This window comes from Patella vulgata, chromosome 5 (assembly GCF_932274485.2).
Source record: "Patella vulgata chromosome 5, xgPatVulg1.2, whole genome shotgun sequence".
NCBI classification, from domain to species: Eukaryota; Metazoa; Mollusca; class Gastropoda; family Patellidae; genus Patella; species Patella vulgata.
This window is the reverse complement of record NC_065883.2, coordinates 73115260-73187348: the sequence shown is the minus strand read 5'-3', so window position 1 is coordinate 73187348 and position 72089 is coordinate 73115260. Positions and strand designations below refer to the sequence as shown.

At 38.2% G+C, this 72089-nt stretch overlaps 6 protein-coding genes and 1 long non-coding RNA gene across 7 annotated transcripts in view; 1 reads left to right on the top strand and 6 right to left on the bottom strand.

The window, feature by feature from the left end:
* Positions 1 to 4938, bottom strand: part of LOC126821340 (uncharacterized) — a 13652-nt gene extending 8714 nt beyond the window's left edge. Inside the window, exons 1-5 of the mRNA XM_056101064.1 lie at positions 4920 to 4938; positions 4251 to 4387; positions 3103 to 3273; positions 2344 to 2462; positions 2037 to 2099 (exon numbers count right to left, since the gene is read on the bottom strand). Of these exons, the coding sequence (XP_055957039.1) occupies positions 2037 to 2099; positions 2344 to 2462; positions 3103 to 3273; positions 4251 to 4387; positions 4920 to 4938 (509 nt within the window). The remainder of the gene's footprint in view (positions 1 to 2036; positions 2100 to 2343; positions 2463 to 3102; positions 3274 to 4250; positions 4388 to 4919) is intronic.
* Positions 4939 to 4980: 42 nt separating this feature from the next.
* LOC130012991 (uncharacterized) lies at positions 4981 to 8647 on the bottom strand. Its single transcript, XR_008788260.1, has 3 exons — positions 8512 to 8647; positions 6989 to 7191; positions 4981 to 5297 (listed from the first exon to the last, which is right to left on the bottom strand). It is a non-coding gene; the product is annotated as an uncharacterized LOC130012991 (long non-coding RNA).
* Positions 8648 to 12848: 4201 nt separating this feature from the next.
* On the bottom strand, positions 12849 to 18555 carry LOC126821341 (procathepsin L). The gene is made up of 7 exons (XM_050549750.1): positions 18551 to 18555; positions 18248 to 18353; positions 17408 to 17563; positions 16904 to 17027; positions 15163 to 15263; positions 13838 to 14115; positions 12849 to 12951 (listed from the first exon to the last, which is right to left on the bottom strand). The coding sequence occupies exons 1-7, from the start codon at positions 18553 to 18555 to the stop codon at positions 12849 to 12851; spliced, it is 873 nt and encodes a 290-aa protein (XP_050405707.1).
* A 3173-nt stretch (positions 18556 to 21728) lies between these two features.
* Positions 21729 to 33369, bottom strand: LOC126822398 (procathepsin L). Its single transcript, XM_050551296.2, has 7 exons — positions 33362 to 33369; positions 27824 to 27929; positions 26355 to 26510; positions 25579 to 25702; positions 24495 to 24595; positions 23279 to 23556; positions 21729 to 21871 (listed from the first exon to the last, which is right to left on the bottom strand). Exons 1-7 carry the CDS (start codon positions 33367 to 33369, stop codon positions 21769 to 21771), a joined length of 876 nt encoding a protein of 291 aa, XP_050407253.2. The 3' UTR covers positions 21729 to 21768.
* A 2735-nt stretch (positions 33370 to 36104) lies between these two features.
* On the top strand, positions 36105 to 40764 carry LOC126821343 (procathepsin L-like). Its single transcript, XM_050549753.2, has 5 exons — positions 36105 to 36221; positions 36478 to 36601; positions 38148 to 38248; positions 39296 to 39573; positions 40641 to 40764. Exons 1-5 carry the CDS (start codon positions 36105 to 36107, stop codon positions 40738 to 40740), a joined length of 720 nt encoding a protein of 239 aa, XP_050405710.1. The 3' UTR covers positions 40741 to 40764.
* Positions 40765 to 42606: 1842 nt separating this feature from the next.
* On the bottom strand, positions 42607 to 46035 carry LOC126822397 (procathepsin L). The gene is made up of 5 exons (XM_050551295.2): positions 45904 to 46035; positions 45127 to 45250; positions 44509 to 44609; positions 43181 to 43458; positions 42607 to 42728 (listed from the first exon to the last, which is right to left on the bottom strand). The coding sequence occupies exons 1-5, from the start codon at positions 46033 to 46035 to the stop codon at positions 42629 to 42631; spliced, it is 735 nt and encodes a 244-aa protein (XP_050407252.1). The 3' UTR covers positions 42607 to 42628.
* A 3341-nt stretch (positions 46036 to 49376) lies between these two features.
* LOC126822394 (procathepsin L-like) lies at positions 49377 to 56407 on the bottom strand. Its single transcript, XM_056101059.1, has 7 exons — positions 56397 to 56407; positions 56189 to 56294; positions 55081 to 55236; positions 54729 to 54852; positions 51718 to 51818; positions 50672 to 50946; positions 49377 to 49476 (listed from the first exon to the last, which is right to left on the bottom strand). The coding sequence occupies exons 1-7, from the start codon at positions 56405 to 56407 to the stop codon at positions 49377 to 49379; spliced, it is 873 nt and encodes a 290-aa protein (XP_055957034.1).
* Between the last annotated feature and the right edge of the window lie 15682 nt (positions 56408 to 72089).

Sequence of the window (72089 nt, the reverse complement as noted above, 5' to 3'; positions counted from 1 at the left end):
TTTCTACCATTCTCTACTAAAAACTGTGATTTCAATAAAAATATATCTTTTAAAGAAAGTTTACTTACCAGGATGATCCAAACTTTAATTCAGAAATAAGAAATTAATATATGTTGACTATAATATATCCACTTTCTTCTTTTGAGACTAAATGCATGCAGCAAACTGTCGATTCATCTAAATCTTGGATTAGCTCTGATATTTTGAGACTAAATGCATGCAGCAAACTGTCGATTCACCTAAATCTTGGATTAGCTCTGATCTTTTGAGACTAAACGCATGCAGCAAACTGTCAATTCTTGGATTAGCTCTGATCTTTTGAGACTAAATGCATGCAGTCAACCGTCAGTTTCACTTGAGAGAGTCTTGGCTCAAGTTTTACAATGTTATCCAATTCGTTCATTTAAATAAATACATCCAGTGAGTGATTTAATTTACATGTAGCTAACGTAGTGATTAGAAAAAATTATTCTGCATGCAAAGTTCATTCTGGTGTCTTGGCACAGTTCATTCTTTTGTCTTGGCAGCAGTCAGAGTCCATCTTTTTGTCTTCGCAGTGTTCATTTTTTGTCAGAAGACTTGCATACTCCTTACAGAGATTCTTTCTTGTGTTCAAATTACTCTAAACAGATTTCCGTGTCCTAACAGACTGCATTCTTGTGTGTGATTAAATACGTGCAAAATTTGTTCGAAAAACTCTTAGATATAATGAAATTAAATAAAATGAAATAGTCTTTAACGTCCTATTGTTCTGCTCCGGGAAATTTTGTCCGGACAGCAGCTCTACAGCCTACTCTTATATCGAATTCCAACTGCCAATGGATCTTTTACGTACACGCCAATTTGTACATGGGGCCTAGGTTTTTAGTCCCATCCGAAATTCTAGACAGCTGTCCTGCACCACTGACAAGGGGAAACCACATCAGAAAATCCCTATGAACTTTCTCGCCCAACCTTAGATATAATGAACATGGACATAAGAAAGTATAGTAACTATAACATTAACAAATCTTGGAAATGTTTTAAAGAGGTGTAAGGCTCTCTTGGAAGAGGGGGATCTCGAAATATGCACTAATATGTGTGCATGCAAATTCGAGTCAAATTCTTTCACAAGTAGACAGACAGAGAGAGAGAAATGGGGTTTGACGTCCACTCGACACAAACCAGGTCACTTCGGAATTAAACCTTATTTCAATAATTTGCTTGCGCATAGGGGTCTTTTAGCAGTGGAAGGAAACCTGAGGACATGAGAAAACCCATGAGGTTGGACAGGCAACCCTACTTCTTGTCATGTACAAGCGGGGACTTGAAACCACATCACTTGACTCAATGAGTCAATGACAGATCTTATGATGCAACGCTCATGCATTAACCATCCAGCCACCCAATCCCTCCTTTCACAAGTAAGTTGTTGTCATTTTAAAACCCGACAACAACAATAATACTGGGTCTTTGCAGGAGGTTATACCCTAGGACAAAAGGTGTGCATATACGCATCTACTACATTTGCCGCTGTTTCGGTTACTTCATTTAGTGCATATATATCATCAGCCTTAACATGAGGTAAATGGAGTTATAAAATAAGACATTTTACAAGGAGAGAGAGAGAGAAATGGGGTTTAACGTCCACTCGACACAAACTAGGTCATTTCGGGACTAACATATGGTTTAATTTTATTTCAATAATTCGCTTGCACGTAGGGGTCTTTAGCAGTGGAAGGAAACTGGAGGACCTGGAGAAAACCCACGAGGTTGGACAGGTGACCCTACTCCTTGTCACGTACAACCGGGGATTCGAAACCACGCCAGTTGACTCAAAGACAGGTCTTATGATACAGCACGCACGTGCTAACCATTCGGCCATCCAACCCCCCTATTTTACAACGGCAGTATAACTATGGGATGCTTGAAAAATCCCTAAGCTTCTTTTTGGCCAAAGGACAGATAAAGAGCTGGGACATTCGAGTCGTGTATCAAAAACCCTGACAACATGACTGCTACATTCACATTTTGAAATAAAACATAATAAAACTTACTGATTTGCCGAATTCTTCTGTTTACGGATATTTTTACACCAATTCTTAAACGTTTTCTGTAATCTGTGATTATTAAAAAATCATTAAATATTACAATCTGATTAAAACACAGATCCTATTTTGTTTCGTTTTTATAGTTCTAAATTTCGTTTTACTACAACGCTGGTTGATTAATAAATGTCTGACAGCATAGGGTCAAAAGCCACTCACACCCTCTGACGTCACCTCATCTTAAATTACAACCGGTCAGATCTTCATGTAGTGTAGGCCATCGAAAGTATAAAAAAAAAAAAAAAAAATATTTTACCTGAATTTAACGAAGATATTTAAGAGATGTATTTGATAGAAATGTCGTCGTTCCCACATCCACCATAAAGCTGGTGTATTCGATGATTCATCCTGCATATCTCCACTACCTTGTATACACTGAAAATATCAATACAAATTATCTCCCTTGAAAATATCAATAGAAAATATCTCCTGTGTATACACTGAAAATATCAATACAAATGATCTCCCTTGAATACACTGAAAATATCAATACAAATTATCTCACTTGTATACACTAAAAATACAGTGTGCTACAATGGCTAGATCTATGTAATAAGGCCAACGTCAAGTTTAGTCAAAGGTCACGAGATGTAAACAGGGATAGCACTAATCCCAACCCTAGCCCTAACCCCTAGATCTAACGTTTACCCTAAGACTAACCTACAATCTCGCCAACAATCACGTGCCCTAACCTTATTTACATCTTAGCGACCTTGACAAATATTGAGTTGGCCTTAACAAATAGATCTAGCCATGCAACAACTGTCCACTCGACACAAAACAGGTCATTTCGGGACTAACATATGGTTCAATTTTTTTATATCAATAATCCACTTGCACATAGGGGTCTTTAGCTGTGGGAGGAAACCGGAGGACCCAGAGAAAAAACCACGAGGTTGGACAGGCGACCGGGGAATCAAAACGATGCCAGTTGACTCAATGACAGACCGTATGATACAACGCACACCCCCTAACCATTCGGCCATCCAACCCCTCAGAATTTCATAGGACTTACCATAGTAATAAATGAAGCACTTATTGTCCAGTAGATTTTGTGTAATCGGGCTTCGTTAGGCGAGACAACTTGAAGGTCATAGGGGTCGTATTTTGCTCTAGGGTCGTGACGATTTCGCGGTAAACAATAAAGAAAGTCACCACTGTCTTCTTGTATAGCTGTTAGTTTATCCTGGCAAAAGAAAAAAAAATACACACTTAGTTGTACAAAAGGAAGAGTGAGAGAGAGAGAGAAATCGAGTTTAACGTCCACTCCACACAAACTAGGTCATTTCGGAACTAACACATGGTTCAATTTTATTTCACTAATTCGCTTGCGCGTAGGGGTCTTTAGCAGTGGGAGAAACTGGAGGACCCGGAGAAAACCCATGTGGTTGGACAGGCGACCCTACTCCTTGTCACGTACAACAGAGGAATCGAAACCCCGCCAGTTGACTCAATGACAGACCATTTGATACAGTGCGCGTGTGCTAACCATTCGGCCATCCAACCCCCCTGTACAAAAGGAGATATGATTTTATATTTGACTAGCTTGGCATAATGACATTCACGTCGCAGGCCCTTTAGTTGAGCCATGGCACAAAACATTGACCAATTTTTTGTACAAAAAGCTTAGCATAATGACATTCACGAGATTGCTGAGCAATGGCACAAAACATTGACCAATTTTTCATTACATTCCCAGCACACTGTCTCAGCCATTTACTATCATAGTTTTTTGAATACAGAAGTTATATTGAAGCATAGTTGTGTTTCAATTATTTTATACTTATGTGTCTCATTTAGTCAGAGTCAGTCATATAAATTGTTTTGGTTCTTATTTAGATCCACATCAACATCGTGATATAAAACAGTTTTATTTTTTTTTTCTACATCGTCAGGACTAAAAATATGAATTATTTATTTTATTCTGTTGTTTTCTTGGTAAATATTGACATGGTTATGAATCGTTGTATGAATCGTATTGTTGTACCTGAATTGCAAAACGTATCGTATTGCGACTACAGTGGAAATACCCAGCACTATTTGGCATTACTAAATGGACAAAATCAGAAGAATTCAGTTCTTGGTTTAGTTGAAATTGAAAATAGTCAAATTTTTGTATTAAAATGAGTAAAAATTGTATATAATGATAGAACGTTTGCTTACTATTTTTTCGACAGGAATGGCGACTATTTTCTCCATGATATTTTTACAACCTGGAGCATGTCGTGGTATGTCTGTAATCCAACCCAACTCCTCCCTCATTCGCTTGATGTGGTATAAAGCCTCATCATTTTCTGGAACTGGAGGGGAACAGATAAATTGTGAAAAAATAATATTAAATTCTAATAAATTATATTAAAGGAGCACTCCCAGACATCACAGTATCCCATGTATACCAAAAGTCAAATTTGAATTTGTTTCCACAGATACAAAAGCAGAAAAATTATTAAATCCGAGAAATTCCTTATTAACAAAAAGAGAAATGGGGTTTAACATCCACTCAACACAAACTAGTCCATTTCGGGACTAACATATCGTTCCATTTTATTTCAATAGTTAGCTTTCGCGTAGGGGTCTTTAGCAGTGGGAGGAAACTGGAGGACCCAGAGAAAACCGATGAGGTTGGATAGGTGACCTGAATCCTTGTCACGTACAACCGGGGAATCAAAACCATGCCAGTTGATACAATGGTACAACGTGCACACGCTTACAGTTTGGCCATCCAACCCCACAAAAATTGTCCAAAGAACAAGCATGTTATGCTCCATGTCAACAATATTTAAATAGGTAGATCCGTAGGCTTTTTTCAAAGCTTGCTACCAAGAAGACGACCAAGAAGAACCCAGTTCATGGTCCAAAAATAATATTAGTAAATACGGTACTAACCCTTGTCGTCATATTTATTCCTCTTCAAATAATTTGGTATAATTTTCTGATTTGGATCAACTTTTAGTAGATTAGACACTGATATTTCTCGATGTCTCTCTTTTGGAGCACTGACGGATCTCTTTTCCAAGCTCTGCGATTTCACCTCTGATATTTTCCCTTCAGATTTTGATTTTAGTTTTTCGAGGATGGGCATCTCTCCTGGATATTTTACCAAACCATCAGTTAAATCATCCCAGGTTTTCACTGATTCTGTATCGTAATGTTTACTTGGTGTAACACTTGGTTCAACAAAACTCACACGTTCTTGCACTTTTGCTGAACCTGAATAAGAGAAAAATTAAAATTTGGAAGTGCAGAATGAAAGAAAGCGTTAATTTTAAATTAACTTCTAATGTTGATTTTTTTAAATAAACTGGTAGAGGGGAGGCACAGACGACATATTGGGAATAGCAGACTGGGATGCAGCCAGGGGCCCCAGTATTAAATTAGTTCCAAAAAATGTTTTATTTATAATTTTTTATGATTTTTATTTATCATGTTGTACATTTGTCTGCCAAATAAATTGGTAGATGAGATATATGGGGAATAGCAGACTGGGCTGCAGCCAGGGGCCCCAGTATTAAATTAGTTCCAAAAAATGTTTTATTTATAATTTTTTATGATTTTTATTTATCATGTTGTACATTTGTCTGCCAAATAAATTGGTAGATGAGATATATGGGGAATAGCAGACTGGGCTGCAGCCAGGGGCCCCAGTATTAAATTAGTTCGGAAAAATGTTTTATTTATAATTTTATGATTTTATTTATCATGTTGTATATTTGTGTGCCAAAAATATCTATGTACCATACTGACATACAAATTGTATTTCCCCATCAGTGGTCTCATTCCGTTCTACTCCACTACCCTCTGGCTTAATCTATTTGTGTGAGTGAGATGGACAATGACCAGAATATTCCCCCCTTTTCACTGATGAAGCAAGGTCACTAGAGGCATTTTAATTAAGCTATTTTAATATAAAAGAGAGAGAGAGAGAAATGGGGTTTAACGTCCACTCGACACAAACTAGGTCATAGGGACTAACATATGGTTTAATTCCATTTCAATAAATCGCTTGCGCATAGGGGTCTTTAGCAGTGGGAGGAAACCGGAGGACCCGGAGAAAACCAACGAGGTTGGACAGGCGACCCTACTCCTTGTCACGTACAACCGGGGAATTTTAAAGGCTCAATACCACTCTTGTTGTAACTGAATAATATGTCCCAATCTTTATTCTGGTCAACAAATTGTACTATTTTACAATATTCCAATTAATTGATGATACAAATTTCATCTTAACACACCTAATTTTAAAATTTTGAAAAATTCAACATAATGGTTTGAAACGTCTAACGTAAACCTTTTCAAATGAAACTTCAATTTAAAAATATTTTCGAACCCTCTGGACAAGTAAAATAGGATTTAATGGATAATTTACACAACAGGTAGGACACTAACACATCTAGTACTTAGAATAAGGCTATTTTTTATTTTCTGGAGCTGTCAAGCCAGCAAGAGTGTTATTGTCCCTTTAATATAAAAGCTTACGGAGCCACAGTAGTTAAGTGGGTAAAAAGCTGGCGTGCTAGTCTGGAGGTGGCGTGTTCGATCCCTGCATTAGCCGAGAAAGTTCATCAAGTTTTTCAGGTGGGATTTCCCCTTGTCAGTGATGCAGGACGGAGTGCCTGACAAGGACAGCTTTCTAATCGTTTGGATGGGATGAAATCCTAAGGTCCCGTGTATACATTGGCATGCACATAAAAGATCCCTTAGCAGTTGGAATTCCATATACTGGTAGGCCATAGTGCCGCTGGCAGTCAAAATGTCCCTCATAGCACACTGTAGTGCCGCTGTTCGAACAAATTTCCCTCATAGCACACTGTATGGAGTGTGCCCGTCTTCATTAGCCCAGTCGGAGCAGAACTGTAGGACATTAAACCCTATTCATTTCATTTTAAAAAACCTTTACAGACCTGCTGAGCGTAAAACGGATCTAGTTGGTGGCGTTGCTGGTGGTATGGGTGTAAGTTGTTTCAAGACGTTTGTAGTGTCTGGTCGTGGTGTCGTGTTCGCACTCCCAGATCTAGATCCAGACTCGGATCCAAACGTAACAACATCTACTCCAGTTATCTCGGCGTCAGTTTGTCTGATATTTGGTTCTCCGGATTTCTTTTTTCTGAAATACAAAGGATGGAAATTTTGACATTGAAATAAAGCCGCTGATTGAGATTTGAAAGATTTTGAATTCCTAACAAACAACAATATATTGCCTGTCCAACCTCGTGGGTGTTCTCCGGGTCTTCCGGTTTCCTCTCACTGCTAAAGAACCCTACGCATCAGCGAATTAATAAAATTGAACCATATGTTAATCCCAAAATGACGTGGTTTGTGTCGAGTGGATGTTAAACAATGTTCTCCCCCCCCCCCCCTCTCTCTCCCAACATATTGCGCACCTCGGGTCTCTGAATATTAGACCAAAAAAGGTTCAATTCTGTTCCACAATTACAAATTTTGCAACAGAAAAACAAATAATGTAAGACTTAGATAAAGAACTAGTCATTCTTGCTATAATTGTTCCAAAACAGATAATTCAAAATTAACATATTGAAAATTTCATTCTGATTACTTTATTCTGAGTGACGTTATCACTGTTTGAAGTTTCGACTTAAGTAACCTGTCACTCTTAATATTGAAAATTTCATTCATATTACATTTTTCTGAGCGCAGTTATCACTGTTTGAAGTTTTAACTTAAAGGGACTATCCCGATTAGAACAGAGTCTCAAAAATTAAAGTCTGAGTACGTATGAAATTTAAGCACCAAAATATATAGGAATGGTGTATTGACCTTGTCTCAAAATTTCAGCTCAAAATGTTGAGTCGTTTGAACGTGAACGCCAAAACTGCTTATCTGGACACGTAACCCTTTTAAGATTTGGGGTCAATTTTTCGTTGGGTGACCTGATAATCGATTCCCATTTCTTGAGAGGTCTATACAGTGAATGACCCATGTGCTGTACTTGATAACGGACGGTAAATTTCACCTACACATTATTTTTATTAAAAAAAAAGGTCTGGTTTTATCTAGACACCGTATAATACAGTTTGAGACACTGGTCTCCATTTCCAGATGAAGACAGACGGATTTAAGTTATATGCAAACGTATCGCAAATATTGAGTTACTTGCTCGGCTCGTAGGTAGAGGGTTTAAGGCATTTTAACACAAAATTAAGCAGTTTTATTCTCCAAAAAATTATCGGGATTGGCCCTTTAAGTAACCTGTCACTCTTAATTACTGGTATCCATGTCACACATTATCCATAGGTACACAAAAACACTCTGACGATGGTCTGCCAGTTGACGTCATGAGTTAGAACATAAATGTTCAGACTTTTAAAGATGCATTATGTAAGATTTAAGCTGGCAGTTTTTACTATAATAGTTAAACAATAGTCAGATCTTACATGCTGCATCTTTAAACTGTGTTTTTACTTACAATCTGGTGGCTCTAAGATAATTCTCTGGTGTGGTTATTTCCGGGGTTGGTTTTAGTTCCTGTTGTCGACGGTTGTAATCCTTTTTGAACATTGTTGTTTTAAATACAGGTGCAGCTGCTGGATCCTTTTTACCAGATGGGGGACGAGGTCTAATCTGATCTTCCTAGAAATACATACAACAACAAGATTCTTTAACAAGAGAGAGAGAAATGGGGTTTAACATATAAGAGTGGGTTGTAGCGCTTCTGTCCGGGCAAAATTTCACTCATAGCGCACTGTATGGCGCATGCCCATCTTCATTATCCCAGTCGGAACAAAACAGTAGGATGTTAAACCCCATTTCATTTCATTACACCACATTACTCAATGACGGATTTAAAGCACACACATTACAGACCACCAGTCCATGTACGGCACTGAATATCCAGTAAAATCTAGAACTATCTCTTGGCGTGTGGTGTACCGAACTGTGGGTATCCCACTAGAACCATCAATGCTGACTAGTCAATCAGATGTCTGGGGTCACAGGGACAAAATTTGGTCATATGACCACTGACGCGACCATGGAAAGCATAAAAAACAAAACAAAATATAGATCTGTATTTCAATCAGATTGGGATCGATTACAGATCTTATGATCTAAAGCACATCCATCTCAACTAGTAAAATCTGGGACTATATCTTTGAAAGCAGTCGTTCTTGTTTGAATTTTAGAGGAGAGCCAAAAAAGCTCCCCTTAATGAACAAATTGAAAAAAATTGCACCCCAACAAAAATGTGCCAGTTTCGATAAGAAGAGTGATTTAGAAATTAAGGAGAGTGATCTGATATTAATGGTACTGAAGGTCAATAACTGCATGTTAGGGGGTCATTCCTAGTTTCATAAATGATAATAAACCCCCCAATCCCCATGACTTTGAAAGCAGAGTAGAAAGGTAGAAAAAACCTCTTGTTGGTCGACATTCAGGTGAGCAGCAGGCGCTCGAGAGTGATCGCTCGCCTTAAAAGGTAAAAAAGGTTAAATTATTACACCTACCCCAATATTAGGTAACGGTTGTCTGTTTGACTTATATCTTGCATTTCTCAAAACTCGAGATTTCTCGGGACAATCATACAATCTTTGTTTCAGCTCTTCAGCTATATTTCGTGATCCATGAGGAAAGTTGGTCGATTTTGGTCGATCACAGAGGCCATTATCTTTAATTGGTGTCGACACATATCCATACGACACAGACGATAAATGAAACCTAGTCGATTTTCCTTGTGGCGCTGATGAACGGAATTCATTTTCTAAAACATCAATTTCAGCCAAATCTTGATTGATGACAGTTGATTCTGAATATTGACTAAGGTGACTTATTCTTGATTCTCCTCTACCCTCCGACATGATGCTGGATTTTATGTTGTTCTCTCACCATATGGACCTCATAAATCACAATTTATTTGTTAATTTTAAGTCATTTCATCTTGTGTTCTTGAAAAATTTTAACTGTAAAATAAAATTTTATTATAAAATAAACCAAAGACTTATTGTACACTTACCACTTTGGAAAAAAAAACTATTTCCAATTCGCCGCAAATTGACATTGATCAGAAAAATATTCAAATTAAATCATAAAATATCACAATTAGAAATGATTAAGCAAATTAGGTTTAGAACCAACCAAAGGCTGCAAAATCAATACATGTCCGCAACAATATTAGTTTGGCCATATAATATGCAATATTCACAGACATGAAAATTTGGGTTTAAATCTAGGCTACAAGTACAGTTAGTTAGTTAACAAAAATGCTACTTTTATTCAATAACTATAATCTAACCCCTTCTGGGCTTCCCGTTTTGTAGATTTCGGTGGACAGGTAGGATGAGATTTTTTGAATATACACCGATTTACATTTATCTTATTAATCTCTGCATCATCAGTCATCATTCACTAGTAGGCCCTACTAGTACTACTTACTTAGTGCTCAAAAGGTGACTAGCTATATATAGCTAGTCACACTAAATATATATATATATATACTATAGGTCATTTTCTGGACTAATAAAAGGAAGTGGATAAACGACCGGATTCGGTTCCTGACGAAAATTTACTACGAAACCAGATATCGTCTCTGATTGGCCAATTTTATCACGTGGTTATTAGTGGTCTTTTTCAATATGGCTGCCTCTACAGGCATCCTTGTTGGTGCTGAATTTACGACTCTAAATTCACTTTTAGAGGCGTTGAAACAATTTGAATTTAAGAATAAAGTGACATATTGGCAAAGAGATACGCTGACATTAGAAAATGCAAGAAAGCGAGGGTTAGAACCGAACCTATCGCGATAGAATAACCATGTGATGAAATTGGCCAATCAGAGACGATATCTTGTTTCGTGGTAAATTTTCGTAAGGAATCAAATCCGATCGTTTAGCTACTTCCCTAATAAAAAGTACACAGGCCTTTACTATTTTACATTACTTAATTTACAATAATATAATTATATACAAACAATTTGTTAAGCTAAATCAGATGACATTCAGTTGTATTAACACATTTACGACTTCGGTGAAGGACTTGACTGAGTAGACTCCGACTGTGGAATAATTTATATTTTAAATTACAAAACAAAAATAAAAACAATTAAAATCGAGTGTTCATTTAGAGAAATCCAACAGTTTAGTTTATTCTCGAGGTGTTATAAATCTAGACTAATATAATTACAAACAATTTTCAGTATTTTCTAGGCTGTTCATCAGATAACAACAACACTATTACCTTATAAATAATTCATTTGCAGAATTCACAGTATGGAAGCCGCCATTGTAGTTTACCTTAGCAATACCCACAATGCACTTGGTTATGTCCAAAAGACGTACGGGCACCTGCTCTGAAAAGAAATTACGATACGTTTGATTTTTGTCGATAATAGATACAACAATCGTTTAAACATACTAATGGATAGTGACGGAAATTTCCTCTGTATAGATTCTCTAATTTAAAATTTAAAAGAAGATAGGGGAATAAATAATATTAACAACGAAACCTTATTATGTCAAAAAATTATAATGCTCAGCCAGACATACTGAACAGGGTAGGGCGAAACATTTAAATTTAAGTGTAAATTCAGCTTTATGGTTTATTATAATATTCGAATAGAGCCAATCGAAATGAAATGAAATAAAATGAAATTGGGTTTAACGTCCTACTGTTTTGTGCTCCGATTTGGCTAATGAAGACGGGCATACGCCAGTGTGCTATTACTGTAGTGTATTAGGGAAATTTTGCCGAGACGGGACCCTCGATTTTTCGTCCCATCCGAACGACTAGACAGCTGTCCTTGTCAAGCTCTCCGTCCTGCATCACTGACAAGGGGGAACCACGCCGGAAAATCTGGATGAACTTTCTTGGCCAATATGCAGGGATCGAACACCCAATCTAAATTAAGAACATTTCTGAATTAAAACACGCTCAAATTTATGAGGATATAGCTGTTTTCTATTCTATTTATACTGATAGGTGTTCTGTAAATATTGAGTTATTTTTCAGAGGAGGGGGGGGGGCACGTCGGTGGCTCAGTGGGTATTTGCCTACATTGGCTCGCTAACCTGGAGGTCCCGTGTTCGATCCCTGTGTTGACCGAGACACTTCATTGGGATTTTCCGTCGTGGTCCCCCCTTGCCAGTTGTGCAGCGTATAGTTGTTCGGATGGAACGAAAAACAGAGGCCACGTGTACACATTGGCGTGCTCGTAAAAGATCCCTTAACAATTCGAAATAAGAGTAGACCACAGTAGTAACGCACTGTGTGGCATATGCCCGTTTTCGTTATCCCAGTCGGAACACGTTAATGATCCCTTGGCAGTTGGAATTCGATATAAGAGTGGGCTGTAGCGCCGCTGCACGGACAAAATTTCCCCCCTAGCACACTGTATGGCGTATGCCCGTCTTCAGTAGGGACAAAAGTTGGACGTTAATCAGGGATAATCCCAAATTCATTTTCAGAGGTTTTCACGTGGGGATGAAAAGAACACTTTGGTTTCGTTTAGAACTTTATACTGCCATGCATTAATTGTGAGGTCGACTGATAAATCACATTAGCATATATATTTTTGTATATTATGTGGAAGTGGGCTAATAATAGAAAGATGCACTGGTTTAGGATACTTCTAATTTTGTATATGAATAAGAGAGAGAGAGAGAGAGAGAGAGAGAGAGCGGAGGAATAAATAGGGTTTAATGTCCACTCAACAACGAACACAAACAATCGTGACAAATATTATGATTTTATTAACAACAAAACAATTGCGGGAAGATTCTTCATTTGAAGTACAGTCCCAACCTGGAGTACAGTTCAGACTATGGGATAACTGGCGGTAGTGGCAATACCACAGTTGTTATTCCTGTTTCTAGACATCATTATATAACCACCCAATGACCCCCAACGGCTACCATAACTAAAATACGAAAATTTAACAGAATAAAAATTTTAAAAAATACTGAAAGTTCTCTTGTTAATTCTTGTTAATTCTCAACAGTTGAAATAAGAATAAGGGGCAGTGCCGCTGTCTTCCTCCGAAAATTAAATTCTAAAACATTTTTTTTATGTATTAGAAAAATAAATAAAGACGTTTGAAGTATTTGTAGGTAAATACTATTTCCTATTTTAGGGTAAATAGGTATTAAAATGAGTAAAAGGCGCCATTCTGCTCGAATCTGTAACGTCTTATGTAAACAATGCACGCGTCATTGATCCAATGATTGACGCCGCGTGATATGACGTCATTTGTTGAAAGCAGTCTTTTTTTTACAGAGATATTAGAAGATTTTCATTATACTCTGTGAAACAGATTGACCAGTAGTATTTAGAAACTGTTACAGCTGATTCCGATTACTGCTCGCTACACTTATTTATTAAAAATCAATCCTGATTATCTCCCTTATTAAATTTTTGACGTTTTCACTCATGACGACAAACTGCCGACAATCCCGACAGAGGACGACCATCGTCTAGACCGGTCGTATAGCGTGTTTTTTGTAAACCAATATATTTTTTTTCATTTTATGCGAGGCCTGGGACTGTACATCGCAGTGGACACTTACGACTGGTCCCCGGATCCATTCATTTGATTTGATATTAATTTATTTCTTGTAATGTCTATGTAGTTTGTCTTATCCGCAGGTCTGTCTAATTGGTTTAGTTTATCGTGAAGCGCGGTCTTCTGCACTTACTATTGCAGATTACAATCCCATTGGATTTTAGATTGACCGAACTGAGAAGATACTCGTCTCATGTATTAGCATCTAATGGAAAAGATTTAAAAGAAACCCCACTAGTTATACCTTTCTTTAACCATCCAATATTCAGTACCATTGCTAGTAACACCATAACCAGTTACAAGATTGGCATGATCAAGTTGGTTTTGATTACACGTGGGTTCGTAATAGACACCTTTCTGGTAAAATCGGTAGGATGGGCGCGAGGCGTCTATGGCAACGCTGATGGGACCGACCATAGCAACGGCCTTCTGTAAAGCTGCTTCACTGCCTTTAGGTAGATCAACATAGCTCTTTAACGTAGCTCCAACATTTTCCCGTTTAAACAAACATTTTGTACCATCCTGAAATAATAATGTAATCTCCGAGTACATCGGTGTGCCGCCTAGTGACGCTAGTATGAAATGACGAACCAGAAAATACCGACGGTAGGAAAACGGTATTTTGGTGGGGAAGATAAATGGGATTTAAACTTTCTCTCGACACAAACCAGTAACATATCGTACAATTTTTTCTAAATAATTCGTTTGTACGAAGGGGTCTTTAGCAGTGTGGGGAAACAGGGGGCGTACTAGCTTGGGATCAAAAGCACACCACTTGATTCAATAACATATATTATGACCTAAAGCGCAAGCACTAGACCATGCGACACCCCACACCTTTAGCAAATGTCAACGCGGACGTATTACTGACGTCACTACCGGAAACTGGTGATGAAAGGCCTACCAAACGAGGGTACCATAGCCATTGAGAATGTTACTTGATAATCGAGAATATGTGGGTGGAGTTATCGTCTGTCAATCAAACGGTCGGCAAATCTCGTAGACGGTGCGGAAACAGTTGATGCCTATTTCTAGTCCAAACTTCCAATAGTGACAACTCCGTTCAGAATAAAGTAATTTGACTGAAATTTTCAACCTTTTTTTTATTTTTTTATCATCTACTTTTGAATTAATATAGCAAGAATGGACAACTCTTTATCAAACTCTTAACTAGTATCTTTAAACATACATTATGCATGTCTTTCTTTAGGCCTGGAATTATTAATTAGACATTAATTTAACTCATCCAGGCCGTATTCAACTCTCGGTGGCATCGGATTTCTCGGATATTAAATAATTTAGAACACGTTTAGCCATATTTTGATTTGAGCTAAAAATGGAGGAGCGAGACTTAGCTTCGAAAAACCAGTACCGTGGTTGAAATTATTGCACACGTCTTGTCAACCCTTCAATGGCTAATATCTGCGCTCGCAATAGAGTAATTTGAATGAACTTTTCAAATTATTCATTTTATATGATCTATTTTCGAACTATGATATCAAGAATGGTCAGCTCTTTATCTAAATCTTACATAATGTATCTTTAGGTTTGCTAAGTTCAGAACCTTACCCGTGCTTTATAAGGATAAGATGCAGCAGTATCAACTCCATTATTTATCTTGATATATTTAAATGAGTTGTCCATTAAACCACCTTCACAGCCATTGTTACCTTTAGATATAAAACAAAATACATTTCATATAGCCGTGTATTCTACTTCATAACAGTGAATCCCAAGGGAGGTAACTCTGCTCTGAAATGAAATGGGGTTTAGTGTCCTACTGTTCTTCACTAACTGGTCTAAGCCTTAATGAGGACAATTACAGTGAGGGAAATTTGCAAACAAATTGACCGATTTAGGAATTAAAATGTCGGTCAACTAGCTGGTTCAATTATCCGTTATTTCCTTGCATCTGTAGCCATTCCAAGAGCTATTTGGCTGATACTTTCGTCTAAGTAAACATTCGGAAATCGTTGAAAAAGAGCCTTAAAATCGAGCAAAAAAGCCAGTTGAACATGCGACTCGAAAATTGTCAAGGCGAGCGAGTTATTGTTAAAATGGTATATTTCATTCCTTAAATACGGAATATATAAAGTTGGTACGTAAGATTTAATGAATCAAGGCGAAGAAACGCTCATAGGATTTACAAACAACATTCTTCTCGGAAATTTCGAGGCATAACTGTCGATTATTTTTTTGTAATCGAGTTTTATATCCCGATGTACATAAAGAAGTACGAGGGCATTGAATCGCTCCTCGGACATCATTGAACGGTAATCGGACTTCACAAAACGGAGCGCAGAATTCGACCCTTCCACGGTAGCACTGGTGGCGCATGTAGTCAACATGATGCTTAGAACTCGCGTTACGTTTGGGCTGCAACGGGTTGGGAACGGACATAATTGGGTCTGAGAAAAGGCACTTTCAGCAGTACAAAAGGGCACTGTCGAAAATTAGGGGGGCGCGCGCGATCCGCCTTTCTTTCTTCAAGACCTGTGGCTACAAGCATTCGGGCCAATTCAGAACTTCTGATGCTGATGAAGTTGTTAGTGATGGGTAGATTAACCAGATGATGAAATGAAATGAAATGGGGTTTAACGTCCTACTGTTCTGCTCCAACTGGGCTAATAAAGACGGGAATACGTCGAACAGTGTGCTATGGGCGGAATTTTGCCCGGTCTGTGGCGCTACGGCTTACTTTTATATCGAATTCCAACTGCCAAGGGTTGTTTTACTTGCATCCCAATGTGTACACGGGATGTCGGCTTTTCGTCCTTGGCGGGCTTCCGTCCTGCACCACTGGCAAGGGGAAACCAGGAATGGAACAAGAGACCTCTGGGTAAGCGAGCCAACGTCTTACTCGTGAGTTACCGTTCGTGGCTCCCGCCCACATTTACGAATGGGACAGATTTACACAATGCAGCGTCAAGCCAGAGAGCAGATTTAACATCAGAAATGAAATGAAATGGGGTTTAACGTCCTACTGTCTTGCTCCAAATTGGACTAATGAAGACGGTCATACGCCATACAGTGTGCTATGAAGAAAAACTTGACTGAATTCCAACTGTCAAGGGATCTTTTACGTGCACGCCAATGTATACACGGGACCTCGGCCTTTCGTCCCATCCGAATGACTAGACAGCTGTCCCTGCCAGGCCCTCCGTCCTGCATCACTGACAAGGAGGAAACGCGTCGGAAAATCCAGATGAACTTTCTCGGCCAATGCAGGGATCGAACACCCTACATCCAGACTAGCCAGCCAGCGTCTTACCCACTTAATATCATTTAATATCAGAGAATGTTTTCTTACCTTCTTTATATGAACAATCCATGAGATTCTGTACGGAGAGTTGAACCAGGTCACCAGTTTGTTTAAAATGTTGTCCCTCTAGAGAACCCAGAGCAGAGAAAGCCCAACAAGATCCACAATAACCCTTAAATATCAATAAAATGATATAACTATGAAATATTTTGGCGCTATCGTACTTTTATACCTCTACCAGTTCCCGTGGTCGAAATTGTCAGGGGCGGGAGGGGTGGGGGGGGGGGGCTAGCGATAACCTCACATCAAATTTCAATCGCATTTTAGCTTCTGGCGAAATATAGATCCGGGGCCTGTTTCACGAAATTTTAACTAAGATAAAATCCAAATTTTAGTAATTTGATTGGATAATATAAGATTGATTTTAGTGCTTAGCCAATCAAAATTGAAGTATCTACTAAAATTTGGATTTTATCTTACGTTAAGATTTTGAGAAACAGGGCCCTGTATTTTAATCAGATTTTATAAATTTATACATTATAGGTATCATACCTGAGTTGAAACTGGAGTGACGTAGCCTTTTGCTCTCCAATCAACTTCTGTTGGTAGACTCTCAATGTCTATATCTTTAATGTCAGTATTGTCTTCCCCAGATCTCTCTGACGTCATCTTATTTATTTTCATGGTAGCTACAAACTCTTTGTTAGTCTGAAATTAATAATGTATGTTTGAAACTGCTGATCAGTCTATGGATAATATTAGTTCGTCGGTGTTTGTCTTCATATTCGGCCGAGAAATTTTTTCCGACCTGGTTTCCCCATGTCTGTGGTGCAAGTCGGAGGGTCTCGCAAGGGACAACATATAGTCGTATCCAAGCAATAAGGAAAAGTATATACGTGCAAGCAATAGTGTGACCTTCTTAATGAGATGTAGAAACAGTGACTTAATGCTACTCATGCTCACTCACCTTTCATTCCATTGGATAGTTCCCATTGATGTTTCTATATATATATTCATATCTTTTCATTTTTATCTATTTGTGTATATGCTTGATAACGACTTGTGAAACCTTGTTGAAACGTCGCAGTGAAATAAACCATAGTAATTGTTATCCATAAAAATGTGTTTTTGAAGATATAGTCGTAGGGTTGGGACAAAAAAACAAACGACGTACCGTGTACACAATGGCGTGCACGTAAAAGACTCCTAGGCAGTTGGAATTCGATATAAGAGTAGGCAACATACAAAATTCATTTACGTGAGTGTGACGGCCAATGACCAGAATATGTCCCTCTTTTCGCTATTGATGCAAGGGCCCTGGTGACATTTGCAGCTATGGCGGTGGTATCAGGTGTTCCAAAATTAGTAATTAACAGTGTACTTAGTACCTACCATATCGGCGAACTGGTTGACAGCCAACCAGAAAGTATATTGACCTTCATCAGCTCGTTTATTATGTTCGTTTATATAATCTAGATTAGATTCCCAAATACTCCGTCTTGAAACAAAAATACAATACTTTATATCAAAATACTCCGTCTTAAAATAACAATACAATACGATATATCCAAATACTCCGTCTTAAAATAACAATAAAAAACTTTATATCCAAATACTCCGTCTTAAAATAACATTACAATTTGTTATATCCAAATACCCCGTCTTAAAATAATACAATACGTTACATCCCAATACTCCATCTTAAAAACAAGACAATGCGTTATACCGAAATACCCCGTCTTAAAATAACAATAAAAAATATTAATTTCAAATACTCTTTCTTAATATTAAAATACAAAATTCTCCGTCTTAAAATAACAAAACAATGTTGAGATCAATAACAGAAAATAAGTCCTTTGAAAAAGATTGTGTGGGATTTGGGTATTTTGTTCTGGTGCCAATTTGATGTCAGCATGGACATGCTGTAACGTAGTTTAATTAATGACCCCTTTTATTAGGGTTTGTTTTTGTTTTTTTTTGGGGGGGGGGGGCTTTGTGGTATTTTCTTTACGTCGGTTTTGATAAACTAGTAAAATTGTCACACGGCTAAACTATAATCAAATACTCTAGAAAGCATGATTTGCAACTATGATCTACAACTCACATGAAATGAAATGAAATGAAATGGGGTTTAACGTCCTACTGTTCTGCTCCTATACTTGGCTAATGATGACGGGCATACGCCATACAGTGTGCTATGAGGGAAATTTTGCCCGGGTAGCGGCACTATCGCCTACTCTTATATCGAATTCCAACTGCCAAGGGATCTTTTACGTGCATTCCAATATATACACGGGACCTCGGTTTTTCGTCTCATCTGCAGGACTAGACAGCTGTCCTTGTCAGGCCCTCCGTTCTGCAACACTGACAAGGGGAAACCACGACGGAAAATCCGATGAACTTTCTCGGCCATACACCTCACATATTGCTAAAACAATAGACTACAAATACTGTAAACATAAAATTTGATTGCAAACCTTTGATCTTGTTCATCATCCGGGTAGTTTTTATCATACGCCTGTTTAAACTTCTCCCATTCTTCATCTAATTCTGGTATACGCATGTATTTTATCTGAGCTGCTAAGATCGTTGACAGGACAGCCAACAACACGACTACTCCTTGACGATACATCTAAAATTTACATTCGCATGAAACATTATCAAGTGCACTGTAGAATGTGTTATTGATTGATAAATCGGGTTATCAATGTTGATCTGTGGGATATATCTGATATCTTGACCCGAATATAACTTTCGATATCATCACCTACACGCAACCAACAATCAACTGATATTTACAAGTTTCTTAAAAACAGAATATTAAAGACACATTATGGGAGATTCGATAACGAGTTGGCAGTTCTCACTATAATAGTTAAAAACTAGATAATGTAAAGGCAATTTGCTGAAAATTTCAGTCAAATTGATCCGCTATGAACCGAGAAATAAGCGATCGAAAGTTCCGCATAGCCTCGGTCATCATTACTAAAGTCGGTTAATCGAGTTAATCGTAAAATCGAGAAGGAAAGTTATGCAGCAAATCGGATCATAATCCAACAATTATCGCAGGCTAGCGTTGACATCGAGAGTTGCTTATGGTTTGGATAAGTTAATTAATGTCTAATAATTTAGATAACATTTCAGGCCTAAAGAAAGACCTACTATAAGCATATTTAGCTCTTGCATAATGTATGTTTAAGTGAACTGTTTATTATGTCGTTGAAGGAAGAGGAAGGGTCTGCAGGGGAAAGTGCCATTGTGTCTCAGCGCACGTAACGATTTGTATAACTATGCACATTATGGAGAGAGAGAGAAATGGGGTTAAACGTCCACTCGACACAAACTAGGTAATTTCAGGACTAACGTATGGTTCAATTTTATTTCAATAATTCGCTTGCGCGTAGGGGTCATTAGCAGTGGGAGGACACCGGAGAAAACCCACGAGATTGGACAGTTGACTCAATGACAGACGTTAAGATACAACGTGCACACGCTACCCCCCCCCCCCCCCCTCAGCACCAGCCCCCTATGCACTTTATAAAATGTACTAGGAAAATCAATCCTACCTTTCTATCTCGTGTTGTGATATGACACTGACAAGATATGATCTTCTTTCATTTAACACCTTTATATTTAAAGATACATCAGTCTCGTGCTTTGATAACATATTGTAGATGACGCGTTATCAAATAGTACAGTATCTTAACTGAATATCTGCCTGACTCATTTGGCATCTAGAAATAGACACAAAACGGGTCGCAAATCATAAAATAATGTAATATGAATGTATATAAACTGATTTACATTCAATCTTTTCTGTTTTAATTGTAATTTCTAATCAGTTATATTCGGCAAAATACGCGAAGGGCCCAAATTTAATGGAGTCTTTCGCGTCTGGCTATTCCAGTCTACACCGATAGTCGCGTCATTACAAATGGCACTCGAAAGCATTCTGGCACGCGATTCGTGTGCCAATTTTACAATTTTCCATATTGTCTTGGATAACAGAAGCCCAACATCAATGTTAATTTAAATTCACCATTTCATTTCATTTCACGCTTAGAGCTTAGTCACCACTCTATAGGTCAGAACAGTAGGACGTTACACCCATTTCAATTCACGCTTAGAGCTTATAGTCACTATGTCAGAACAGTAGGACGTTTAACCCCTATTTCATTTAATTTCTACTCTATAGGACTTGACTTTAAATCTATTATCCGTAAGCCAATTTAAAGAAATTTCGATTCCAGAAAAATTTATAACACATGGAATGATCGATGCCCGAAAACTGTGGCACATTGCAGAAAGACTTCTGACCAACAAAATGTCAAGGGATTTCGGGCACTTTTTTGCCGATTGAAAGGTAAAACGGTTTGTTTCTTTCCTAAAAAATATTACTGTATATTCATTTTATTTTCACTTTGTCCGTGTATACTCCGGCAGGGCACGTTAGAGATTCATTAAGTTGATAGGGAATAGCCCTGTCCATCCAATTCCCAAACAACTACAGAGAGAGAGAGAGAGAGAGAGAGAGAGAGAGAGAGAGAGAGAGAGAGAGGTTTAACGTCCACTCGACACAAACTAGGTCATTTCGGGACTAAAATATGGTTTCAATTTTATTTCAGTAATTCGCTTGCGCGTAGGGGTCTTTAGCAGTGGGAGGAACCGGGGGACCCGGAGAAAACCCACGAGGTTGGGCAGGCGACCCTACTCCTTGTCACGTACAACCGGGGATTCGAAACCACGCCATTTGACTCAATGGCAGGCCTTATGATACAGCGCGCACGTGTTAACCCCCCCCCCCCCCAAACAACAACAATCATGACAACAAACAAGTATTATCATTTTATTAACAACATAACAATTTCGGGAAGACTCTTCATCTGAAGGACAGTGCCAACCTGGAGTACAGTTCAGACTATGGGATAACTGGCCAGGTTAGCAATACCGCAGTTGTTATTCCTGTTTCTAGACATCATTATATAACCATGTTGAAATCCCCAATCGGTACCATAACTAAAATAACACAATGTTAAACATATATATGTACATTAAACAGGAGCTAAATCTGTCTATTTCATGCCACGAGTTTACAATGCATTCTCAGACTTAAGTTAAGAATTTACGCAAATTGTTTGCCTTATTTTAACTAAAGTATAGCCCTTTATAAAGCTTTTGTTGTTTTAATGCATCAAATACATCAATAAGAAACTATATGCAAAGTTTTGTGTATCTGGATCAAAGATATTTCTCATAAACAGTAATTGAAAGTTGAGTAAATTCTTAACTTAAGTCTGAGAATGCATTGTGAACTCGTGGCCAGGTCTTTCTTTGGGTCTGAAATGTTATCTAAATTATCCAGACCATAATCAACTCTCGATGTCATCGCTATTCTGTGATATTTACTGGATTTGAATCTGATTTGCTGCTCAATGCTCATTGATGATTTAATCCAAAAACTGGATAATCGAGACTATGTTTTTTTTATCGTAGCGACTTAAGTAATGATGATCGAGACTAGACCTAAAATTCAAAATCTAATATCTCGGTTTAGAGTGGGTCAATTTGACTGAAATTTTCAGCATATTCTCTTTACACTATCTAGTTTTTAACTATTATAGTGAGAACTGCCAGCCCTTTATCTAATCTCCACAAATGCCATTTTAACAGAATTTAAATAAATAAAATACAAGATAAATACTGCATGGTTTATGATTTGTTGTTATTGCTTGTCTAAATATATAAGGGGGAGGGGGGATGGCCGAGTCAACTGGCGGGGTTTCGATTCCCCGGTTGTACGTGACAAGGAGTAGGGATGCCTGTCCAACCTCATGGGTTTTCTCTGGGTCCTCCGGTTTCGTCCCACTGCTAAAGACCCCTACGCACATCCGAATTATTGAAATAAAATTGAACCATATGTTAGTCCCGAAATGACCTAGTTTGTGTAGAGTGGACGTTAAACCCCATTCTCTCTCTCTCTCTCTCTCTCTCTCTCTTCCATAAGTATGTGTTATAGTTTATTGCTCTATCCAGTTACTAAATGCCTGAAAGTTCTGTTATTCACCCCATGGTATTCAGACATCTACTATACTTGTAAAAAGGTTTAGGGTTGAACAGCGTAACGCGTGCGCTTTAGATCATAAAGTCTTTCACTGAGTCTAGTGGCCTGTCTTCATCGATTCGGCTGGTGCGATAAGTAAGACGTTGAGTTAAACCCTAGAATAAACACGCCAATTTGTGAGACCTGAGGAAGGAAAGGTCAGCGCAAATTGAATATCGATAGGGTTCACCCTTTCATGGCCATCATGCTTCACATCCAATTTGAGACGAATCCGTCAAAAACTACAGCCGAATTGTTCACAGACCGACGGCCAGGGTGACGACATTATGTGGGCGTATACAAAAAAATTCTACTAGATTTACCTTTCTTTAACCATCCAATATTCTGTACCATTGCTAGTGACACCATAACCAGTTACAAGATTGGCATGATCCAGTTGGTTTGGATTACACGCGGGTTCGTAATAGACACCGTTCTTATAAAATTGGTAGGATGAGTGTGCGGCGTCTATGGCAACGCTGATGGGTCCAACCATAGCAACGGCCTTCTGTAAAGCTGCTTCACTGCCTTTAGGTATATCAACATAGCTCTTTAATGTAGCTCCAACATTTTCCCGTTTAAACAAACATTTTGTACCATCCTGAAATAATAATGTAATCATTAAAATACTTTGATGTGCTGCCAGAAAATACTTCCTGTCGGAAAACATAATTTTGACTCTATTCTTTGCCGCGTACATCTAGGAATCGAAACAGCAACCTGATTCAATGATACATCTTATAATATAAAGCGCAAGCGATAAACCACTCGCTTCAACCTCTCTCTCTTTAGCTGTTAAGGGACTAAGCACGGTTAGTGCTAAATAAAAGGCCTGCTCAATGTTTCGTCATAGGTCACGAGATGTAAACCGGGCTAGCGCTAATCCCAACCCTAACTTGGACCTAGCCCCAATGCTAACCCTAACGCTAACCTACAACATCGTCAACAATCACGTGCCCTAACCTTATTGACACCCCAGCGACCTTGACAGAAATTGAGCTGGCCATAACAAATAGATTTAGCCGACTAAGCACGGACATACCCACATTGACCAGCAGTGAATATTCGCTCGGTCGCTACAAACACTGATAGGGATGACATCGGTGCGGCTTAATGAGTCCCCAATATTATTTTTTTTTCCTTCTGCAAATTAAGTATTAGAAAAATAAAGGTGTTTGAAGTATTTGTAGGTAAACAATATTTCCTTTTTAGTGTAAATGGGTATTAAAATGAGTAAAAGGCACCATTCTGCTCGGACCAGTAAAGATATAAACAATGCACGCCCCATTGAGCCAATGATTGACGCCGCGAGATGTGACGTCATATATGTTGAAAGCAGCCATCTTTTACAGAGTTATTTTAAAAGACTTTCGTTACACTCTGTGAAATATATTGAGTCATACCAAGGTGGAAGTATTACCCAATTTCGTTTCAAATTTTTTTTTTTTTTTTTTTTGCACACTGGTACGTATCCATGGAACCATTTCACACAAACCCATCGGTATTAAGATATTAAGTTGGCTGAATTCAGAAACTTACCCTTGCTGTATAAGGATAAGATGCAGCAGTGTCAACTCCATTATTTATTTTAATATATTTGTACGAGTCGATCATAAAACCGCCATTACAACCATTGTTACCTACATAGGAATAAGGTCAGTTAAACCAATGCAACAAAATTAGGGGATATATCATGAAAAGCATAGACATACGCACACACAGCAGCCATGTCGCGAAGAAAATGTTTCGGGCATGAAATATATCTCGGTAACAGTAAACTCCTAGAATAATCAAAATCAACATGGTTCATCTTCTCCGATTCCAAATTTGAAAAATATTGGGGTTCGCCATCAGCTTGAAAAACAATAGAATTCGTCTTCGGAAAGCCTTACAGATTCACACCAAATTTGAAAGAAATCCATTAAAAACTGTAGGGTGGTTGGATGGCCGAATGGTTAGCGCGTGCGAGTTGTATCATAAGGTCTGTCATTGAATCAACTGGCGTGATTTCGATTCCCCGGTTGTACGAGAGAAGGCGTTAGATCGCCTGTTCATCCTCGTGGGTTTTCTCCGGGTCCTCCGGTTTCTTCCCACTGCTAAAGACTTCTACGCCCAAGCGGAATAATGAAATAAAAATTGAACCCTATATTAGTCCCGAAATGACATAGCAGAGGGTCGCCGAGCGCTGAACATCTCGCAAAGTTGACAAAAGGAATCCGTTAAATACTGTTGCGTTGCGTTCACAAAGTTTTCAGAAAAGAGTTAGTAACGGTCGTGGAACGCTGATAATCGACGGGGTTCATAATCTCGTGACCGCAATGCTACAGCTCCAATTCCACGAGACCTTTTCGTCTCTCCCAAACGACTATAGACAAACTTTTTGAAAAATAGGAAACAGGCCTGAACAAATCCTTTAAATGTCTTGTCAGTAATTTTAGGTTCCTTCATGATTGAAAATCCAACATCTTAACTTATATACACAGTAGAGTATTTTTCTCATGCGTTCGTTAAACCCCGTGAAAACCGCTAATAAGCTAATAGCGGTTAGTCCGATACTTAAAACAACAGTTTTACCGGAAGTAGCAGATAATATGCAAAGCGGAAGTAGTATTTTGTCTCTCACCTTCTTTCTGTGAACAATCCATGAGATTCTGGGCTGAGAGTTTAACCAGGACACCTGTTTGTTTAAAATGTTGTCCCTCTAGAGACCCTAGAGCAGAGAAAGCCCAACAGGATCCACATTGACCCTTAGAAAATAATAAAAGGGAAACTGATTATTTTCATTTCAACTTCGAAATATTTTGTCACCAGGCGAACATACGTTCTGTATAGTGTTATCAAATCTAGTTTCCATTAGAGGCTGTCTCAGTTGATAATTATATTAAAACAGGAAAAGAGATTGACTTGCCATGAAAATTATGGGAAATGAAATGAAATGGGGTTTAACGTCGTACTTTTCTGCTCCGATTGGGCTAATGAAGACGGGCATACACCATACAGTGTGGTATGAGGGTTTTTTTTCCACGGACAGCGGCGCTACGTCCTACTACTCTTATATAGAATTCCATCTGCCAAGGGATTTTTTATGTGCACGGCATTGTACATACGTTACCTTGGGTTTTCGTCCCATCCGAACGGATATACGTTGTCCCTTGCAAGACTGTTGGTCCTGCACCATTGACAATGAGAAACCACGCCAGAAAAACTCGATGAATTTCTCGGCCAACGCAAGGATCGAACGCGAGACCCCAGGTTAGCAGCCAACGCCTTTCTCACTGAACCAACGTGGCTCCCTGAAATTTATGGACAAAGTGGATTGTTACAGTAAAATCCTACACTAGCGGCCATTTTAAACTGGCCATGTTCTATTATAAAGTATAAACTGTGCGAGATTCATACCTGATTTGAAGCGGGTGTAACGTAACCTTTTGCCCTCCAATCAACTTCTGTTGGTAGACTCGCAATGTCTACATCTTTAAATTCAGTATTCTCGTCCCCAGATCTCTCTGACGTCATCTTATTCATATTCATAGTTGATACAAATTCTTTGTTAGTCTGAAAAGTATAAGAAATGTACATTTCAGACCAAGATTGACGGGAGATATTTATTGATGGTGACTGAAAGCTGATTCGGGGAGTATATTTAGTGTAGCTTCCACGATAATCTCTTGTCTGCGATATCGCACTAGGTGTAAGCGAACGTTAAGCACAATACACACAAACACGCGCACATACACGCTCTCGCCACCCACACACACACGACAATCTCAACGTTTCGCCTAACGCAGGTGACAACTATAAAATAGCCATGGAAACAACATAGCTTCCTCGCCTAGGACAGGAAATCATACTTTATAACTACCCAATCTTACCAATACACGTGGAATATTATGGATGAAGTTGAATTAAATATGTACACCCTTTAAAGGAGCTAAAACTTTAACTCGGTATTTCCAACTCCTAATATCCAATATTTAAGACACAATGAACATTTTATAACCAATACACATGTCGTGTATTCTATGGTTTCGAGTGTCATTTGAGCACAGAAGAACATATCCTTCAAGACGTCAGATCCTATTTCGTTTCGTTTTTCAAAGTTCAAAATTTCGTTTTACTTGTCTTCACAACAATGTAGTGTAGACCATCGAAAGTATAAAGAAAAACGAAACGAAATATAGTTAGAAATTATTTGCCAGAACCATACCCAGTAATTAAGCTAGAACTGCTTGGAAATAAACAGTTTATTGTATTCAATATATGACAAAGGTCATAGAATGCGAGCATCGGTGTATATTAATAAAAGAATATTATATTAGTTAAACATACATTATGCAAGTATTTATTTAGGCTTCAGATGTTATACAAATTATTAATTAGACCTTTATTTACATGACAAGCTCAAAATCAACTCTGTAGACCCTCGGATCGTTTGGATACAGCTTGGATTTAAACAGTCGTCCATTTAAAATAAAATTACGAAGGTAACGTTTACCGTTAGTCACTGACGTCACCAGCGGAAACTGGTTTTGAAAGGCCCCAAGTGAGGGTACCATAGCCATTGAGAATGTTACTTGATAATCGAGAATATATGAGCCGAGTTATCGTCTGCCAATCAAACGATCGGCAATTTTGGTAGACGATGATAACACAGTTGATGCCTATTTCTAGTCCAAACTTCCAACAGTGACAACTCCGTTCAGAATAAAGTAATTGGACTGAAATTTTCAATATTATTATAGCAAAAATGGGCAATTCTTTATTAAATTCTTAACTAATGTATCTTTAATTGTATCCAATCTTACTCCACAAATTCTACCAAAAAAGGCAACGCAGACAAATAAACAACCCAACGTCCCCTTACTTACCATATCAGCAAACTGGTTGACAGCCAACCAGAAAGTATATTGGCCTTCATCAGCTCGTTTATTATGTTCGTTTATATAATCTAGATTAGCTTCCCAAATACTCCGTCTTAAAATAACAATACAAAACGTTATATCCAAATACTCCGTCTTAAAATAACAATACAATACGTTATATCCAAATATTCCGTCTTAAATAACAATACAATACGTTATATCCAAAATACTCCGTTTTAAAATTTCAAAAAAATACGTTATATCCGACTATCCCGTCTTAAAATAACAAAACAATACGTTATATCCAAATACTCCGTCTTAAAATGACAAAACAAAAAAAAATAAAGGAATTGTTCTGATTTGATTTAAATGGAACGGGATAGGATTTTCTTCTAATCGCACTTCCAGATTCGATCTCGGGATATTCTTGTCGAGAGTGTCGTGTACTGTCAAGTCCCCCCGCCCTCCCACTACGGTTAGGTTTACATAATCAGCATTGGCTTATCAAATACTCTTTCTTAAAATAGTTATACAAAACTTCATCCAAACTTTCATCAAGCGATTTAATGAAACACATTCGACTTGAGATGATGACTCAAAACAGATGTGTGAATTGGGTAGGGGAAAGGGGGAAGGGGTGCTCAGTGTCTATAGCAGGTGCAAAGATGTTGCGAATCCAGGTTTTGTATCATGCACATCTCATAGAATTCACTTCTAGCCACATCTGTTCCTTAAAATAAACCTCACACTATCTTATAAACTTTGTCTACTTTCCTTGGAGGATTTGTATTGCCTTTACGTGGTAGTAATATGGAGGGAAAAAATTTGTGCTTTGAAACATCTATGTAAAATAATATTAGGGTTGTGATTAATTATTCTCCATTGTCAAAATATTAGCTATGGTATAAGTTAATTCTGAAACGCAAATTAAAATTGTTTATGAATATTGTGACACTGACAAGACATGGGGTCTGAAGACAAGAATGTAGAAATATGATGGCTAAAACAATAGCGTTATCTTTCATATTATTGATTCTAACATCATAACCACAAATATAGTAAGTTGATACGTTAACTGAGCTATAGATTAATGAACATGTTGGTCATACACAATTTCTTTGTTATAAAACATATATCATATTTGTTGACCAAATAAGGTAACAATCCGTGGCGATGTTCAGTTTGAGGTGCATGTCCTTTCCATATTTAGAACTTAGTTGTTATCAGTCTTTAGATTAACACCCCAGACAAAGGAATAGGTACTTATAAAATAGGGTGGGGAAATAGCAATCGGCAGAGCCCACTCCGCCGGTCATACAAGCCATTTAGTTATTTAAGAAAAGAACCTGAACTGTAGTTGTAACTTCGTCACGGAAGGAAACACAGCGTGAAGATTGAATATTGAAGATTGACCATCTGATAGTACTACAGCGTCACAGAATTCTGATTAACAGGAAATGTGTCTTCATTACTTTCTTGATAGCGATACCTGTATGTGTATCGAAACGTCTACTAAATTCAGAAGTATTATATCCATATAAGTGTGCTAATTTTATAAAATTTATCTGTTTACCTTTGATCCTGTTCATCATCCGGGTAATTTTTATTATAGGTCTGTTTAAACATCTCCCATTCTTCATCTAATTCTGGTATACGCATGTATTTTATCTGAGCTGCAAACACTGTTGACAGAACAGCCAACACTACTACTCCTTGACGATACATCTAAAATTTACATTAATATGAAACATTATCAGAATGCATGAATTGATCGAACCAAGTTGAGTCTTAAACATGAAATACTAAAAGCCCTAGAAATTCCATTTAATGTGCAACAACAACAGCAACAATGTCTCAGTTATGGTAGGCAGTGACGGACGCAGGAGATTTGACAACAGTGAGGAGGGGAAGCGGGGTGGGGGGGGTGGGGCTCCGAGACATTGAGGGTTGTCATGGTGATCTGTGGCTATATCTGGTTCCGCAAGTGCTGCGGTGTCTGAGTGCCCGTTGCCATTTGTATAAATCATACTAAACTTATGCTGCCCTGTCTACAATTAGCTCCGGTTACACACAAATCGGCGATTTTAGTCTAAAACACTAAGTACATTTCGAGAAATTTGACAAGTTTTAATTCTGTTCCCAATTACTAAAACTGAAACGGTTTATTTAGTCCTTGTGTGTATGACAGGTGTGAAACAGAGTAAAACCGTTCTGCAAAACAGTGTTTTAGTTTTTGGATATGGCGGCCATTTAGGGCAGAGATCGATTCTCAAAGAAGAGTAGATAGTTTAAATTGTGCAGAATGTTGTATACAATTTAGAATTATATGAATTGTGAAATTCAATCTTACCTTTCTATCTCGTGTTGTGATATGATAATGACAAGATATGATGATCTACTTTCGTTTAGCACCTATATATTTAAAGCGACACCTATCTCTCGTGCTTTGATAACATATTTTAAATGATGTGTATCATATGACGAAATACTTTCGTATCAGAGTACAATTTTGTATTTTCGTATTTAACCAAATGGACAGGTCATTCGGGTGGTTGTGTTTGGCCCGAGGTTATTTTAAATCTAGTAGCCATCGCCTTATGAAGTCCAGGTACAAATCATTGCTCTAGTTAGCGAGACATGTGTCGTGCGACATGTTTTCGTTAGGGATTTGCTGTGCGTTTGCATCTTAAAGAAATGTCCAATTAAATGATAGGAACCCCGCTCTTAGCCAGCCGATGATAACAAACATTACATACAGGATTGGTCCATTACTAAAATCTACCATGATTACAAACCATAGCGAACAGTTATTCTTGCCAGGAACACAAAATCATTAGAGCAATTTGGTATCTGAAATGGCACATTTTTTAAACAAAATCCGGATTTTACGTCACATGTCAATTGCTTTCTTAAATTGGGTGGATGGTGTACGGTACCGATTACTATTTTCTGAACATTTATTAATTTATTCATTAATTTTTAGCGTTTTCCAAAATTCAATCCGGATTATCGTTCTTATTTTTGTTAAATTTCAGACGTTCCCCTAGTGACGTCAACGTAACTGACAGACAACCGCCATTTAGGAGACGACCACCGCAAAGACCGGTCTTGTAAATCTCTTATTTTTTCATTTCGACCGAAGCCTGTGTCATTACAGGCCCGGGACTATACAGAGCAGTGGACGCGCAAGGGCTAAACCCCGGATCCATTCATGATATTTGTTGTTTATTTCTTGCAATATCTGTATATTTTGTCCCCGGATTTGTCGTATTGGTTTTGCTTTGTGTGTACATACACTGTTTGTACATACAGATGTAGTAGTAGTAGTATCTTGGTTCTTTAACTTCCACTGAAGTGATATCGCAGACAAGACCTAGGAGAGCCGAAGCTTCTTCCTGTTTATTTAGAATATGATTTTGCAATCTCTCTATTACGGCCTAAGGCCATGGAGTGGGTTTAGTGGGAAGCTCTTCCCTTTATTGGTGGTAGATCTTCTTCTCTGGATTTTAGTTTTTAGGTGCCAGGCCCGTCTTATCGTAACCTTCGCTTACTCCACTAAATACAGATGACAATAGCTAATTATATATAACCTCCACAAGATCACGTGGGTTTATTTATGTCCTAGATAAGATCACGTGAGTTTATTTATATCCTAGATAAGATCACGTGGGTTTATTTATAACCTAGATAAGCTCACGTGGGTGTATTTATAACCTAGACGGGATCACGTGGGTTTAGTTTAGTCCGTAATAAACGGGAATACGTGCGCTAAAATTTCCAGCGACTGAGAGGTGGGGGGGGGGGGGGTCCCATATCTTGAGTGACAGCAGAGATCAGGTGTTCAAGGTCTTCGACCTCTGAGAAATAACAAAAACAAAATCACCTGTAAAATTCAACCCAATCGACTGATGAATGATAACTCATTTTAAACCTTGGTTGCAAGATATTTTACACCTACCACGTCGACCGTCCATGGATTTCTCATTTAGAACTAATGAAATAAAATAAAATGGGGTTTAACGCCTGCTGTTCTGCTTCGACTGGGCTAATGAAGACGGGCATACGCCAAACGACAAACCCGCGGACAAAATACACAGACATTGCAAGAAACAAACAACAAGTATCATAAAAAAAAATACAATCACCAGTGATTGTATTTCCATATAAACTGTGTTGTGTTTTTTAATATGTTCAATCGCTAAATGCCACTCAAGGATTAAACAAGTATCATGAATGGATTCGGGGGTCAGCCCTTACGCGTCCACTGTGCTGTACAGTCCCGGGCCTGTAATGACACAGGCTTCGGTCGAAATGAAAAAACAGAGATTTACAAGACAGGTGGTCGTCTCCTAAATGGCGGTTGTTTGTCAGTTACGTTGACGTCACTAGGGGAACGTCTGAAATTTAACAAAAATAAGGACGATAATCCAGATTGAATTTTGGAAAACGCTAAAAATTAATAAATAAATTAATAAACGTTTAGAAAATAGTAAACTGTACCATCCACCCAATTTAAGAAAGTAATTGACATGTGAGGTAAAATCGGAATTAAGTTCACAAAATATACAATTTCAGAGACCAAATTGTTCAAATGATTTTGTATTCCTGGCAAGAATAACTGTTCGCTATGGTGTGTAATCATGGTCAGTCTTAGTGACGGATCAAGCCTCAATCCGAATAAAATACAGATCTATATTTCGGTTTTTTTTTTATACTTCCGATGGCCTCTACTGATGAAGATCTGATCGGTTGTAGTGGAAGTTCGCGTCAGAGGTCATACGGGCGGCTTTTGACCCTGTTGATGTTTCCAGTGGGGTGCCCACACTTCCGTGCACGTCACACCAAAAACTCGCCGTAACGGACAGTTTCATTAACTAATCCCTCACACCATCCTTCATATTATGTAACAGCTCTTCCTGATCCTAGTGTATTAAAGACAAGTAGAACTATAAATAACGAAACGAAATAGGATCTGTGTTTTAATCAGACTGGACCAAGTCTGTATCTAATGGGGGGGTTGGATGGCTTTATGGTTAGCGTGCGCGCGCTGTATCATAAAGTCTGTCATTGAGTCGACTGGCGTGGTTTCGAATCCCAGGTTGTACGTGGCAAGGAGTAGGGTCGCCTGTCCAACCTCGTGGGTTTTCTCCGGGTCCTCCGGTTTCCTCCCACTGCTAAAGACCCCTACGCGCAATTGAATTATGTAAATAAAATTAAACCATATGTTAGTCCCGAAATGACCTAGTTTGAGTCGAGTGGACGTTAAACCCCATTTCTCTCTCTCTCTCTGTATCTAATATTTGTTATCGTCGGTTGGCTAATAAAGAAAACTTCAGCGGTTCCTGTGATTTAATTTGACATTTAAACGTACGACAACTCCATAAGGAAAACAGCTGTGTCATGTGTTTTAAAAAGTGTAAACATACCCTTAATGTCGCACGACACATGTCTTGCTAACTAGAGCAATGATTTGTACCTTGATTTTAGAAGACGATGACTGCTAGATTTAAAAAACCTCGGGTCAAACACAACCACCCGAATTACCTGTCCATTTGGTTAAATATGAAAGTACGAAATTGTACTCTGATACAAAAGTATTTCGTCATATGATGCACACCATGCACACGTTATCAAAGCACGTGAGAAAGGTGTCGCATTAAATATAAGGGTGTTATATTTAGATCTTGTCATTGTGATATCAGTGCACGAGATAGAAAGGTAAGATTGAATTTCACAATACATATAATTCTAAACTGTATACAACATTCTGCACAATTTAAACTATCTACTCTACTTTGAGAATCGATCTCTGCCCTAAATGGCCGCCATATCCAAAAACTAAAACACTGTTTTGCAGAACGGTTCTACTCTGTTTCATAACTGCCATGCACACAAAGACCAAATAAACTGTTTCAATTTTATTAAATGGAAGCAGAATTAAAACTTGTCAAATTTCTCGAAATGTACTTAGAGTTTTCGACTAAAATCGCCGATTTAGGAATTAAAATGCTTTGTGCTTAATTAATTGTATACAAATAGTTTAAGTTTAGTATGATTTATACAAATGGCAACGGGCACAAGGGTAGGGGGTGCATTCAGACACCGCAGTACTAGCGGACCTGATCACCATAGACAACCCTCATTTTAGAAATTGTCTCGGAGGAATCTCCCGTCCACACACCTCCCCAACCTTTTCAAATAACCTGCACCCGTCATTGCCTGAGACATTGTTGTTGTTGCTGTTGCTGCACATCCAATGAAATTTCTAGTACATGTACTTTGAATATTTCATGTTTAAGACTCAGTCTGGTTCGAAAAATTGCTGCATTCTGATAATGTTTCATATTAATGTCAATTTTAGATGTATCGTCAAGGAGTAGTAGTAGTGTTGGCTGTTCTGTCAACAATCTTTGCAGCTCAGATAAAATACGTGCGTATACCAGAATTAGATGAAGATTGGGAGAAGTTTAAACAGACGCATAATAAAAACTACCAAGATGACGAAGAGGATCAAAGGTAAACACATATTTTTTTTGGTATAAAATTAGCAGACTTATAGGGATATACTACTTCTTAATTTATTAACATGCTACGTTTCGATACACATACAGGTATCGCCAAGCAAATAATCACTAAGTATTTCCTCAAAGTAAATTTTATATGAACTAAGCTTATCATTTCTCAGCTGTTTGGTACGCTAGAGCGTGAACATTTTATGAAGACTTTGTGGCTAGAGGTCTATTATTTTGTATTTTTATTGTTATTTTAAGACGGAGTATTTGGGAAGCTAATGTAGATTATATAAACGAACATAATAGACGAGCTGATGAAGGCCAACATACTTTCTGGTTAGCTGTCAACAAGTTCGCTGATACGGTAAGTAACAATTACACCGTATATCATGAAGGTCAATGTACCTTCTGGTTAGCTGTCAACCAGTTGGCTGATATGGTTGGTACTGATTACACTAATCTATATATACATGTATATATATATAATATATATATATATATGAAATAAAAAGTTAGACTGTTAGCATTGTTTATATAACCCGTTGAAATGAAATGGGGTTTAACGTCCTACTGTTCTGCTCCGACTAGACAAATGAAGACAGGCATACGCCATACAGTGTGCTATGAGGGAAATTTTGCCTGGACAGCGGTGCTACGGCCTACTCTTATATCGAATTCTAATCATCAAGAGATCTTTTACGTGCACTTCAATATGTACATGGGACCTCGGCTTTTCGTACCATCCGCACGACTATACATTTTCACTTGCCAGGTCCTCGGTCCTATAACCCATTGCAAAACTAAGAGCTGAAATATGTACTAGGATGTTAACCCTGATCCAATGAAAACGCCGCATCCGTAGAATTTGTTAGTTTTAATGAATACGTCCCCAGGGCAGAAGTCAGTTTCAAGAAGCGTGTGCATATTTTACTAACACGCAAGTTCCAATCAGATTAAAACACAGATCCTATTTCATTTCGTTTTTTATAGTTCAATATTTCGTTTTACTTGCCTTCACTACACTAGTGGAGATCATCGAATGTTTAAAAAAACGAAACGAAATATATTTTAATCAGAAGGACGCAAGTTCTATAGTCTTTGTGAAACTATCGAAACTATCGACGCCCTCAACTTCGTCGGAGTCTAGACTCGTCACCCCCTTATCACATTTCTGAGTACTAGACCCTATCCTTGAGTCTTGGAGTTTACAATCAAGGTTTTGGCCCCCAGGCATCACCAACCCTTCTCGGATATTGTCACACATTATCGGTCAACGGGTCTTAATTATTTGGTAAGACGGCGTATTTACTGTCCTAGGCGAGGAAGTTTTATGGTTTCCGAGGTCGTTCTTATCGTTGTGGACTGCGTTAGGTTATGAAATGAAATGGGGTTTAACGTCCTACTGTTCTGCTACTTGGCTAATGAAGACGAGCATACGCCATACAGTGTACTATGGGAAATTTTGCCTACTGTCAAGGGATCCTTTACGTGCACGCCAATGTGTACACGGGATCCCGGTTTTTCGTCACATCCGAACGACTAGACAGCTGTCCTTGTCAGGCCCTCCGTCTAGCATCGCTGACAAGGGGGAACCACGCCGGAAAATCTGGATGAACTTTCTCGGCCAATGCAGGGATCGAACACCCGACCTCCAGGCTAGGGAGTCAGCGTCTTACCCACTTAGCCACCAGTCAAATAAATCTTGGTCTCAAATATACACAACTTTTACTTTTCAGACTAAAGAAGAGTTTGTAGCTACCATGAAAATAAATAAGATGACGTCAGATAGATCTGGGGAAGAGAATACTGAATTTAAAGAAATAGACATTGAGAGTCTACCAACAGAAGTTGATTGGCGGGCTAAAGGTTACGTCACGCCAGTTCCAGATCAGGTTTGAATTCCCCGAAGTTAATTCTCTATCATAAAACATGACCGGTTTAGGCAAGTTTAAATGACCGCTAGTGTGGGTTTTTACTGTAAAACGCTACCATGCACATTGAAAGCTAATGAACTATTGCTTTTTAAATATAAATATCGACTGTTAAAGATGGTTGAAAGTCGTCTAGGCAGCAAATGAAAACAAAATATATGGACATTAGATTCGTAGTTGAAATAGAAAGAATCAGTTGATTTTTTTAATATTTTAGAAACAATGTGGATCAGGTTGGGCTTTCTCTGCTGTAGGTTCTCTAGAGGGACAACATTTTAAACAAACTGGTGTCTTGGTTCAACTCTCAGCCCAGAATCTCATGGATTGTTCACAGAAAGAAGGTGAGACAAAATACCATTTCCTACGTGCATATTATCTTCTACTTCCTGTAAAACTGTTTACATTCTGGATTGTATCCGAATTTCAACATGGGTCCGAATACACCTCCACTATAGAGGTCCTCCTCGGTTGATTATAAAAGTTACTACTGTTGGGGGTTGGGATGGCCTAGTGGTATAGAGTGCCGCGCCTCGACCTCTAACTGGCCGGTCACCTCTGGCTTGCTGCTGTGGTTTCGATCCCTGGTGTGAGCGTATGTGGCTTGGAGATAGGGGCGCCTTCTTAACCTCGTGGGTTTACTCCGGGTACTCCGGTTTCCTCCCACAGGAAGGAGAGGACGCCTGCGCGTGGGCTAAGATAATGAAAATGAAAAATAAGACTTGTCTGCGATATCACCTTCGGTGGAAGCGGACGTTGAACACCGAGAACAACAACGATATCACTACTGTGAAAATTGACGTTGAACCCACTACTAGTTACAGACTACAGACATACACAGCTTAACTTTCAGGCTATTAATAGTTTTCAATCATTAATGGAGTTGCAAATAATCTGGGGTCTGTTTTTCAAGCTCCGTTAACTTTTAACGACTCGTTAACATGGAGATAATGAATCGCTATCTTTAACGGAGAGAAAGTCTGTTGCTTGAAGCCCCGTTAACTTTAACATGTCGTTAACTTGCCGTTATATTTAACGGAGGTGTTGGGCTCCGTTATCTGTTTAACGATGGCATTAGTCAGCTGTCAATGGAAGTATACCGTTAGCAAAAAGTCATAGATAACCAGTGTAATTTTCTATAGAACAATCTAGAGGGTTGGGCGATGGAAGACGAACCTTATAGTTCGCCTGTATGCCCTCTTTTCCGAAAACATTGTGAACGCGATAGAAGCAGCGGGTTTTAATGGATTTCTTCAAATGTTGTGTAAAACATTGGAACTGTGACAGGATTGTTTGTCTAAATCCAGCACTGTAGAGACGTGTCTGGAAAAGCTGAACTCGAGGGCGGTTACATTTCTTGAAGGTATCAGTATAAAAGTAGACCAACATTCTAGTATTCCTATATGGTAAACTGGGGGGTTGGATGGCCGAATGGTTAGCACGCGCGCGCTGTATCATGAGGCCTGTCATTGAGTCAACTGGCGTGGTTTCGAATCCCCGGTTGTACGTGACAAGGAGTAGGTTGCATGTCCAACATCGTGGGTTTTCTCCGGGCCCTCCGGTTTCCCCCCACTGCTAAAGACCCCTACGCGCAAGCGAATTATTGAAATAAAATTTAACCATATGTTAGTCCCGAAATGCCCTAGTCTGTGTCGAGTGGACGTTAAACCCCATTTTCTCTCTCTCTCCCTCTCTCTCTCTCTCTCTCTCTCTCTCTCTATATATATATATATATATATATATATATATGGTAAACTGTTGTCTTTTGCTATCTCATTTTCGAGACATACCTGTTCTGTGGGCGTATTTAGATGCTTTGCTTGGCTATCTCTATATGATGTATCTGTTAATTGTTATGCAAGGGTATAATTTATTTTTATTCCTATGTAGGTAACAATGGTTGTAATGGCGGTTTAATAGATAACTCTTTTAAATATATTAAAATAAATAATGGAGTTGATACTGCTGCATCTTACCCTTATACAGGAAAGGTAATGTCCCCTAATATCAGACCTCTGAACACACCAAGGGCAGATCACCCTTAAACAAGTATTACTTCTTATCCAAGCGGGGGGTTGGATGGCTGAATGGTTAGCGTGCGCGCGCTGTATCATAAAGTCTGTCATTGAGTCGACTGGTGTGGTTTCGAATCCCCGGTTGTACGTGACAAGGAGTAGGGTCGCCTGCCCAACCTCGTGGGTTTTCTCCGGGTCCTCCGGTTTCCTCCCACTGCTAAAGACCCCTACGCACAAGCGAATTATTGAAATAAAATTAAACCATATGTTAGTCCCGAAATGACCTAGTTTGTGTCGAGTGGACGTTAAACCCCATTTCTCTCTCTCTCTCTCTCTCTCTCTCTCTTATCCACGCATTAGAAGGAAGGAGAAATGGGTCTTTCATACTTGCTATGCGCACAGACAAAAGTTTCTTGTCTGACACAGACGGATACCGCATCCATAATTTCCGTTTCGTGAATTAATGATTTTGTTTTACTTCACCTGGGGTCAACATCCATAAAAGTTTCGACATTTAGATCTATTAAATGAAAACATGTAAAACGTTTCAGTATTCGTTACTGTAAGGAGCTACGGTGACTCGCTGTGGTGACTCGCTGCGGTGACTCAGTCAGTGAGACGTTGACTCGGTATCGTGGAGGTGAGGAGGTCCCGTGTTCGATCCCGGTGTTGGCCCAGAAAGTTCATCTGGATGTTCCGGCGTGGTTCCCTCTTGTCAGTGGTGCAGAAGAGAGGTCCTGGCAAAGAATAAGGTATAGTTGTTCGGATGGTACGAAACAACGAGGTTCCGTGTACACATTTTCGTGAAAGTAAAATAATCTTTTGCAGTTGGAATTCCCACTGTATGGCGTATACCCATCTTCATCAACCCAGTCGAAACAGAACAGTAGGACGCTAAACACATTTCATTTATATACTAGATCACTGTAAAACGTTGCTGTCTTTATTATTGTACGTGCACATGTCACTCTGGGTGTTATGGGCAGTACATCGATGTATTCAGAGTTTAAATTATTATTTCAGAATGGTACAAAATGTTTGTTTAAACGGGAAAGTGTTGGAGCTACATTGAAGAGCTATGTTGATCTACCTAAAGGCAGTGAATTGGATTTACAGAAGGCCGTTGCTATGGTTGGACCCATCAGCGTTGTCATAAACAACCAACACCCATCCTACCGATTTTACAAGAAAGGTGTCTATTACGAACCCGCGTGTAATTCAAGCCAAGTGGATCATGCCAGCCTTGTAACTGGTTATGGTGTTACTGCCAATGGTACTGAATATTGGATGGTTAAAAACTGGTACAGCCAATAGGATTTCTTGTTATAACCTGATTCTTCTTGGATTGTAATAAATGCAGCAGGAATGTTGTCATGGTAACTGAGTGGGTGGGGAGTTCTCGAACTAGTAGTATGTAGGTGGTCTTCCCTTTGGAAAATGCTGGTAAATGAGACAGGGATATGGGCATAGTCATTGTGTGGGGGGCACCAACGGCGCATCTTTCCACAGCACGTCGTGTTCTTAGGACAGTACCACATCCAACAAAATCCCGTTTGGGTTCTCGAATGCGACTGTGTAGTCTCGGTCTCGCCGGACCCACCACTTCCCATGGTAAACTAATTTGCGCAATGTCGCTTTAGCTACAATACAACGTGATTAAAAATGGTAAACATAAAAAAAAACCTAATAAAGAAAAAAAACTAGTACGACAAAAGGCTCTGTCGTGTTATGGACACTTAATTGGCCGTGTTGTCATGACCAAAAGGATACCATAAGCCACCGTACATGAAATCAGTACCAATAAGGTCTTATAAGAGAACGATACTCAAAGTTATATAGATGCACTGTAACCTACAATCTGATTAAAACACAGATACTATTTCTTTTCGTTTTTTATAGTTCAAAATTTCGTTTTATTTGTCAGTACTACACTTGGATCTGGAAGAGTTGTTATATAAAATGCGTCCTGGTTGATGTGAGGGATTAGCCAATGAAACGGTCTGTTGCAGTGAGTTCTTGTCATGCGATGCATAGAACTGCGCTGATTCATTAATCAAATGTCTGACGTCATAGGGTCAAACACCACTCGCATGACCTCTGACGCAATCTCCCACTACAACTGGTCAGATCTTCATGTAGTGGAGGCCATCGAAAGTATAAAAATAAAAACGAAACGAAATATAGATCTGTACTTTAATTAGATTGTGCAATCTATGGAAAGAAAATTATATTTTTCGAAACGACTTGATACACCAACGGAAGTCGGTATGTATATTGCATTAAATTAATATTCTGTACAAAAGGCTATTGTCAAAATTAATTTGTTTATTTCTTATAATAATATTGTATATATTTTTTAAAATTTTAGTTGGAGTACTTCATGGGGAATGGATGGTTATATGATGATGTCTCGAAACAGGAATAACAACTGTGGTATTGCCACGACCGCCAGTTATCCTATAGTCTAAACTGTATTCTAAATTGGCCTTGCCCTCTAAATGAAGAATTGGTTGTTTTGTTAATAAAATCATAATCATTTTCATGATTTTTCGCTTGTTTTTTTTTGATTCAATTAAATGGAATGAGATGGAACATCATCATTATCCTTTGAATAGTTGACATGCTCTGTCAGATCATGCACGATACCGACCCCCTTCCCAGCTGAACAAGTGTGCTACCCCCGACGGCTTGAACCAAGCCTATCAACCTTCCCCCTGCTTGATAATCGTAGTTATAGGATGCGATCCTCTTTGTTAGGGGGGGGGGGGGGTCGGAAAAGAAGTCATTTTCATTGTTAATATCCCGCTGTGACATGCGAAAAACGTGTCATGGACGACAACTCGGCTGGTTGTGAAATAAATCTGATATCCAGACAGTAATAACAATAACATCTTCTGTAACCCACGTGTTCTTATCTACTTCCGTCTTCATTAGCTCAGTCTCAGCAGAACAGTGGGACGTTCAATTCCATTTCATTCCATTTCACTTATCTAGTTTTATCTTCTGTAATGCACGTGTTCTTATCTAGTTGATAAATAATTAACTATGTTTGCCCTTATCCACAGATAACAATAAATCGTGTCGTACAATTACTTTATCATCACTTCTGTCTGGAGGAAAACTGGTCTTTTAACATGATGTACGATTTCAGCTACCACATTGTTCTAACGACTTCCTGTTCCTGGACTGAACCTTTGTTCTCTGTGGTATATATGGGGGTGGATGGCCGAATGTTTAGCGCGAGGTATGTTATTGGCGGGGTTTCGATTCCCCGGTTGTACGTGACAAGGAGTAGGGTCGCCTGTCTAACGTCGTGGATTTTCTCTCGGTCCTACACTTTTCTCCCATTGCTAAAAGACCCCTACGCGAAAGCGAATTATTGTTTGTGTCGAGTGGACGCTAAATCCTCTCTCTCTCTCTCTCCCTCTCTCTCTCTCTCTCTCTCTCTCTCATTTCTTTATTTTTTTTAGAGCAAGAAGTGGTTGCTAAACGCTACTCATCTTGTTCGTCTTCTTGTTCTTCTTGTTCTTGGGGTGACGCTCTTCGATAAGCCCAATTTATTGGATTATCTGAATGTTACTAAACAAATTAAAGATCTTCGAACATATAGGAATTTCAACGTGGGCTCGAATACATCTGCGCTGTGTAGATCCTGGCCGTGTGTGATGAACCTGATTGTGCTGAAATGAAATGTGGTTTAACGTCCTAATGAAGACGAACATACGCCATACAGTGTGCTATGAGGGAATTTTTGCCCGGGCAGTGACACTATGGCCTACTCTTATATCGAATTCCAACTGCGAAGGGATCTTTTACGTGTACGCCAATGTATACACGGGGCCTCGGTTTTCGTCCCATCCTAGCGACTAGACAGCTGTCCCTGTCAGGCCCTCCGTCCAGTACCTCTGACAAGGGGAAACCACGTTGGAAAATCTCGATGAACTTTCTCGGCCAATGCAGGGATCGAACACGCTGGGAGCCAGTGTCTTATTCACCTAGCCACCGTGGCTCCTTCAGACCTACTAGTTTACAAGATAGTTCAAAACAGTCGACATTTGCGGGATAACTCATTTCAAACCTACTAGCTAGTTACAAGATAGTTCAAACAATTTCCAAGATTCGAATTCCGGCGTCTGAAAGAGAACGGTTTTAAGAGACCGACGCAAATCGCACTTGTAGTCGTTCGAGTTTTACGAGTATAGACAACTCTTTGAATATGCCCGTAAATGACTCATTATGCACCACCCCCCGCCCCCAACAAAATCTAATCATGACAATTTTTTATGATTTTATTAACAAAATAATAATTCAAGCCAATCCTTTCATTTGAAGGTCTGGACAAACTTAGAATACAGTTCAGACTATGGGATAACTGGCGGTGGTGGCAATACCACAGTTGTTATTCCTGTTTCTAGACATCATGATATAACCATCCATTCCCCATGCAGTACTCCAACTACAATATAAGACACAAACAAATTGTATACAATAAAAGGTTCTCTACACACTGTAACTAAATGAAAGGCACAGTAGATGTTGAAACTTCTCGTGTAATGGTTTGGGAGTGGGGGCTTCTTGGGTGGGATCGTATTGTAGTGCATTCGCATTAGTTTTGTTGGCCCACTTTAAATCTGGTAGTAGATTACGATTCCGTATTGCATTTCATGGTACTGTGGCGAATGCGACTTTGTGAGATATATATATTTTACTCTGGGAAGAGGAAGGTGTCCATGATGCCGAAATAACACAGGCTCATTCGAGAACCCAAACGTGAATTAAGGTGTGGTCCTCGTCTTAGACTATCTGCGGGAGACACACCGTTCTTCCCACCTTCTCAACAATAATGGCACCATTCCTGTTTGTTTCATTTATCAGTGCCTTCCAAAGGCAAGGTAATAATAAGAATACCTTTCTTTAACCATCCAATATTCAGTACCATTGCTAGTAACACCGTAACCAGTTACAAGGTTGGCATGATCAAGTTGGTTTGGATTACACGAGGGTTCATAATAGACGCCTTTCTTGTAAAATCGGTAGGATTGGTGTTCGTTGTTTATGCCAACGCTGATTGGTCCAACCATAGCAACGGCCTTCTGTAAATCCAATTCACTGCCTTTATGTATATCAACATAGCTCTTTAGCGTAGCTCCAATATTTTCCCGTTTAAACAAACATTTTGTACCATCCTGAAATATAATGTTATCACTGGATATATTTATGTGCTTCCTAGTGGCGTCATTGCATTTTGTATATCTTCAATAACAAACAGGTACTACAGTAACATTGGACAAACAAGTACTACAGTAACAAATGGACAACCATGCATTACAGTAACAAATGGGGAAAAACCCCAACAAAATACAAAATAAAAACAAATGTACTACAGGATCAAATTAACAGTCTGGTACTACAGTAACAAATGGACAAACAAGTACTTCAGTAACAAATGGACAAACAAGTAAACACAATAATACTACTTTGCTGCCCATTGGTGCCTTACATTTGTATAGAAGCAAGTAATACACAGCATCCATAATATTTATAGTAACAAACAGACAAGCAAAACGCACACATATTTACAGTAACAAATACACAAACATGTACAGATATTAACAGTAACAAATAGACAAGCGCGTACACATATTTACAGTAACAAATACACAAACATGAACAGATATTTATAGTAACAAATAGACAAGCGCGTACACATATTTACAGTAACAAATACTCAAACATGTACAGATATTTACAGTAACAGATTTTTTTAAAAAAATGTACAGTAACAAATTTATCTAATCTAAATATTGAAACAATTATGAAAGATAAGATGATGCTGTGGAATATCAAACAAAATCATTAGTTCGCGAAGTCGGAAGGAAATGCATTTAATAAATTAGCCCCTACATTAGTGGTGATGCGGATATCCATAAATTATATATGTGTCAAAATGAGACATGTCTTGTGCGTCTAGCTTTTTTTATTTTGCATCCTTGGCCATTAAAACATCCGTGGAAAGGGCATTTGAGCGAAACAATAGCTTTTTTATTTTGCATCCTTGACCATTAAAACTTCCGCGGAAAGGGCATTTTAGCGGAACAATAGCTTTTTTATTTTGCATCCTTGACCATTAAAACATCCGGGAAAGGACATTGGATAGTTAAAAATTAATGACTCTGTATTTTTTCGGGATGGTTCGGCCTTAGGTGTGGTCAGGAGAAGGGATAAGGAGGCGTTACCTGTCCTTTATAAGGGTAAGCTGCAGCAGTATCAACTCCATTATTTATTTTAATATATTTAAAAGCGCTGTCCATTAAACCGCCATTACAACCATAGTTACCTAGATAGGAATAAAACTTAATTATAACATCCATATACCACAATCAGCGTCATACCTGGCCAAGTTGTTGGATGAAATTCAAAAATCTAATTCGCCAACTCGATGCAGAGTTGTTCAAAGAAAATGCATGACGATTTTCATGTCGATCGGAATTGCATTGGCGGAACCTTAGACTTTTCGAAGAGCGTCACCCCAAAAAGAAAGAAGAGGAAGATGATGATGATGTATAGCGGTTAGCAACCAGTTCCTGATCCAACAAATAAAAAATCATTGGGGCAATACCTGCGCTTTTAGTGTTATGTCAGAAAGTCAAACATCATATTTCTGACACAAAGCTAGTTTCGGTCAGCCATAACCTCATAGTCTTCAACGTAGAATGCTTGTCTGGATGATAGTGACTAACACAAAGCACAGGGCATTCAAATCCTAAAACTTTCTCTGTTGTATGCTACGATTCAAAGACTCCCTCACGGGGTAATTTTTACAAAAATATCGAGATTAGTATTTTTTCTCTCACCTTCTTTCTGTGAACAATGAATTAGATTCTGGGCCGAGAGTTGAACCAGGACACCCGTTTGTTTAAAATGTTGTCCCTCTAGAGACCCTAGCGCAGAGAAAGCCCAACAGGATCCACATTGACCCTAAAAAATAATAAAATGATGTTGATTTAAACTAGATGTACCAAATATTTTAGTCACCGAATGAAACTTAGTATAGTCTTTCCATTTTGCATTTATCCATTGCTAAGATCTAACAAAAATACAAAAATATTATTAATTCCCCCAACTTCTAAAACTGTATAAATATGCTGTATTCGGATTAAAACAGAAACAGCATGCATATTATATACACAACAGTGTTCTACAGTAAGTCCCACACTAGTTCAGCTCTGAACGTAGGTCTCATTACACTCGCCCTGTACGTTCAGGAACCGTCCTATTAAATCCTTGTCGAAAAATTTTACTGGTCAACATGTTACTGCTAATGGTCGTGTGTCAGTCTCTGCGAACGCCTGAACAATGTAAAGAAACATTTTAGTGAGAGAATAAGACCTTGATTACCTCGTTAGAATCAGTGCAACACAACATGCTGTTAAAAATACGCCCCCTTCTGAAATTTAGGTAAGCTGGTGTGTGTGTGTGTGTGTGTGGGGAAGGGGGGGGGGCAATCTTTTCTTTGCCTAGCCCAGTTACAGCTGAATTGTAATGAGAGCTACGTTCAGCGCTGAACTAGTCCCACACTAGCGACATTGAGAAATCCTTATACATAAGTATAAACTTGGCTGATATCAAACCTGGTTTATAACAGGCGTGACGTAACCTTTAGTCCGCCAATCAACTTCTGTTGGTAGACTCTCAATGTCTACATCTTTAAATTCAGTATTTTCTTCCATAGATCTGTCTGACGTCATCTTATTAATATTCATGGTAGCTACAAATTCTTTGTTAGACTGAAAAATATAAATAATATAAAAAATATAAATTTGAGACAATATTTAGTTTAACAATGCTGGAAACACTAAATCCTCGTCTCCTGGGACAGGAAATCGTTAAATGAATATTCACCCCAGAAATGGTATCAGGTGTTCAGAAATTAGTAATGTGCAGTGTAATTGTTACTTACCATATCAGCGAAGTGGTTGGCGGCCAACCAAAAAGTATATTGACCTTCATCAGCTCGTTTATTATGTTCGTTTATATAATCTAAATTAGCTTCCCAAATACTCCGTCTTAAAATAACAATACAAAACGTTATATCCAAATACCCCCTCTTAAAATAACAAAACAAAACGGTATATCCAAATACCCCGTCTTAAAATTACAATACAAAACGTTATATCCAAGTACTCCGTCTTAAATAACAAAACAAAACGTTATATCCAAATACTCCGTCTTAAAATAACAATACAACCCGACACAATATCCCATATATGTTTATAATGCGACCACATTATATGGCCAAGAAATGATACACAAATTGTAAAAAGGAAGATTAGTAAGCTTTTAATTACAGAGTAATAGGGGGTCCATATATTCAACGGCATACCCCTTGATCACGAAACTTGAATTATAAAATTAAATAAAATTTAATTATAAAATTAAATAAAATTTAATTATAAAATTAAATAAAATCTAATTATAAAATTAAATAAAATTTAATTATAAAATTAAATAAAATTTAATTATAAAATTTGTTTACCTTTGATCATGTTCATCATCCGGGTAGTTTTTATTATACGTCTGTTTAAACTTCGTCCATTCTTCATCTAATTCTGGTATACGCATGTATTTTATCTCAGCTGCAAAAATTGTTGACAGAACAGCCAACACCACTCCTTGACGATACATCTAAAACATTATCAAGCGTCAATAGATGAACTGTTCTCACGAAGTTGAATACCAAACATAATATATGAATTATAAAAACCTTCTAGAGTTTACAGAACAGCAATGTGGGATAATAACCGGTATTATGACCGACAAGGGCAGAGAGATCTGTAGCTTCAAAGTCTATAGGTAATCCCACCCCACCCCACCCTAACCATTGAAATCGCGCCATCTGTCTTCATCTTTAGTATCTAGAAATCGTGTCTTTATTACAAAAATAAAGAAAATAGTTCTACAATAGTCCTAGATGGATATAATAATACTTCGCATCAAGTAATAGACCTATAGAAATTTAATCTTACCTTTCTATCTCGTGGTATGATATGATGATCTACTTTCTTTTAACACCTTTATATTTAAAGATACATCTGTCTCGTGCTTTGATAACATATTTTAGATGACGCGGCCTTATATGACGAATTACTTTCGAATAACAAAACAGTGTTTTAACTCAGGACCCGACTGGCTCATGTCTGAACATTGTCGACATAATTGGACCAAGGACTACTCATCGTACAGTTCTTCATGGGAGTGACGGTCTTCAACACAACACTACGGCTCCGCCAATTCTATGGGAGTGACGGTCTTCAACACAACACTACGGCTCCGCCAATTCTAGTATGATCGACATGATACTTGGCATGCTTGTTCCTTGGACAATTGCGCATCGATTGACTTGCTCGGTTCCTGGTCCATGTACACCCGTACATGTTTCTGTAAGGAGTTACACGTGCGATGCATTTCTTACCGGATGACATTTGTATTCAGACAAACAATAAAGCGTTCAGGGGCCAACTGGTCGACAAAAACACCATCGGTTCCTAGTTCTTGGAAGTCAGAAAGTTGCATAGCACTAGGATAAAGGTAGTAGTTGTCTTTAACACGGACTTAACCAGTTGTATTCACTACAATTTATACGGGACAACTTTCTTTGTCTGTTGGCGACAATGGTTAGGTACAGATTCTCTTCACCAATCATAATGATTGTATTATTCATCAGAGAGAGAGAGAGAGAGAGAGAGAGGGAGACAGAGGGGTTTAACGTCCACTCGACACAAACATATGGTTCAATAATTCGCTTTAGCGTAGGGGTCTTTTAGCAATGGGAGGAAACTGTAGGACCCGGAGAAAACCCACGACGTTGGACAGGCTACCCTACTCCTTGTCACGTACAACCGGGGAATCGAAACCACGCCAATAACAGACCTTATAATACAACGCTCTCGCGCTAAACATTCGGCCATCCCCCCCCCCCATATATACCATTTAGAACAAAGGTTCAGTCCAGGAACAGGAAGTCGTTAGAACAAAGTGGTAGCTGAAATCGTACATCATGTTACAAGACCAGATTTGTCGCCAGATTTCAATATTTTTCCTCTAGACACAAGTGATGATAAAGTAATTGTACGACACGATTTATTGTTATCTGTGGATAAGGGAAAATATAGTTAATTATTTATCAATTAGATAAGAACACGTGTATTAATTACAGAAGATAAAACTAGATAAGTTAAATGAAATGAAATGAAATGGGATTGAACGTCCTACTGTTTTGCTGAGACTGGGAACTAGATAACAACATGTGGTTACAGAAGATATTATTAATAATATGAACATTTGTATAGCTTCAATTCCACTCTTAAAGTATGATCTATAGTCTATGCGCTGTCTACCAACAATTTTAAATTAAATATAACGTTGAAATAGGTAAGCTTACTCTTCCGGACACCTGTTACCACTGTTTGTCGTGTATTTTGTACACGAGGAGCAGTCCATTTGCTGATTACACTATTTACCTCGAATACACTATATTGCCAATAACGTTTTTTAGGACTTCGAATTCTGTCTTATGGTTTGGATTGTTCGTACTTGGTTTTATTTTATTTAAACTACTCAACAGCAGGAGGACTTTCGATGAACACTGAAAGATCGTTGATGGAGCAAGAAAACTAAAAGCTCTTGCCCCAAATGTTTTCATTCACCACCTTATTGTTATTACCGTCTGGGTGTCAGATTTATTTCACAACCAACCGAGTTGTCGTCCATGACCGGTTCTTCGCATGTCACAGCGGGATATTAACAATGACTTCTATCCCGATCACTTCCTATAATCACGACAATCAAGCAGGAAGGGCGGTTGGTAGACAGACGTCTTTCAAGTCGTCGGGGGTAGCACTTGTTCAGCTGGGAAGTCGGTTTTTTGCGACGAATATTGTACACGATCTGACAAGGCATGTCAACTATTGAACGGATAATGATGATGTTCTATCTCATTTCATTTCATTAATAAAAAAAAAACAGCGAAAAATCATGAAAATTTTGTTTATTAACAAAATAACAAATTCTTCATTTATAGGGCAAGGCCAACTTAAAATACAGTTCAGACTATGGGATAACTGGCGGTGGTGGCAATACCACAGTTGTTATTCCTGTTTCTAGACATCATTATATAACCATCCATTCCCCATGAAGTACCCCAACTAAAATATAAGAAACAAACAAATTAACTTTGACAATAACATTTTGTACAGAACATAAATTTTATACAATGTACGTTGTTTCGAAAAATATAATTAAAGTACAGATCTTTATTTCGTTTCGTTTTTATTTTTATACTTTTGATGGCCTCCACTACACGAAGATCTGACCAGTTGTAGTCAGAGGCAATACGAGAAGTGCTTGATCTTATAACGTCAGAATTTGATTAACGAATCAGCGTTGATGTTTCTAGTAGGATACCCCCAGTTCCGTACATCTTAGGCCAATTCCGTACATCGTACATCGTAGTGTAGTAAAGACAAGTAAAACGAAATTTTGAACTATAAAAAACGAACAGAAATAGGATCTGTGTTTTAATCAGATTATAGGTTTCAGTGCATCTATATAACTTTGAGTATCGTTCTCTTATAAGACCTTATTGGTACCGATTACATGTACGGTGGCATGGCATCCTTTTGGTCATGACAACACGACCAATTAAGTGTCGATAACACGACAGAACCTTTTATCGTACTGGTTTTTTTTATTATCTTTTTTTTATGTTTGGCTATTTTTAATCATGTTGACTTTTAGCATTAAGTGTGAGAGAGAGAAATGGGGTTTAACGTCCACTCGACACAAACTAGGTCATTTCGGGACTAAAATATGGTTTAATTTTATTTACATAATTCGCTTGCGCGTAGGGGTCTTTAGCAGTGGAGGAAACCGGAGGACCCGGAGAAAACCCACGAGGTTGGACAGGCTACCCTAATGCTTGCCACGTACAACCGGGGATTCGAAACCACGCCAGTCGACTCAATGACAGACTTTATGATACAGCGCGCTCACAATAGCCATCCAACCCCCCAGCATTAAGTGTAATCGTATTGTGGCTAAAGCGACATTGCGCAGCATAGTTTACCATGGGAAGTGGCGGTCCGGCCAGACCGATTTTGTTGGATGTGGTATTGTCCTAAGAACACGACATGCTGTGGAAAGATGCGCCGTTGGTGCCCTCCACACAGTGACCATGTTCATATTCCTGCCTCATTTACCACCATTTTCCAAAGTCAAGACTACCTACATACTACTAGTTCGAGAACTCCCCACCCACTCAGTTACCATGACAACATTCCTGCCTCATTTATTTCAATCTAACAAGAAGCAGGTTATAACAAGAAATCCTATTGGTTGTACCTGTCTTTAACCATCCAATATTCAGTATTGTTAGTAACACCATAACCAGTTACAAGATTGGCATGATCAAGTTGGCTTGAACTACACGCGGGTTCGTAATAGACACCTTTCTTATAAAATTGGTAGGATGTGTTTTCGGCGTTTATGGCAACGCTGATGGGCCCAACCATAGCAACGGCTTTCTGTAAAGCTGCTTCACTGCCTTTAGGTAGATCAACATAGCTCTTTAACGTAGCTCCAACATTTTCCCGTTTAAACAAACATTTTGTACCATCCTGAAATAATAATGTAATCACTTATTACATCGATGTGCTGCTCATAATACCCAGCGTGACATGTGCACGTGCAGTAACAAATACCGCAACGTTTTACAGGTTTTCATCTGGTATATAAAATGAAATGTTTTTAGGGCCCTACTGTTCTGTTTCGAGTGGGTTGATGAAGATGGGTATACGCCATACAGTGTACTACAAGGGTTAATAGAATTGCCATGGCCTACTCTTATATGGAATTTAAACTGCAAAGGGTTATTCTACTTTCACGAAAATGCGTACACGGAACCTCGTTTTTTGTCCCATCCGAACAACTATACGTTATCATTTGCAAGGCCCTCTGTTCTGCACAACTGACAAGGGGGGACCACGCCGGAAAATCCAGATGAACTTTCTGGGCCAACAACGGAATCGAACACAGGACCTCCAGGATAGCGAGTCAACGTCTCACTGACTGAGTCACCGCAGCGAGCCACCACAGCGACTCACCGTAGCTCCTTACAGTAACGAATACTGAAACGTTTTGCATGTTTTCATTTAGTAGACCTAAATGTTGAAACTGTAATGGATGTTGACCCCAGGTGAAGTAAAACAAAATCGTTAATTCACGAAACCGAAATTATAGACGCGTTATCCGTGTAGTTTATTTCTGTGCGCCTAGCAAGCATGAAAGACCCATTTCCCCTTCCTTCTAATGCATGGATAAGAAGTAATACTGGTTTAAGGGTGATCTGCCCTTGGTGTGTTCTGGTGGCTGATATAAGCGGACATTACCTTTCCAGTATAAGGATAAGATGCAGTAGTGTCAACTCCATTATTTATTTTAATATATTTAAAAGAGCTGTCCATCAAACCGCCATTACAACCGTTGTTACCTACATAGGAATAAAAATAAATTATACCCATGTACCACAATACGGCATATAACGATAGCCACCTAAAGCATGTAAATACGCCCACAGAACAGGTACGTATCGACCAATCTGATTAAAATACAGATCTACATTTCGTTTCGTTTTTTTTATACTTTCGATGGCCTCCACTACATGAAGATCTGACAAGTTGTAGTGGAAGGTCGCGTTAGGGGTCACACGAGCGGCATATTGGCATGTGACGTCAGATATTTGATTAATTAATCAGCGTTGATATTTCTAGTGGGACACCCACAGTTCCTTGCATCGCACGCCAAGAACTCGTTGCAACACACTGGGTTATATAGTGTAGTAAAGACAAGTAAAACGAAATGTTGAACTATAAAAAAACGAAACTAAATAGGATCTGTGTTTTAATCAGATTGTGTCTCGCAACAGTTTACCCCAAATGAATACTAGGATGTTAGCTTATTTTGATATGGATACCTTCACGAAATGTAATCGCTCTCCGGTTCGGTTTTTCCAGACACGTACTCTACAGTGCTTGATTTAGACGAACAGATCTTTCCACAGTTGAAATGCTTTACACAGTTTTTGAAGAAATCTATTAAAACCTACTGCTTCTATCGCGTTTACAATGTTTTCGGAAAAGGGGATATGCGGGCGGGCGATAGGGTTTGTCCCCCAATGAGCCCAATGCTATTAAATCCATATTCACAACGGGTTCAGAAAATATCAATATAAGGGTCGTTCTCTTATGACAGAAAACTTGAAGCCTCTTTCAGGTTCATGGTCTTTTCGGAAAGGGGAGCTTAACTCCAGAACGGATGGTCGTTCTCTTATGACAGAAAACTTGAAGCCTCTTTCAGGTTCATGGTCTTTTCGGAAAGGGGAGCTTAACTCCAGAACGGATGGTCGTTCTCTTATGACAGAAAACTTGAAGCCTCTTTCAGGTTCATGGTCTTTTCGGAAAGGGGAGCTTAACTCCAGAACGGATGGTCGCAAACCAATTGCTGGCGGACGGACAGATAAGGGTGACGACAATTTGGGTGTATAAGAAATGGGCAGTCTGTTCATGTGATCACACCCCTGACAAGTAAAATCCAATGATGCATTCCCGGTGGTTTTCGACTCAATTCCTATTTGAAAATCGAACTCTTAATCGTTAAACTCCTTGAAAATCACTAATAGACTGCAGTCTGTAATTAGATGCTGTAGTATACTATTCAAAAAAAGTAGGGGATATTTGATTTTTAAGTGTTATTAAAGTCACCTAATGAAACTGACGAAGAAACAAATGACAAAATGAAATGAAGTTCACATTCATCGATTTATTCCAAATGATCGTTAGACTAAGTAAGGCACAGACTGACCATTATAAGGGTAAAATGATACCCGGGGTCAAACAGCAAAGTTACCACAGCATCACAACCAAGTCAGTAACGGGTAAATCCTCCTCTGTTTGCCAAACAAGCATTGATCCGACGTGGCATACTCCTAATGAGACGTCTAAGGTCATTTTGGTCCAGATTGTCCCATTCCTGTTGCAACGCAGCAGCAAGTTCTTGGACATTGGCAGGACGTTGTTGACGTTGACGTAACCTTTGTCCAAGCATGTCCCAAACATGCTCGATGGGGGAGAGGTCGGGACTCAGTGCTGGCCAAGGTAATGTGGTGATGTTCTGTTGCTGGAGGTAACCTGTAACGATCCTGGCCCTGTGACATCTTGCGTTGTCATCCTGGAAGATGAAACGGCGGCCATGACGTCGTGCGAACGGCACAACATGGACTGCCAAGATGTTGTCCCGGTAGTACTGGCCTGTAACACGCCCTGCAACAACATGTAAAGCCGTTCTTCCAGCAACAGTGATGCCTCCCCACACCATAACAGAACCAACCCCAAATCGATCATGTCTGATGACGTTAACGTCTTGGAAGCGCTCGTTTCGACGACGCCACACCCTCCTACGTCTGTCCAAAAAATCAACAGTGAACCTTGACTCATCTGAAAACATCACATTGCTCCAGCGTCGATTATCCCAGTGTTGACGATCCCTACACCAACGACGTCTTGCCTGAATGTGATGATCTCTCAAACAAGGGATCACGCAAGGACGTCGGGCGCGAAGGTGACCCCTATGCAGTCGATTCCGAATCGTCTGGTCACTCACTCTCACACCAGTGTCTGTTTGAAGACGAGCGCTGATCTGATTTGCTGTGATGACACGATTTCTCAAGGCCAAGGTACGGATAAATCGATCCTGGGCTTGAGTTGTCGCCCTTGGTCGACCTGAGCGTGGTCTGTCCTGTACAGATTGTGTATCACGGTATCTGGACCATAGCCTGCTTATGACAGACTGAGAAACATTCATCGTCCGCGCCACAACCGCCTGTGTTGTGCCGATCTGTAGCATGCCAAGGGCACGTAACCTTTCATTTTGGGTAAGCCGACGCATATCAAAATTTGTTTTCTGGTCACTAAAACAATTAAACTGATGTTTCCACCCTGGAATTCAATGCCACAATGACTGTAACATTCAAAGTCAGAGTCGTGCAAATCTTGGGTTGGACCCCCATGATGATCCCAAGCATCACCTGCATTCCATGCGGTAGCTATTGGTGCGTTTGGGCGTCACATGTAACTGGAAATGTTTCTTCTGTTAGGTTCTATAGTGACTTTTTTCGTAGTCATTTGCATATTTTAGTATTATGCCCCCAAAATCAAATATCCCCTACTTTTTTTGAATAGTATAGTTGGTTAAACGTCGATATCCCAGAATGTAACTTTTACTATAGCCAATCGGCGAGATGCATTCGGACCTATGTTGTAATTCCGATACAATCCAGGAAGTAAACAATTTTACCGGAAGTAGAAGAAAATATGCACGTAGGAAGTGGTATTTTGTCTCTCACCTTCTTTCTGTGAACAATCCATGAGATTCTGGGCCGAGAGTTTAACCAGGACACCTGTTTGTTTAAAATGTTGCCCTTCTAGAGAACCTAGAGCAGAGAAAGCCCAACATGATCCACACTGGCCCTAAAATATAAAAAAAAGCAACTGATTCTTTCTATTTCAACTACGAACCTAATGTCGTTATATTTTGTATTCTTTCGTTGCTGATATTTATATTTAAAAAGAAATAGTTCATTAGCTTGCAATGTGCATGGTGGGCCTTTACAGTAAAACCCTATACTACCGGTCATATTAAACTTTCTTAAACCGGTCATGTTTTATGATAGAGAATAAACTTCGCGGAATTCAAACCTGATTTGAAACTGACGTGACGTAACCTTTTGCTCTCCAATCAACCTCTGTTGGTAGACTCTCAATGTCTATACCTTTAAATTCAGTATTCTCTTCACCAGATCTCTCTGACGTCATCTTATTTATATTCATGGTAGCTACAAACTCTTTGTTCGTCTGAAAAGTATAAATATTTGAGACCAAGGTTTACTTGACCGGAGATATTCATGGTGACCGACAGCCGAATCGCCGACGATCATCACACAATCTGATCACAACGTAAAGAATGCCATCGGAAACACTATAAGAACTTCCTCACCTAGAACCAAAAATATGCAATCATTCCAAATAATAAAGACACGTCGAGCTATAATGGGTGACAGTATCCGCAGGAGAGTTAAGAATGCCCGGTCCAAAACCTTGATTGTATTCCCTAAGACTCAAGGATAGGGTCTAGTACTCTGGGGGGGGGGGGGGACAACTCTAGACTCTGACTATTGAACTTGCGTCATTCTTATTAAAATACAGATCTATATTGAAGGCAAGTTAAACGAAATTTTGAAATATAAAAAACGAAATGAAATACATGTAGTGTTTTAATCTGATTGGAACTTGCGTGTTCGTAAAATATGCACACGGTTCGTGAAACTGACTTCTGTCATTAGCCCAATCGGAGTAGAACAGTAGGACGTTAAACCCCATTTCATTTAATTTCATTTATTCATTAAAACGAAAATATTCTACGGATACGACGTTTTCATTGGATCAGGGTTAAGATCCTCGTACATATTTCAGCTCTTAGTGTTTCAATGGGTTATAGGACCGAGGACCTGGCAAGTGAAAATGATATAATCGTGCGGATGGTACATTATCGTGCACGTAAAATAATTCTTGGCGTGCACGTAAAAGATCCCTTGGCAGTTGGAATTCGATATAAGAGTAGGCCATAGCACCGCTGTCCGGAAAAAATTTCCCTCACAGCGCACTGTACGGCGTATGCCCGTCTTTATTAGTCAAGTCGGAGCAGAACAGTAGGACGTAAACCCAATTTCATTTCAACGGATTATAAAAACAATGCCTACAACCAAACTTTATATTTGATATATAGATCAGTGTAAATAATACCCACCATATCAGCGAACTGGTTGACAGCCAACCAGAAAGTATATTGACCTTCATCAGCTCGTTTATTATGTTCGTTTATATAATCTAAATTAGCTTCCCAAATACTCCGTCTTAAAAAACAATACAATACGTTATATCCAAATACTCCGTCTTAAATAACAATACAATACGTTATACCCAAATACTCCCGTCTTAAAATAACAATACAATACGTTATATCCATATACTCCGTCTTAAAATAACAATACAAAACGTTATATCCAAATACTCCGTCTTAAAATAACAATACAGTACGTTATATCCAAATACCCCTTCTTAAAATAACAATACAATACGTTATATCCAAATACTCCGACTTAAAATACAAAATGATAGACCTCTAGCCAAAAAGTCTTCATAAAATGTTCACGCTCTAGCGTACCAGACAGCTTATAAATGATCAGCTTAGTTCATGTAAAATTTAACTGTTTACCTTTGATCCTGTTCAACATCCGGGTAGTTTTTATTATACGTCTGTTTAAACGTCTCCCATTCTTCATCTAATTCTGGTATACGCATGTATTTTATCTGAGCTGCAAACACTGTTGACAGAACAGTCAACAACACGACTACTCCTTGACGATACATCTAAAATGTACATTCATATGAAACATTATCAAATATGGGTGCAGAAATTGTTCGCACGGGGTTAAATTCCAAACATGATGTACCAATATGAATTATGAAATGAAATAAATGGGTGCTTTCTCTGCTAAACCCCTTGTTAGTGGTGCAAGGAACAGCGTCTAGTCATTCGGGTGGGACGAACAACCTAGATCCAGTGTACCTATTGGCGTGCGCGTGAAAGAACCCTTTGACAGTTGGCATACAATTTCTGCCCAGACAAAATAGCACACTGTGTGGAATATGCCCATCTTCCGTTTTCCTCCAACTGCTAAAGATAATTAATTGTTGAAATAAAATTGAACCATGTGTTAGTCCCGAAATGACCTAGTTTGTGTCAAGTGGACGTTAAACCCCAGCTCTCTCTGTCTCTCTGTGTGAATTAAACTGAATTTCTTTAACTTTTCTGCTTTTCTTTCATTAAACACTGCTTTGTACGTACATACCTGTATAAATGACAATTATGAAATAAATAAACCGTGAAATCCAATCTTACCTTTCTGTCTCGTGCACTGATATGATACTGACAAGATATGATGATCTACTTTCGTTTAACCCCTTTATATTTAAAGCGCGATCTATCTCGTGCTTTGATAACGTCGTGTATAGACTAAGCGTGTGATATGACGAAGCAATTTCGAATAACAAAACAGTTCAATATCTTAAAGATCCGCGTGGTTCATATATAAGCTTCACATTTTTCTATGTTTAGTTTAACGGGGCGCTCCTAGGTTTCAGATACGTATTTTCTAAAATATATGATGGTAGTGACCTTCACATCATCTGTTGTCAAGGGTAATACGACTCGGTTACTCATTAGGCCTATGACTCGAATAATCCTGACACCTTGATTTTGCAACATTTTCTCTTGTAGTGTTTAAGAGGGTAGAGTGTGTGTGGGTGTGTGGGTGTGTGTGGTGTGCCCTCCGTCCTACATCACTGACCATAGGCGTAGGAGCTCAAAGTAATTCAGGGGGGCATAAGAGAAAATTGCCCGAAATCAATATAATATAATCAATATAGTATATATATCGAAATCAATATGATCAATATATAGTATATTGTATTGATTATATATAATCAATATAATATAATATAAATCAATATAATTCTAACACTAGGTATTAGATTAATTAAACAATATTTTGATATTCAGAGATAATCGTCTCACCAGATCAGGACTCAGGAACAAAAGTAAAACATTTTAGAAATATGAGAGGCACGTCCATACGGTGTCTTAATAGAAGCCCCGTCAAATGCGGTCAGATGTAATTGATTAAGGCCAACTTCAAGTTTGGACAATGGTCACAAGATGTATACAGGGCTAGCGCCAATCCTAACCCTAACCTACAATCTCGCCAACAATCACATTCCCTAACCTTATTTACATCTCAGTCACCTTAACGAAAATTGAGTTGGCCTTAACAAATAGACCTAGCCCGTCAAATCCACACATTAAGCCGATACTGCAAATACATTTCTGTGAATATATTATCCAAATAGATTAGATTGAATAAATTCCCAAACTGAATTTTCTTGAAATTGTCTGCAACTATCTAAAATGGTGTTATAAAGATTAACCTAAAAACATTCTAAGCAGAAAATGTTTACCATCCAACTGAACCAATGTTTTGAAGTACCTGGTAATGAAACTATACATTAAAGGAGCTATATCGCTAATATCTGGTAACAAGAAATTTATGGAAGTATAACGGTGCCAATATTATTTCATTGTTTACGGTGCAAAATGCATATGTCAGCAGTTCAAAATACGTATTATAGTTTTACAATTTGCATTTTCCATTGCTCCACAATACCATTGTCACGGTGTTGAAATACAGAATACACTTTTTAATAATACAAAATACGGTATAATAGTTATTTTGCACATTGCACTTCTATTCTGCATTTTGCATTATAGGCAAATGCATAATAGAACTTAGCATATTAGAACATATACCTTATATGGGATCTACGACGAAGTTCATTTGCATACGGAAAAAAGTCCGGACTAGGACGGAAATTAAAAATTTACGCGACGCATCACTTTTTTTCTCAAATATTTTATTACTAGGTGGTTTTGTATGTATAATATTATGCAATACTATGAACTAGTGTTTCACACAATGCTCCCAAACGCCAAAAATATCGGCAGAAAAAAAAATTGCCCGAGATTCACAATAAAGCAAACAATAGCAAGATTCACCGTATGTGTACTAGTTTTAAATCAATGAAAACACTGAAATATCGTCTCATCCGTATAGCTAGTAATTTTAATTTTTGAAAACAATTTAAAGTCCGGTACTGAACCGGGCAAAATTTCCCTCATAGCACACTGTATGGCGTATGCTCGTCTTCATTAGCCCAGTATAGGAGCAGAACAGTAGGACGGTAAACCCCATTTCATTTCATTTCCGGTACTGAATCAAAAGTTTTAAATGCGATATAGGTACCTCTACTTCTGCAATGTATAATGTGACTGTATGAATTATACTCTACTGTGAACATCTTAAGATAATATACTAAGAACAACGAAGGGCAGGGTCACTATATCAGCTGATATAGTGTTTTGGTCACTGCCGCACCACCGAAAACGGGCAAATCCACCCTGGCAACTGGCTGTTTCCTAGCAGTTTTCCATTTGGCTCGTTTCCTCTGCCGTTTTCCGTCCCGATGGCCGTTTTTCGGGCAATATCTATTTTCGGGCAATACCGTTTTTTCGGGCATACCTATCATAAGAGAGCTTCGGGCATATTTTCGGGCATGCAGTGGACAAGAAAAAGACGAGAAAATACTTTTCGGGCAGTGTGGATCTCATAGAAATAAGTTAGTTATATTTTTTCTCTAAACGTTAATAGAAAAAAAAAGGTCGTCGATTTTTTCATTGCCCGAAAATAAATTTTTTGGGGGGGCAAAATGCCCCCCCCCCCCTGGCCCCCGGCTCCTACGCCTATGTCACTGACAAGGGAGGACCAAGCCGGAAAATCCGGATGAACTTTCTTGGCCAACCGAGAGATCGAACACGGGACCTTCAAGCTACTTACTGAGACACCTTGGAACTCTGTGGTATAGAAACGGGGTGAGATTTAATGTAAGCTTTAAATTTAGTAACAATGCTTTTACAAAGTCCTAACGTAAACACTTTACACGGTCATAACGTAAATGCTTTACACGAAGTCGAAGTTTTTTAAATTAAATAAAACACAAAACAAAACAAACTTAATTGCCCTGAAACACAACCTTTGGTAGACCACAGCTGTAGATCACAATAACTGCCATTGTCAAAATGATGGATTTAATAATGTCATTTGGTGGAAATATGGGCTGGATTTATTAAAATTCTCTCAACCGAATTTCTGGACATTCTGCCATGACTGTGCGTATAAGAAAGTCCAACAACCAAACTATAGACAACATAGGCCTACTCTTAGTTATGCATTCTGAAATTGATTGTTCCGATATTTTCATTTATTTATTTTAATTCTTGTGGGAAAATGGGTAGCGATCAGGGGTGCGGGCGTATAATACAACGAATATTGCCCGAATGGGTTATTTTGAAAATCACGGATATCGTTTATTAAGATACACAAATTCCTTCTTATTCTCGACTTACATGGATGTCTAAAAACAATACGGATTACCATAACCAATAATAGATGGCTTTTTTAATGAAGGGATAGGAGAAAAACACATTCTTCCATGCAGCTCTCACAATCAAGCATTTAGGCGAACTGCAAGGGAAGACAACTCTGCTTGGGAGAATGAAAAAAAAGTAAAATGACGTCACAATGGAATATGTGACGTCAGGCCTTGACAACGTCACGGCCTAGCTACAAAATCCTTAGAGATTTTAGAAGTCAAGGAGATTTTCGCCATTGTGTGAACCTTCTTGATATCATTGTCCTTTTCCAAAGATATTAATCTTGGAGAATTTCAATACGTTAAAGATGATTATATTATCCGCGGAATCGTTTGATCACAGTGTGAGTAAACCGGAAGATAACAACAGCATCGCCAACATTATTCATCTGAATAATCAATCTGATTCTCAGCAGAATGATTTGTCTGAAGCCAGTGAAGGAAGACGATCGCCATCATTATTTTACAAATTCTTTTCATCTGCTCTTGAGGTAAGTTCGTCATTTCTTACACACATGAAGCCGTCTAGGCCTAGCCAGGACCTTGCTAGCGACGTGAAGTTAGCTTGTTGTTCGTTGTTCGGTATTCGCGAATAACGAACAATACAAAGAACCAGTTTGTTGTTTCAATGTTTGGTAGGCCCCCACTAGGGCCCTAGGCTATTCAATTCACGAATAACGAACAGCGAGCTAGTTTGTTGTTCGGTATTCGCGAATCGGAATAACAAACAACAAACTGGTTGGTTGTTCGTTATTCACTAGATATGGAATTAGTAATGTAGTAGTAGTTAGTTTGTATTTTACGTCCGCTTCCACCGAGGTGATATCGCAGACAAGGAATTAGTAAATATAGGCCTAATAAAGGCACTTTTATACTATAGGCTGATAGGAGTGCAGTATAGTATAGGCAATACGTCGGGGTGGGGTTTTAATTTATTAGCCTAAAGTCAGTAATTGGTTCATAAATCTTCAAAGTCTTGGGAAATAGTAACAACCTGCCTTTTATTATATTACTAATTCCATATCCGGTGAATAACAAACAACAAACCAGCTCGTTGTTCGTTATTCGCAAATACCGAACAACAAATTGGCTCGTTGTTCGTTATTTCAATTTGCCAATATGAAACTGCTCGTTGTTCTGTTAGAAAGACAGGCTGTTAGGATCTATTTTACAAGATTTTAAAGATTTATGAACCAATTAGGCCTAGGCTAATAAAAACCCACACCTGACGTATTCCCTATAAAGTGCCTTTATTATATTACTAATTCCATATCTGGTGAATAACGAACAACGATTCAGTTTGTTGTTCGTTATTCGCTAATACCGAACAACAAACTAGCTCGTTATTCGTTATTAGCGAATACCGAACAACAAACTGGCTCGTTGTTCGTTATTCGCGAATACCGAACAACGAACAACTTCACATCGCCGAGATTGCTACCTTACAAGTTTAGTTACCGTACCACACTCTAGGCCTATCACAGATGAAATATGAAAACTGTGTTTTGTCATTGGAGTTCGACAGGAATTTGGAGCTAGACTCTACTGGTCTAGAGCCCACAATATTCATATGTAGCTAGCTTTATAATTTTCATTAGAATTTGACCTCTGACAAACTTTTCATTTAATATAAAATCAAGCCCAAATCGAATGTAAAACTACTAAACTGTATACCCGATTGACAGTCGCCGTAGATTTTTGTTACAGTAACGACGAGATAACGAAAAGTCAAATAATTAATTAGCCTCTATTTATGAATATGATATTAATAATGTGTAAAACTGCGTAGTTGTTAAATTATGATTATCATAATAATGGATTGTTTTATTTTCATTTATTGCAGCTTTGTAAACAAGAATTGCGACTCTTGAATACTCGAAGAGTTTCACTGAAAATAGTGGGTCGTGATTTTCAAAGGTAAAATTATAGTTTATAATATTTGAACAACTCACAACGATAATTAAATATCTGGCACATTAATAATGCTACTTTAATTAAGGGGAAGATGTATGTCACAAATCAGATATCAGGTTATTTAATCAGTACCATATAGCAGGACGTTAAACCCAATTTCGTTTCATTTCACTTAATAAGCCTTGATAAACATTGGATGTAGGCCCCATCAATATAGCTAGATTAAATAAGATTGTACTTGTAGTGTGAAACTTGAATGTTCAAATCATAAGTTCATAAACGAACTAGTAACTCAATCTCTTTTTCTATTTTATCTTCCAGGAATATCGTTGGTGGGTATAGTTTTACGGGAGAAAAATCATGGAAACAAGGAAATTGCCAGACCGATCCCTTAAAATCTGTTTGGTTAAAAGGATGTGAACCCCAACAAAAATTTTGTCTTATTCCATTGAAAACCCATAAACCTAAGACTACTACAGCTTCCGTACAAACCGATGACCATGCTACCATCAACGATCTGGAAATACTACTATCAAAACTCCTTAATAACCACGATATAAAGATAGAAGTTCTTGTTACCAAGAACAATGGAGAAAAATCAAAGATTAATACCAAGGCGTTGCTGGAAAATATTGGACAACATCAAGAAATTATTGATGATTTGTTCCCAAAATCCATGTCTACTCAAACTGTTGATCCAATTATGTATCATGATATAAGCTGTCAGACTGAAAGTTGTCAAACCACTATTGGGTGCCAAACAGCTACACCAGAGAGCACAGATGCTTCAGCACAAGCTGCACCACAATTAATCAGTGCATCAGTTCAAGCTATACCAGTATGCATGGAAGCCTTTGCTCAAGCAGCACCACAATTAATCAGTACATCAGTTCAAGTTGTACCAGTATTCAAGGAAGCCTTTGCCCAAGCTGCACCACAATCAACTAGCACATCTGTCCAAGCTGTACCAGAATACACAGAAGCATTTGTTCAAGCTGCACCAACGCTTATTGCCCACGCGACTCAATATGAAACTGTGGTTGAATCATGTCAAGTACAAACAACACAAGATGTCCAAGATGTTTCTTCACAGGTTCCAAGTCCGTTTACCAACAACAATGTATATATTCAATTTGATCTTAGAGAACAATTTTCTAAAACTTCAGCAACATCAAAATGTTCTGCGGTTCCTACATCGTCCGACAACAATGTACAACACAGCCCTTTAAACATGACAAAGAGATCAACATCATCAAACAGTGTGGCTTGCTTCTTAAACACAGATATTAGAGGTCGGGCAAGACGAGTCATCAATTCCGCAGCTGGCGAAGCGTCATCATTTTCTTGCGTGGTTGATTTCAAGAATGTGCTTAGGTCTAACTTAATGTTGTTTGGAAATCATTCGGCTACACTTCCTGGAAGAACTTCCGACATACCAATTAGGATACAACACAGCTGCCCAGTACCGATGATGAGTATAGCTTTTGCACACAAAATACGTAAAGCAAGATTGGATTTTATACTTGGTGTTGAACCTACAATTCAACTAACTAGTTCAGCTGCTTTACTGGATCCAGCATATTTTGCCAAGAAAACAGAAACAGAAAGTCGCCACCAAGAAGAAGATGCCATCGTAGAGGATAGTCTTTTGAACGGCAGTTTGAAAGAAAACTTTGACATCGCCAGTCTGGTATATATTGACAGCTTTGGGAATTTCAGCATGAACCAAGATGTCATGATGGACATGTTCGGATACGATCCAAGACAGTCACCCTTTTTACCATCTGGATATGAAGCTTCAAATGATCTACCTGAAGACTTGGATTCTGTGTTTGTGCCCTCCATCCGATCAAAGGACATCGTGTTTTACAAGAACGAGGACTAATCGTTTAAAGAGATTGGGAGAGGTAGTTATGGTGTGGTATATCTAGGACACTTGCTCAAAACATCAAAGCAGATTGTTGTAAAAGATTTCTTCAACGAAAGCGTCTGCTGGGAATTTGTTGAACATGAAGCTAAGATTGTAGCCCTGTTACAAGGAAAAGGAGTAACACCAACCTTCCATGGGATCATGACATCAACCATCGACCAGAATGACTTTTCGCTGGTGCAGGAGTTTTTCGGATCGGGAAGCATCGAGACCATCTTGAAACACCAAGGTGATCTGTCAGCTCATTCATGGATAACAATTTGCTTAAATATCAGCAAGGCGCTATTTAACATCCACAGCTGCCATGTTATCCATAATGATGTTAAAGCTGACAACATCTTGGTGGATCTCGATGGTTTCGATGTTCGTTTCATTGACTTCGGGATGTCCACATTCAGAAAAGGTCTGGAGTTTACTGCCAGCCCCGAATACATGTCTAAATTCCAATTCATGGCTCCCGAAGTCCGTGAAAACTGCCACACTACTCCACAATCGGACGTCTTCAGCTTGGGTTTTTTATTTGGTCAAATTATGGCCCAGGCTAAAGTCGTCCAGTTAAGGCCCCTCTGGAAATCCTGCACCAGCGTCCGGGCTCTGTCCAGACCAAGATTACCACACATCATAACTACCCTAGAAGAATTACAATCCAATTTGAAGCCTAAATTATATTCTAGTTAAAATATTTGTAAATGTATGTAACTGAACTTTATCGCTAAACCGTGAAAGGCAGAAATGGAAATCCAAATTCTGGGTTTATTAAGGAATCATTATGTTTGGAAACTGTCTTAGTAATTGGTAATACATCAAAATTTCTGAGTTTATTAAGGAATTTTTATCATCATGTTTCGAACTATCTTAGTTATTGGTAATACATCAAATTTATTCTTATGGAAAATATACTAGTAAACTGTTATGATCAATTACTATACAGAATGAAAACGTAATTTCTGGCTTTATCATATGTTTATATTATAAACTTGTAAATGTATTTTTAAACTTGTATATTATCGTATCAGCAGTGAATTATTCAAATGGTCTATACGCCATGTTTTATTCTGAATACTGGCTAGATTTATTTGGTTGATGGTAATTACTAATTACTGGCTAGATTTACTTGGTTGATGTTAATTTACTAGATCTACTTGGCTCATGGTAATTATTAATTACTGGCTAGATTTACTTGGCTGATGGTAATTACTTATTACTGGTTATATCTACACGGCTGATGGTAATTACTAATTATTGACTAGATCTACTTGGATTGTAGTAATTACTAAATACTGGCTAGATTAACTTGGTTGGTGGTAATTACTAGATCTAATTAGCTCATGGTAATTACTAATTACTGGCTAGATTTACTTGGCTCATGGTAATTACTTATTACTGGTTAGATCTACTTGGCTCGTGGTAATTACTAATTACAACAAATAAATAAATGTTTTGATCTTTAGCTATGTATGGATCAGCTATGGAATATATTGCGATATATAAAAGATAATACGAGAACTTGAGCAATTAATATGTTCGGGATATACAGTATTACTGTGGCCAACACTTTTTCCGCCAATAGGAAGTTATCCTAGACTATCTGAAAGTGTTGTGAACTGAACCGTTTTTTATCTTTTATGTACAATTTTAAGTAAGATTAGCCGATAGATAAGTATGGTTTTGTATCAATTATAGACAATTTAAGCAAGGTTATCCGATAGATTTGTATGCTTTATGTGCAAATTAACTAAAGTTATTCGATAGACTTGCATCTGTTATGTGCAATTTTACTAAATCAGATAGATTTGCATCTTTTGTGTGCAATTTAACTAAGGTTAGTCGATAGTTTTGAATCTTTTGTATGAAATTTAAGGTTATCCAATAGATTTGTATCTTTTATATACAATTTAAGTCAGGTTAGCCGATAGCTGTGTGTATTTTATATACGTTAAGTCACGTTAGCCAATAAATATACCAATATACCTACGATAACAAAAATAGTTCCTTCAATTTTGTCCTGTCGATCCTTCAATGCATGGGTATTCATAATGGCCCAGTGAGTAGGACGTTGGCTCGCTAACCTGGGGGTTTCATGATCAATCCCTGCGTTGGCCGAGAAAGTTTATCTGGATTATCCGGCGTGGTGCAGGCTCGTCAGTAATGCAAGGCGGGGGTCCTGGCAAGGGACAACTTATAGTCGCTCGGATGGGACAAAAACCGAGGTCCCGTCCCTTGTACACATTACATGTAGTGTGCACTGTGCACGTAAATATATATATAAATATTATTGATGAAATTATTGTCCAACCCTAATTAAACTGAAAAGTTATACATTAATAAAGTAATGTTGTGTGTAGATTTATCAAGTATGATTTACACGATGTTTACAATAAAATACAATAATCTTTCTGAGACAAGAAACGGCGATAATCTAGGATGAAACGAATTGTTGAATTATTGCAGCATTTTTAATAGTCAAAATAATATTGTCAATAAAATTGAAATTATTGTCCGGCTACAAATAATTCACGAGAACTAGAAAATTATAAACATCGTATTTATATTTTATATGCTTGAAATATAATTTATATAATGTGATATCTTCTGTTAGAATTATTTTTTAAAAAACAAGATATATAACATAGTATTTATATTGCCCAGTTACATAGAATTCACGAGATCTAGAAAATGATAAAAATAGTATTTATATTTATATATTGTGATATCTTCTGTTAGAATTCATGTATTTTTCAAAAACAAGATACAGCATTGGATAAGAAATATAACATAGAAATGGTGTATATTTTGTTAATGTATTTAAATAAATATTATATAGTCCATATATTATTATCAGATCTAACGGAAGGTAAATTCTACATGTGATATTTTATCTTTTACAAAATATTCTTCTGGACATTCATCTCTATTTTGATATCAATTATTACTCTATTTTATTTATATAACAATATCATTTATTTCCATTATTACAATAGACTCTTGATATCATTTAGTATTATTTATACAATAGACTCTTGATATCATTTAGTATTATTTATACAATAGACTCTTGTTTATATACATTATTAGTTTACCATATTATTTTATCGTTATAGGTATCACTAAAAACAATATCATTTATTATTATTTATACAATATACCCTTGTTTAGGCCTATATACATTATTTATACAATATACGCTTGATATCATTTATCATTATTTTACAATAGACTCTTGTTTATATACATTATTAGTTTACCATATTATTTTATCGTTATAGGTATTTCTAAACACAATATCATTTATCATTATTATACAATATACTATTGTTTATATACATTATTTATACTATATACGCTTGTTTATATTATTATTTATAGGTATCACTAAAAACAATATCGATTGATTAAAACAGCCATCAATCAACATTATTTGTTATTTTGTTTATTTAAAACTGTTCCCAGGGTCGCATGTAGGAAGTTCGGGTCCCGAGCAAAGTAAATTGCGAAAATGTTGAATCTGTTAATCGCCTGTGCAGGAAATCGCCTGGTCTGGTGGAATGTTAGAAGATATTAACTCGGGGAAATAAGGATAAGCAGGCCTATACGCCCTCATTTAAACAAAGAAAAGAACCGTCAAGGCCTTATTTGTGAAATATGTACAACATTTACTGACGCATGTAAGCGTCTTATCACTGGCCCCCGAAGTGTTTACTGTGAAATGCCCTTTGATCTGTTTTAGGAAGCAATTGTATGACTCCAGAGAAACTATTGTTACTATGGTAGCGAGAAAATGTTTAAAAATGGATACGTTCTAATGGTGGTCCTCATTATTCACATCTACCGTTTCCGTTCTCCTGTGTGTGTATCCACTGGAAACAACGTCAGTGGCATTACCCGAGAATTCTATAAAATCAAAAGGTCCGAAATAATATGCCTGCATGCGCATGCGTGTATAGGATTAGAGTGGAATGCGGTCAAAACGGCAGCTATGCTCTATATACACAAGTGGCTCTCAAACTTTTTTTGCCACACCTTGGAAGACATGACAAAATATATAGAAAAATATTTGAATTTTGCAAAATAAAAGCATGTTAAGTCACACGACATACAACCGTAGACAGAGAAACACAGCTAGGCACCAGTGAATACACAATTGAGATCACGTGGTTTTTCGCATTTTCTTAGTGTGCCGTTCAAAATTTCGCGGCACACGTAGGAAGATCTCGCGGCACACATGTGTACCACGGCACACTGGTGTTCGTTGGTTCGACGTTATTTCGTTAAATACAGGAGAAAAACAAAGTATTCTCTGACGGTACGAGGTGGTGGCCCTGTACGAAATAGGAGGCCTCGCATGGTACCGCTGATCCGGATTATTTATTTATTTATTTTTTTTTTCAATCATACTGACATTTTCGAGCATAAAATTAGTTAAGATGATACTTGGGCCTGGGTGTTGGAGCCTTTCTGAATTCTATCTTAGCTAGTCTGGGATCCAGACAGGGTACTTAAACTCAATGAGTGATATTGTCTCGCCATATAGTAGATAGTAGCCATGGGAACTCTACCGTATAGAGATGGGATGAATGTTTAAGCAAGGTTTAGTAACAATGATTTACGAGGTCGTAACGTAACCGCTAACAAATTAAAAAAATTCCCGAAGCAGTTATTTTGAAAATCAATGATATCGTTTATCAAGAGATACAAATTCCTTCTTATTCTCTCCTTACATGGAAATCTAGAAACAATAAGAATTGCCATAGATAATAATAGATGTTTTTTTAATGAAGGAATAGATGGAGAAAACCCCCCAAAAAAAACATTCTCCCATGTCTCACAATCGAGCATTCGTGTGAACTTCAAGGGATGACAACTCTGCTTGGGAGAATGAAAGAACAAACAAAACGACGTCATAATGGAATATGTGACGTCAGGCCTTGACAACGTCACGGCCTAGCTACAAAATCCTAGGAGATTTTAGAAGTCAAGGAGATTTTCGCCATTGCCATTGGTGTGAACCTTTTTGATATCATTGTCCTTTTCCAAAGATATCTTGGAGAATTTCAATACTTTAAAGATGATTATATTATCCGCGGAATCGTTTGATCACAGTGTGAGTAAACCGGAAGATAAAAACAGCATCACCAACATTATTCATGTGAATAATCAATCTGATACTCAGCAGAATGATCAATCTGAAGCCAGCGAAGGAAGACGATCACCATCATTATTTTACAAATTCTTTTCATCTGCTCTCGAGGTAAGTTCGTCATTTCTTACACAACAAAACATGAAGCCGTCTACGCCTAGCCAGGACCTTGCTAGCGACGTGAAGTTAGCTTGTTGTTCGTTGTTCGGTATTCGCGAATAACGAACAACGAACCAGTTTGATGTTTGGACTTTGCCTTTGGTATTCACGAATAACGAACAACGACTAACGAGCTAGTTTGTTGTTCGGTATTCGCGAATAACAAACAACAAACTGGCTCGTTGTTCTTTATTCACTAGATATAGAATTAGTAATATAATAAAGGCACTTTTATAGGCAATACGAATACGTCGGGGTGGGTTTTTATAATATTTTATTAGCCTAAAGTGCTAAACTCTAAACTAAACTAAAGTCTAATTCATAAATCTTCAAAGTCTTGGGAAATAGTAACAACCTGCCTTTTATTATGTTCGTTATTCGCCAATACCGAACAACAAACTGGCTTGTTGTTCGTTATTCGCGAATACCGAACAACGAACAACTTCACATCGCTGACATTGCTACCTTACAAGTTTAGTTACCACACACTCTAACTCTAGGCCTATCACAGATGTAATATGAAAACTGTGTTTTGTCATTGGAGTTTTGACAGGAATTTGGAGCTAATTAGCCTCTATTTATGATATTAATAATGTGTAAAACTGCGTAGTTGTTAAATTATGATTATCATAATAATAGATTGTTTTATTTTCATTTATTGCAGCTTTGTAAGCAAGAATTACGACTCTTGAATACTCGAAGAGTTTCATGGAAAATAGCGGGTCGTGATTTTCAAAGGTAAAATTATAGTTTCTAATATTTGAACAACTCACAAGGGTAATTAAATATCTGGCACATTAATAATGCTACTTTAATTAAGGGGAAGTTGTATGTCACAAATCAGATGCCATTTTACTTAATGATGGTCCCGGGAAAATTTAACATTTTTTCATAAAATAGGTCTATAGATGCAACATCAATATAGCTAGATTGTACTTGTAGTGTGATACTTGAAAGTTCAAATCAGAACTTCATAAAAGAACTAGTAACTCAATCTCTTTTTCTATTTTATCTTCCAGGAATATTGTCGGCGGGTTTAGTTTTACAGGAGAAGAATCATGGAAACAAGGAAATGGCCAGACCAATCCCTTAAAATCTGTTTGGTTAAAAGGATGTGAACCCCAACAAAGATTTTGCCTTATTCCATTGAAAACTCATAAACCTAGCACTACTACAGCTTCCGTACAAACCGATGATCATGCCACCATCAGCGATCTGGAAACACTACTATCAAAACTCCTTAATAACCACGATATAAAGATAGAAGTTCTTGTTACCAAGAAAAATGGAGAGAAATCAAAAATTAATACCAGGACATTGCTGGAAAATATTGGACAACATCAAGAAATTATTGATGATTTGTTCCCAAAATCCACGTCAACTCAAACTGTTGATCCAATTATGTATCGTGATATTAGCTGTCAAGCTGGAAGTTATCAAACCACTATTGGGTGCCAAACAGCTACACCAGAGAGCACAGATGCTTCAGTACAAGCTGCACCACAAGTAATCAGTGCATCAGTTCAAGCTATACCAGTATGCGTGGAAGCCTTTGCTCAAGCAGCACCACAATTAATCAGTACATCAGTTCAAGCTGTACCAGTATTCAAGGAAGCCTTTGTCCAAGCTGCACCACAATCAACTAGCACATCTGTCCAAGCTGTACCAGAATACACGGAAGCATTTGTTCAAGCTGCACCAACGCTTATTGCCCACGCGACTCAATATGAAACTGTGGTTAAATCATGTCAAGTCCAAACAACACAAGATCTCCAACATGTTTCTTCACAGGTTCCATGTCCGTTTACCAACAACAATTTATATATTCAATTCTTGTCTGATCTTAGAGAAAATTTTTCTAAAACTTCAACAACATCAAAAGGTTCTGCGGTTCCTACATCGTCCGTCAACAATGTACAACACAGCCCTTTAAACATGACAAAGAGATCAACATCATCAAACAGTATGGCTTGCTCCTTAAACACAGATATTAGAGGTCGGGCAAAACGAGTCATCAATTCCGCAGCTGGCGAAGCGTCATCATTTTCTTGCGTGGTTGATTTCAAGAATGTGCTTAGGTCTAACTTAATGTTGTTTGGAAATCATTCGGCTACACTTCCCGGAAGAACTTCCGACATACCAATTAGGATACAACACAGCTGCCCAGTAGCGATGATGAGAATAGCTTTTGCACACAAGATACGTAAAACAAGATTGGATTTTATACTTGGTGTTGAACCTACAGCTCAACTAACTAGTTCAGCTGCTTTGCTGGATCCATCATATTTTGTTAAGAAGACAGAAGCAGAAAGTCGCCACCAAGAAGAAGATGCCATCGTAGAGGACAGTCTGTTGAATGGCAGTTTCAAAGAAAACTTTGACATCGCTAGTCTGATATATATTGACAGCTTTGGGAATTTCTGCATGAACCAAGATGTCATGATGGACATGTTCGGATACGAT

Coding starts and splice junctions, on each gene's coding strand:
- LOC126821341 (XM_050549750.1), bottom strand. Junction 17,028..17,407: donor TCACTCCAGTTTCAACTCAG/GTATGATACCTA, acceptor TTGATATTTAAG/GGTTATTGTGGATCTTGTTG. Junction 14,116..15,162: donor CTTATCCTTATAAAGCACGG/GTAAGGTTCTGA, acceptor TTATTATTTCAG/GATGGTACAAAATGTTTGTT.
- LOC126822398 (XM_050551296.2), bottom strand. Junction 25,703..26,354: donor TTACACCCGCTTCAAATCAG/GTATGAATCTCG, acceptor TTATTTTCTAAG/GGTCAATGTGGATCCTGTTG. Junction 23,557..24,494: donor CTTATCCTTATACAGCAAGG/GTAAGTTTCTGA, acceptor TTATTATTTCAG/GATGGTACAAAATGTTTGTT.
- LOC126821343 (XM_050549753.2), top strand. CDS start 36,105: ATGACGTCAGATAGATCTGGGGAAGAGAATACTGAATTTAAAGAAATA. Junction 36,602..38,147: donor GGATTGTTCACAGAAAGAAG/GTGAGACAAAAT, acceptor ATTCCTATGTAG/GTAACAATGGTTGTAATGGC. Junction 38,249..39,295: donor CTTACCCTTATACAGGAAAG/GTAATGTCCCCT, acceptor TTATTATTTCAG/AATGGTACAAAATGTTTGTT.
- LOC126822397 (XM_050551295.2), bottom strand. CDS start 46,035: ATGAATATTAATAAGATGACGTCAGACAGATCTATGGAAGAAAATACT. Junction 44,610..45,126: donor TCATTGTTCACAGAAAGAAG/GTGAGAGAAAAA, acceptor ATTCCTATCTAG/GTAACTATGGTTGTAATGGC. Junction 43,459..44,508: donor CTTACCCTTATAAAGGACAG/GTAACGCCTCCT, acceptor ATTATATTTCAG/GATGGTACAAAATGTTTGTT.
- LOC126822394 (XM_056101059.1), bottom strand. Junction 54,853..55,080: donor TCACGTCAGTTTCAAATCAG/GTTTGAATTCCG, acceptor TTTATATTTTAG/GGCCAGTGTGGATCATGTTG. Junction 51,819..54,728: donor GGATTGTTCACAGAAAGAAG/GTGAGAGACAAA, acceptor ATTCCTATGTAG/GTAACAACGGTTGTAATGGC.